Source organism: Limanda limanda, chromosome 6, assembly GCF_963576545.1.
Source record: "Limanda limanda chromosome 6, fLimLim1.1, whole genome shotgun sequence".
Lineage (NCBI taxonomy): Eukaryota > Metazoa > Chordata > Actinopteri > Pleuronectiformes > Pleuronectidae > Limanda > Limanda limanda.
In genome coordinates this window covers 22,377,924-22,439,121 of record NC_083641.1, presented here as the reverse complement: position 1 = coordinate 22,439,121, position 61,198 = coordinate 22,377,924, and the positions used below count along the sequence as shown (strand labels likewise).

The 61,198-nt window shown below is 41.4% G+C and overlaps 2 protein-coding genes across 6 annotated transcripts; both read right to left on the bottom strand.

Moving 5' to 3' along the window:
• Nucleotides 1-738: 738 nt before the first annotated feature.
• On the bottom strand, nt 739-32,933 carry synrg (synergin, gamma). Of its 5 annotated transcripts, none has more exons than XM_061073017.1 (23): nt 32,890-32,933; nt 27,938-27,978; nt 27,035-27,312; nt 26,594-26,721; nt 26,101-26,206; nt 25,884-25,995; nt 24,363-24,758; nt 23,275-23,553; nt 22,018-22,098; nt 21,695-21,891; nt 20,344-20,589; nt 20,101-20,240; nt 18,742-18,866; nt 18,126-18,188; nt 15,948-16,910; nt 10,626-11,120; nt 9,053-9,216; nt 8,854-8,907; nt 8,074-8,170; nt 7,589-7,737; nt 7,316-7,426; nt 7,170-7,208; nt 739-1,789 (listed from the first exon to the last, which is right to left on the bottom strand). In XM_061073017.1, exons 1-23 carry the CDS (start codon nt 32,922-32,924, stop codon nt 1,658-1,660), a joined length of 4,431 nt encoding a protein of 1,476 aa, XP_060929000.1. In that variant the 5' UTR covers nt 32,925-32,933; the 3' UTR covers nt 739-1,657. The 5 variants fall into 5 exon arrangements, with proteins under 5 accessions (XP_060929000.1, XP_060929001.1, XP_060928997.1 ...); XM_061073018.1 differs by having other exon boundaries at nt 22,018-22,095; XM_061073014.1 differs by lacking the exon at nt 7,170-7,208 and having other exon boundaries at nt 32,890-32,929.
• Nucleotides 32,934-43,075: 10,142 nt separating this feature from the next.
• On the bottom strand, nt 43,076-58,173 carry hnf1ba (HNF1 homeobox Ba). The gene is made up of 10 exons (XM_061072686.1): nt 57,509-58,173; nt 55,379-55,578; nt 54,807-55,071; nt 54,495-54,718; nt 48,643-48,797; nt 47,412-47,538; nt 47,137-47,316; nt 46,333-46,451; nt 45,919-45,963; nt 43,076-43,379 (listed from the first exon to the last, which is right to left on the bottom strand). The coding sequence occupies exons 1-10, from the start codon at nt 57,877-57,879 to the stop codon at nt 43,359-43,361; spliced, it is 1,707 nt and encodes a 568-aa protein (XP_060928669.1). The 5' UTR covers nt 57,880-58,173; the 3' UTR covers nt 43,076-43,358.
• Nucleotides 58,174-61,198: the final 3,025 nt, after the last annotated feature.

Here is a 61,198-nt window from a genome sequence, read left to right as displayed (position 1 = left end):
CACTGGAGCCCCCAGACGTCTCATTTCATTGGCTGAGCTCAGCCCGCCGGCGATGGGCCCAGCGGGCTTGTGGAAGGAGAATTTATTCCATTTTGTTGCAAAGTGCTGGAGATGAGGCCTCTCCTGGCTGCAGAGAAAGTCAATTATTGAGTGAAACTATCGAGCTCAAATGTGCAGAAACATTCATTCATTTGGAAGAAGACGTTTCCTGGGAGAGGAGGGAGAATGAAAAGTAAATGAAATGGCTGTGAAAATTCAAAGCGGTTGTTGGTTTCCAGAAAAATGTTTTCACAACCTGAAAAGGTAGATGAGAAGATTGATTCTAGCAGGAAACTAAATAAGCATGGCTTCTAACTACCTCCTTAATTATATATTTTTGAATTAATTTAATCTATAAAAAATCCCGGAAAAAATAAATACAGCCAAAAAAGTTCCTCAAAATGTTTGTCTTTTCTTTATTTACTTGGACAGCTAATTAGTCATTGGACATGACGGCTCCCAAAAGTGAAGCCATAACATATTGATTGCCCCCTGGTGGTAATTCTTATTCCACATATGTTTGTCCACAGGTTCATGTTCCTGATCATTTTTAATTAATAATTTAATATTATAAAAATGGGTTGACACTTAATGATTAAGAGGTGATGATGTATCAGCGGGACCTTGATACTTTGGCTTTTTGTTTTGAAACTTTTGAACCCATTCTCTGAGCAAAATAATAATCCGTCACACTTCAAACCATATGCATACTGATTTATTTACTTCACATTCACATTACAGTTGGTCATTACTGCACTGCTACAGCAAGAAACTGTAACATACAAAAAGTGCTGCTGCAATTTGAGTTCACAATCACAGTCAACTTTCTTCCAGACTTTCAGGTTTGTTTTTGCACACAACACCAAGACAGAAAAAATGCACAACCGCTAACGTAGTTCCCTTCAAGTCCCGGAATCACAAATACCTATAAAATACAATTTAAATACCCGGTATCAGGTCAGACAGTGCAAAAGACATTCAAAGCAGTTAATTCAACACAGATCATAAAAAGGTAGACATCTGCCTTCCAGCACAGCAGAGAGGGTTCGAATGCTGAAGATTTACAAGAAGATAGTAAAACCACAACAGCCACAGAGTTTCATCACAACAGACCCATCGAACGTAATTCAAGCACGATAAGAGGCTCATCATCCAGCAGCTCGGGTTCCAAGGGGGGAATAAAGGAAGTCATGAATAATATTCCTCTCAAACAGAAGCAAAGCAACAAGTGACATTAAAAAGATGTTTACAGACGTCCTCCGCCAGTGTTTCTCATCATATTGCACACCTTATAAATACGATTATTTATTCTGCTGCCGTGGAAATCATCTGACAGAGCATCGTTAAATCAAATCACCTTCAGTTTTACAGTTGACCTACATGTTAGAAGGTATTTGGATGAGAGGGCAGAGGAGGAACAATAACACCACGGATGGTAAATATTTATAGTGTGACAGAAAAGGAGGTTTCAGGATATAAAACAATAAATACAGAGGGATCCAGTGACTTCAAACGTCCTCCTTTCGCTTTCTGCCCAAGGTGAGCCCCCCCGCGGCGACTGCACCTATCTGATGGTGATTAGCCTGTGTCTTGTTGCCATGGCAGCCGCAGCTCCAGCTCAGAGCAGGTCAGGCAGGATGAGGCCCGGGGGTTTGGGCTCCACACAGTTAATCCAGAAATTGGCGCAGCTGGCGTGGTACTGGTGGCGCCCGTAGAGCAGCCTGAAGTTGTCCGTCTCGGAGTTGAACGCCTGTCAAGAGTGAAAGGGTGAAATATGAGAAACCCCCCCGAATCACAAAAGGCGAGAAATCCATCCGTGCACACAGGAGGAAGAGAGAAGTCTACACTCTACTGCAGCACTGGTCTGCTCCACAGAGCCACGACACAGGGACCACAAGTTGGAAAACAGAGTTTAAAATCACAGCCTGACTTTCTGACACTTTATTTCAACATATAAAAAAATATCCCGTACAAATAATGTGAAAAATAAAACAAAGATCATATTAAAACTAAACTGCAGTGACTTCTAAGTGACAACTTACTGCTACTGAAGAGTAACTTTTCACAGTTTGCATAATCTACTTATATGGAGAGATAATGGTCCTTCTAAATGCTTAATGACAGTCTGTGTAGCCTCTGATTAGCAAAATCAAATAGGGTTCAAGCTTCATTTAAAATCACATTCATTGAATTTATTTGATCAAATAAATTAAGCAAGGAAACTGAAGCAGAAACTAAATCACACAATGTGTCTATTCTTCCTTTGAGATAAGCAGAGTTGAAAAGAAGAAAGTTAGTGATGATGATTATTTTAAAAAAAGACTAACAGTCCTAATAGTGCATAGAATAAAGAGCTAGTCCACAGTTTAGTTATCATTCATAGTTTGTCTCTCCAGTGCTCACTCTGCTCTGCTGTTATATTTAATTTCCTCACTGCTTACGTGCAAGAATGACTACAAACACACACTTATGATTGATCAGCCTCCTACATCGTTAAATAAGGTCACAAATGTTGATTCGGGTAATGAATCAGATCTTTCCTCAGCGCAGTACAGCGGTGCCACAGATCAGCTTCTGTGTTCGTGACCCTGCAGCACAGCCCAGCCAAGTTATGCATGAGAAAAGCCACCTCTGGTAAAAGAGGATTTAGATTTGAAGGGCCTTGGAATGTCTACTAGGAAAGACTGAAACATATTACCTTCTTCTTTGTTAAAATGGCCTGTATGAAAATGTTTGTAAGTTATTGAGCAGAAAAAACAAAGGGGGAAAACTGCACTTAAATAACAAAAAACGAATTGGTAGGATTGAAAAGTGTAAATCTCTTTAGAACTGATGCACGAGCCCCATGCTGTGAACATATCACTGATCAGGTCTAAACTTAAATGAAATTTGTCGAATCTGAATAAAGAAATCTACAGACTTTCAGCAAACCGGAATATTAACACTGTTTTCTGACTTTCATGTCTGAATTCAAAGCAGCAGGTTCCTTGGTGCTGTGACACATTTAGCTACTGAACAGACCTGCGGAGACAACACGGCCTCCTTGGTGTTTCTGTGATTGTGGCAGAATCAAAAATGTTCCCCACATGACACTGAAAGAGACACGAGGAGCTAAGACCTAACATTGACTCAGATACATACTTGGCTGCATCTGCTCGTTTAAGTGTTTCATCACAACAAATCTAAATGTTAGTACCGTAATGAACGAGCAAGGTGATGCAGCAGCTGAACACGCCGTAAATGATGTTTTCGCCGATAATAAACGAATGAATTTGGATTTGAGACATGGAGCTCTGACTCTGCGAGTCGGCCTGTTCACCGGGCCCAGCTGTAGCACAGTGTGTGCAATCAGGAGATGCTAATGTGTGCGACGTGCGGTTTGAGAGTTTGCATCCCCGGTGAAGCACTGGAGCTGGAGCCAGAGAGAGAGAGGGAGATGAGTCATGTGCGGTGAATCAGAGCCTCCCACACAGGAGGAGAGGGGACACAAGCAGGATGCAGCAGCTCCAGAGAAAACAACCACAGCACACCATGAAGCCGGAGACGTCCCTTCCACCTGTCCGCTGGATGAAGGACTTTCTCACGCTGAGCTCAACACATTTCCACATTTCTGCTCCTTCTCTCGCCTCCTGTCAGAGCACTTTTGTGCCCTGACCTACTTCTCTCTGCCAACGCTGGAAATGTTAGAGGGTGGTCACACAATGACGCACTGTAAAACCTGTTATCACTGCAGAGCCTTTCCTTCTCAAACTCTCCAACTTCTCTCAGACTTCACCTGCATGACACCTGCATGATTTAAACTGGTGCTGTAATTAAACCTCTGAAACAAGAGCCCGGGTATTCAGGCTCTCCAACCTGGAGCCGGGGAGATAAATGAGCGACTGCTGATTCACCTGACCTTTGTAGCTGCATTTAAATGCTGAGGAGCCAGACTGAGCCCCTGCCTGATTAGTATTAAAATCTACTTTCAATCTACACTCTGCTGTTCTATATTATCGGATATTTGTATAGGAATTAAAAAATACAAAAAAAGACATAATTACCCTCGACTTGCTGTCATTTTTTTTAGTCAATGCCTGTAAGCATAAGGAGTCAACATGTTGAGGCATATTCATGCAGAGCCCGGAGCAAAGAAACGCGTGCACAGAATGACAAACACAAGCAGAGCAAACAGCGAGATGAGCGGTTTCAGCAGGACAGAGCTCCCGCTCACCAGAACGTCTGGGGGTGAAAACATCAAAGAATCTGAGCTGTTACCGTCTGGGTGCGTACACGTGTTCTGAGGCGATTGATCTCTAATACTGATCGAAAACCATTTTCCATTTTCTGACATTTGTCATAAGGATTATTTAAATATATAAAAAAAATCCTTAGTCTATAATGGCAGTAATGGGTAGTTTCAGCCCTATATTTATTTTAATGAAATGTCACATTTCTTGTGATTACAATGCAAGAAATAATTATGTTTAATGATTTAAATTATAAGCTTGAATTTTGCTCCTGCTGGTATTAATGCGCTAATGTGGACCGGACAGACACAATTCTTCAGAATTAGTATCTCACAAATCCTGTGTTATGACCAGTTCCAGACAGTCAGAGACTCAGTAAACTCCACGTTAACACAGACCAGCTTTATCTGCCAAGAGGAGGCATCTAATGACTGTGATTAACCATAAACGTCTCTGCTCTCACTGTCAGCAAAAAAAAATTCTGTTCAGCTCTCCACCGCAATAATGGCAGAAGTGCAGGAAAACAATCCATGGGTCTGTCCGTTGTAAATCTACAATCATTTGTGATGAATTTTTGTTCATCTTTCTGGGGGAAATGGATTTGATCAAATCCCAGACTTTTCAGATTTGGTTATTCTCCCTTTAGCCGTTCAAGAACCCTGCTAACCTGCCCCATCAAAGCATGCTGCGACAGGGATGGGCAAACTCACCACAGATTTATGAAGCTCAATGTTGTCGAGACATGAACATTCAGATTAAACTGTCAAAGTTTGGATCGAAACTCGAATCAGCACCACGATCAACACAGCACACACTAAATAATCAGTCTAAATCCTTGAGGCGCTTCAGGACCTGCATTAATATAAATAGCCAGAAATGCTAAATTATTCAACTTAAAATCCTTTCAAGTGCTTCTCCCTATAATTGCTCAAATTAGCATTTATCATTTAGCGGAGGAGCTGGAGCCTCATTAGCTGAGGAGTATCGCTTATGATAAAACTTTAAAACTGCTGCTGCCTTTGAGTCGCACACTGAGATCAGATTAAGCTGCTGCCGGTCACCCATCCCTGCCTCAAGCCGACCACAAACTACTGCTCCAACAGGACCAGGGTGAGACTGAGAACTTCAGCCCTGACTAAATATTACAATATGATTTTTTGGCTTAATTTGTATCCATAAATCATGACCATTCATTTAAGAAAATTTAAATTCACAGCATGAATTGAGCAGGAGCCATTAATCCGTCAAGCATTTTTCACATTTCTTTAAAGCCACTGGCACATCAACAGCTCCACCCTTCTGTACCTCTGGTAGAAAAACAAATCAGTGCCTCTTCACTAAAGGACAATGCAACAATCAGCGCCGTCGGCTGAAGCCAACGTGTTTTTTCACTTCATTATTCTCTCAGGGGTTGCTATTCTCCACTTGGCTTTTATGCATTCTTACCAGTGAGGCTCTGCCAAAAATGTAATTAAAAGATGGGTTTTTAATCTCATGCTAGTGGCACAGAGAACAAAAATAAAACTGCATTAATTTCAGCCTGCCTGTATGCACGCAGAAGTGAGGGGTGTGAGTGAGATTGTGTTTGTGTGCTCAGGTCTATTATCAGCTGCACTCCCTGCTTATGACTAATACGTAAGCCACATCTGCTCGCAGCCTAGATGCCTCTCAGTCAGCCATATCTTGCCCGCACCAACCATCTGGCTCTTGTGGAGCCGCAGAGGGAACACAAGAAACAATCAGCACCGCCACCCTGCCCTCGAAACCGCAGGGTGTGTGAATACCATTAATGGCCCACCTCGATGAGAATCACAGCCACCGGAGGTGAGGAGTTAGACATAGAGTGATTCTGCACATAGTGCCCCAGTCAGAGTAAATAAGTGAGCAGAAACACTGAGGGGTTGTTAGCTGAAAGCTAGAGAAGGGAGCAGAAACCTTGAGATGGAGGCGACAGAAGCGAAATGAAACCCTTCCAAGACAAAGTGTCGACCTCGGTGGTCTTGAAGAACCAATCCCAAAGTGTAAAATCCCACCCTGAGGTGCCAAAGTGACAACGCCGCTCTCTCACTTATTTCAAGAGCACACACATCATTATCCTTGGACACTTTCTGTATAAAAGCCGGGAGACAATGACCTACATTGACAGTTTGCTAAACCCCACCCTCTGTGATTAGCCAATAATAGCTCGGCAACTGCAACTAGACACGAGGTGCCTGTGTCGTCTATACAAGTCTATTGGCTGTGTCGTATTTCTCAGAAGTTTATTCTCACATGAGCAGCTCTGTCCTTCTCTTTGTGGGATTTGGTGGAAGTTTTACACACCAGCCACTGTTACATGAAATAAGTTATCATAAAACTGCAACATACTTTTTGGAAAGACTTACAAGTCTTCGACCTGGTTCATCAGATAGTGAGGATGATTACTTTTTCACTGCATATCTGGTACAAACAAACTCGAAAAACATTGACACATAAAAGCATATTTTTTTCACAGAAAAGATTTTCAAATCAATTCATGAATGTTTGCTTCTTTTTAGTCAACGAAAGATCAATGGTCACCGGCTGGAAATGAGAAGCCGCTCGTGTCCAATTCTGTTTAAAATCAATGAACCACTGAAAGGTACAGAGAGCTTCGAGTGGCAAATCTGACCTGATTCTAAACTTTACTGTGTTCGAGCTGTGGGAGAATGAAACAGCCTGAGTAACTGTCAATAACTAGTGTTGGTGGGGTTCAGTGAACAGTCAATATAAGTGTGTTTTTGGTTTATGCTTTTCAACTGTGTTTCCAGGCACTGGTACTGAGTCACTTTGGCCCCCCACTGGGCTTATTGGTAACAGAATAGGACCCCCCAGGCCCCCAGTGGGACAGAGTGGGATGAAATTAGGTTGACAGTTTCATACTCGTTTAAACAGACGTCCAAAAGTGCTTTCTTCTTTGTTCTGCAAGATGTTTCAAAGTCAAAGAAATGTCAGTCGTTACTTGCTGATGATGAGAAGAACATTTCATTTAACAGTTATTTTGTGTGCTTGTGTGTGTGTTTACACACCTTGCTGCGTGAATCGACATTGAGCAGACACACTCCACACGCCAGCTCCTTGGCATTCTTGATGCCGTGCCTCAGAATACAGGAGGAGAAATCTAGGGAGCTTTCATGAGGCTACACACAGGCACGAACAGAACACAAACACAACACTGGATTCACCAACACTTCATCATGTTATTTGCAGTCTATTGTGAATTGAACTTCAATACTCTATTATCATGTATGCTTTGCAACTGTCTAGCTCTCTGGCAGATTTATTATTTTCGAGTGTCTTACAGCGAGCTTGGCCAGCGACATGAAGCCCATGAGGTTGTTCCATACACGGCTGATGTCCTTCAGCAGCTGTTGCAGTTTCTCAGAGCTCACCGCCGTCGCCTTGATGCCCAGCTCCACACGCCTGGTGACGCGGTAGACTTCCACCACACCTGTGAGAGAGAGAAAAATATAACACAACCACAAACATTATAAATATAATGTTTAGTTGCTCTTTTGTGTTCCATTTTCTGTGTTCAGTTGCCGTGACACGTTTGTCGCTCATAGCTTGTTAAAAGCAGAGAAACACAATAAGGGAGCAGGACCTTTGCAGACCAGGCAGAGATAAGCCATCACATCATAGCTTGTTCTAAACTAGTCCTTGGCCCTGTGTCCTTCACAGGGTCGAGGCCACTCACAGAGTTCTTTAACAGGCTCTTGCTCACAATATGAAGCTAGCACTGGCTTGTATGGCGGGGTAATGGTGCACTGTGGTGTGTGTTTCTCACCCAGCAGATACTCCATTCCCTGCGCAGACTGGATGACCTCTGTGCAGACGGAGGAGCTGCTGATGCTGTTCAGGGTGTTGTTAGCTTGGGTAATGACCTTAGTGGAGAAAGACAGAGACCAGAGTTAGTGCTTATACACAATTTCAGCTCCTCATGATCATTTTCATAAAGCAGTTGACCAGCAGTTTGTCACACTTACAATCCTCAGCTAAAAAATGTCCTGCTAGAAAAAGTATATAACTGATTCAGACCAGATTTGGGCTAAGAGACAAATGCCAACTTCTTCTGGGATTGATTAGTCTTGTCTCAAAAAAACAACATTTGTTCACTGTCTCACTTACTGTTGGAATATGAGGACAAATTCTGCTCATATTCAGGTTTATGATTACAATTATCATTTGAAAGGGTTTACATGCTCGAATGATCAGAAAGCTTCACGTTCCTCATAATGTCCATTGCTGCAGCTCCTCTTTTCAGCCTCTGTCTTAAACACTTGGTTTAAGATCCTGTCTGTGTCAACCCCCCCCCCCCTCTGATGACGCCCAGTCTGATCTGATTGGTCAATCGCTTCCATGTTCTAAATCCTACAGTTAAGCTTCCGGTGGTAAATAAACAATTGGTCCTGAAACATAATGTGATTGTCCTTCACTGTAAAAACAGGTTGAAAAGCATTTCAGTGGCTTTTTCTTTCCTTAATTATTCTACTGTTTGTTTAGTTCCTCTCACAATACAGTGTCACCACGGGAGGAAGTCAGACACAATACACAAACACAAACAAACCTCCAGAGCACTTTCCAGACACCTCTGCCACTCGTATGCGTAGCGCTCGCTCTCCTGCAACAACACAGCACAAAATTATCTCAAATGAACACAAAGACAAAACAGAACAGAGGACAATTGTCCTGAGTATTGAGCCGAAGTCTGGAGGTTACTAGGCAGCAGATAACATGTGGTGCGGTTATCAACGCGCCCTCCTCACCTCCACTTCCCCAGTCAGGTCCTTGTACTTGTCCCTGATGACGGGCAGGGCGGGCTTCTCGCTCAGGGTGTTAGATCGGTCTCTGAAGTGCTGCTCCGGAGCTGGAGACGGCGGCGAGCGGCCGATCTCCTTCTCACCCAAACTGTGACTGCGTTTGTGGGAGCCTGAGGCAGGAGAGAAGAGAGAGATAATGTTAGAGAGGACCACAAACACATAAACAAACTTTAATAAAGATTATTCCATCAACTAAGTAACCCATGGCGGTGACTCATTTTGAGATATGCACCTGTTTGTTTGCAATTATTACACTGTCACTCTTTTGCAGCTATTTCCTCCCGGACAAGGACGGCGTGAGTAAACACTTAATTTGTGACAAACAATAATTACATTCAAAACAGAGGCACAAATATGCAGCTATGAATTATTCATAGAGACTCACAAATGGACGAATTTGGGCAGGGTACCTCAACAAACACAGATACAAACATATGCTAAACCTACTATTCCATTGGGGCTGCCAGTGAGAGAGAGTGTGTGTGTGTGTGTATGTGCTCTTGTACAGCTGTCTTTGTGAGGACCAGTTTGGGTCTACATACTACAAAGTGAGGACATTTTGGCCGATCCTCACTTTGTGACCCCGCTTAAATGGACTGTTTGGGTTACGGTTAGGCATTTAGTTTGGATGCTTAGGGTAAGGGGCTACGAAATGCATTATGCCAATGAGTGTCCTCACTAAGACAGCTGTACAAACATGTGTGTGTGTGAGACATGAATCATCCGCCCCATATAACCCCAAAGCCCCACATGATCAGATCACTGTTCCAGTTGCTGAAGATGAGTAAGTAAAGTCCTCTACTTCACACAAATTAAATCCAGCAGATGAAGATAAATCAAAGGGATCAATGTGCTTTTATCACCGTGCAGGAAAAGACTCATAAAGTATTTGTGGAACATTAAACCAGTAAACAGTGTTTGATAAAAAGAACAGCCTTTAAGTGGACATGGTTAATTTCTGCCCATGGATTTGTAGTCTCTGCTCATCTATCTCATCAGTCACTGCCATTGGAGCAGGGCATTCATCTCAACACTGCCATCTAATGTCTGACAGCTTTAATACAGATCTGATGGAGCCGTTGAGTCGGAACTGGGAGGGAGGAGAAGCTTGAGAATTCCCAAAATATGAATAACTGACTAAATAATTTGTTGTGTGAAAATACACATTCACATGTTGCAGCTTCTTAAATGTGAGGATTTACTGGTTTTCTCCACTGGTTTATGTCGTCTTGAATTTATTACAGAGACGAAGGAAGAAACCAATTTGCCGCCATCGTCTTGGGATTGGGACATTTTTATGGGCAAGTGATTAATATGATACTTGATTAAGCAATTTATTGACTAGTTTTATTAGTCAATCAAATATTTGTTCCTATTAGCAGCCCCAAAACATTCTCATTACATGGAGTAAACAAGGCAAGACAATCAACTAGCTGTTTCACAATTACACTGATTGATTAAGAGATAAGTCAATTCTAAAGAATGTTGCATTCAAAAGGTGTGAAGGTGACTGGCTCACCTTGAACGCACAGGTCAAAGGTTGCCAGCTCATTCTTGATCATCTCCTCACTGGACTGGACCTTGGCCTGAGTACTTGCTTTGAGGAAGTCAGACCTGCCAAACTTGGGCTTGTCGCCCTGGAAGGCGGCAAACTCATCTGGGGCTTCACTCTGGTTCCCCTCTGAGCCGGTATCAGCTGTGGCAGCGGGCGAGTCGGATTTTTCGGAAACGGTACTTGCAAAGTCTCCAAAGTCGTCCTCATCGTCAACACCACCATGGTCACCAGAGCTGAAGTCAGCGAAGGGCTCAAACTTGTCATCTACAGAGTTGCTTGTGATGATCTCGGCGCTGCCAACGGTGAGCTCCTTCCTCTGTGGTGGGCCTAAGGATGGAAGAGGAGCTCCATCCAAGACTTGTGGCCTTCTGACCTCATCCTCCCTTTCTGACCAGTCATAGCTGGTCAGGGTGCTGATGCCCGACGTGCCAAACGGGTCAAATTTCAGGTCGTATCCTTCTGTAATGACAACACAGATATACCAGTGGTTCCTAGGAGTAGCACAGAAGCCGTCATGATGGGATGTCGATTAATGAGCCTGAAAAACTAAAATTGCTGTTAATTATTACTATGTTACTTATCCACTGTTGAAGTGATATGCGATCCTTTAGCCATAGTGAGGTGTTGAGGAAAAAACCCTTTAAGGGTCAGTTCACCCAATTTACAAAAACATATGTTTTCATGTACATCTAGACATAGCGATAGTTTTAGTTCTATTTTTTTAATATATCTTTCTAAAAGCAATATCCCAGTTACCCTTATTAACAGACCTCACTGTGAACAGTTTTCATCAGCACTACTCAACAGGGGCTGCACAGACTAGTGCGTTAATTGATAAGAAATTTATATATAAATATAATTAATTTCTCAAGTGAAGGCATCACACGTTTGCAGCTTCTCAAAATAAAGGATTTGCTTCCACTCTTTGTCTTACATGTTAGAGCTGAAACAACTAATCAATTATTTGATTGACAGAAAGATAATTTCTAACTATTTTACTAATGGATTAATACTTCAAGTAACAACTGTTAAACATTTCCCAATTTGAGCTTCTTTGATGAGGATTTGCTGCTTTATTTTCTTATAATACAGTAAATTGTTTTGGATTGATGAGAAAAACAAGATGATTAATGACGGCACCTTGTGTTGCTGATGTTTCATTGACTAAATGATGAATAAATTATTCAAGAAAATAATAAGAGCGGGCAATGTGAAGGAAAATAATCCAGACAGTTGCTGTTGTTGTTTTTGGAGAGAAATGTTTCTGTTGAATCTCTGATATGTAATTTTTCACTTAAATGAAACACAATTCACCTCCATTGTTCTGAGCTGGAGGCAAAATGTTTTACAGATCTATGAAAACACTTGGAAATAAAAGCTAAATCTGCTTAGTGTCACTGCAGAAAAGTGAGAAAATACTTGTTTATCTTTGTTATTTAGTAATTTTGGTGAACTGAAGCTGTAGCTTGACATCTATTCCACGTTCTGCCTAGTCAACAGTGTAAAGAATGAGATCAGATATGTTGTGAGGTATTCCCTCCCCATATTTAACACTTACACAAAAGATACGAAAACAAATGCAGCAATAATCTGGCAATGACAGATGTTATTATTCAACACATTTATGATCTGATGCAGCTGCCTTGTAATTAGCCTAGCAGCTCAATAATACACGTTGTTGCACACACCATGTTGGAAGAATACATCCTCCCACCCATACTTTTGTGAATTGTGTTAAATAATTCATCTCAAGCGAAGTAAACGTGTTGTTTTGATGCCTGAGCTGAATCTTGAACAGAAAATTACTGTCAACAATTTACTGCAATATGCTGCTGTGTTTTTTTGTAGTGGACAAATCCTCGGCTCCGTTTTCATTGGGGACAATGCTCAGAGCTCATCTCCTCATTCTAAAGCCTACGTGAAGGATGTTCAAACATTAATAAAATCTCTGTCACTGCTTCTCCTGGGTGTCGTGCGTTGTCTTGTTTGTGATCAGTTTTTTAATGACTAACACTAACTGAACGATCTATACAGCTTCAACACATTTGTCAACACTTCAGTATCCACGTCTCCCTCTCAGTTTCTCTCACACACACTCACGGAAACACAAACCGGCGCGCTGAACCCTTCCTATTTTGCATGACAGAACCCTCAGGTACAAAAAGCAATTTGTGAAATTGACAAGGATCTAGAGCTGTAAGCCTGACATCGCATCACTTTATGGCCTTTCGAGAAAGGAAAAAGGAGAAAATAAGACGGTACGCGTTTCAGCAATACCAACAATAATATTTATTACAACAACATGGGCAGAGAGAAAGAGAGAAAGATCACAAAGTACTGTGAAAGAGGTCTATCATTACAAGAGGTTTGTCAAACTAACACTTTGTAAAATTAGATTTCAGTCATTTAGGATACAAGGGCATGCAGAGTCAAGAGAAAAAGGAGGAAAACAAACAGCCAGAAGGTAAAACAAAGAGAGTCCGAGGATATAGAAACAGAAACCAGAATGAGAAGGCACATTCACAGACTAAAATCAGTTATTCTGGGGAGATAACAAACGTTGTTTTAATATTAGCATGTAAAGCAACAGGTGTTTGTTTTTTGGAAAAAAGATTTGAGTACAGAACATTTGAAAAGCCAGGTTGAAAAGAGAATTCAAAGAACAAGCTCAAGGCAGGAGGCGTTATTAACCCTTTGAGGACCTGAGGGGAACACATGGCTAAATAGGTTTTTGTACAAACTGCACTTAAGGAGCAGCAAGGACTTTAAAGCCACAATTTAGGAGGCTCTTCATGCATTTTGTCAATTGGGAAATAAGATAAGTTCTGGTGTTTATTCTAGGAAATTTAGGAGGAGTAAATCACAACATCTCCATGTAAACACGAGAAGTGACCTCGTTCAAGCACTCAAAGGGTTACAGAAAACAAAGAGGGCCGTCCTTACACCTGACATCCCAGACAGGGCCTTAATTACATCTATTCACAGATGCAGAAACAGATTTAAAGAGACAGTATCCTTTTTCTCTTGCTACAATAATTGTTTGTCGAAATTGGCCTAATTTGCACAAACTCTTCCCCAAAATAAATAGAACATCAATATTTTCTCAAGACAGAGTTCAGATCAGAGCATGAACCTAAAAATACTGCAATGAACATCTGAATCCTACTAAATACTTTAAGCTACATTTAATTTACATAGTTAGCAAATCACAACAAGGTCAGGGAGTCTTCCTAGTGTCAAAATAAGAGCTCATATTCCTGTAATAAAAATACACTATTAAATCTGTAAGTATACATTTTTTTTCCTTCGATAAAAACAACTTGCAATACTGTTATGCATAAAATGGTTATCAGGTATTACTTTCTTGTCAATTTCACAAATTGAAAAGGCAGGCACACTGCAGCAAAAAGCAAGGCAGGAAGGGTAAATACTAACTTCATTATGCTGTCAAAGAAAACCAGACCGTAGAGCCACACATGATTAACTCATGCTGCAATATCACAGATAAGGTTGAAAAAAAAAAGAAGCTTCCTTTTGTGCTCCAGACTCAAAAGGAAGCTTTCAAAAGAAATACTGTCTCTTTAAGATTGCGTACATGTCCAGAATTACAGTGCAAAGCGTGGTGAGGTGCTCGGCCTGCTACGATTCAACTTTGACAGGTTAGTCCCAGAGCTCCCCAAGAACAAGAACAGCAGAAAGAAGTGGAGGAGAAATGTATGGTGGAAACTTTTAGGAATGTATCCATGTTTACCTGTGCAACTATTTCTACCCAATTAACAGAAGCCCTAATGTTTAGCTGCATCTCCACAGAGTGTTTTACTCTCAGTACAGAGGGGCCTGTTTGGGTTAAACCAAATCTGACTCCTGTACAGGAGCTGAAATAAGGCAATGGGGATGTTTACAATTATGATTTCCTCTGGTCAAAGCAGGAAATAATTATGAATTCCTTGGATGAAACTGAGAAATGATCTGATATGTTGAAATACTTAAAGCTGAGAAACATCCAAGCAGACATATGTGTGCTCAACTCGACAGGTGGGGACATTGTCAACTCTCTCAAGCCACAGAAAATTGTCATATTAAGTTGAAAATCACAAAAGTCTTAATTTGCAAGGCTTTCACGTGAATAAACGCAGTCTTAGGTTATATTAAAAGTGGGTCTTGAATGTTTTTCCGTGAAATATGAGCCATGACATGGAAGGTGAGACGCAATGTGAATAAATGATGAGCACTGGAGAGAGGAAGAGAGGGAGCACTGACATGGACTTTACCCAATTATTAAAGGTAATGAGTTGGATTATCTTTTAGTAAATGACGCAACAAAACGTTTTAGGTAAACGTTAACTCCACTTTCATGGATGTGAGGTAGAGGGGAGGAAAAAGCCAACATGATATTACAGAATAATCTCATAATTAGAGTGCCATTTCAAATAATACTGCAGGACAAATCTGATAATACTGCAGGGTAATACAACAGCTGACGCACATCTCTGGTGCTTTCTCGACACAAAATATAGCTGTTTCAAAATAGCTTGGTTGCTGTTGTTGCATGCAAAATGTCCTATTTGTGGTAGAATTTCATATTTAGCTCTTAAAATATTTTTATCTGGTGCAGAAGCAGCACAAACCAAACGGCAACAGTTAAAAAGGTGAATTACGGCTTACAGATAAAGCTTTTAGTAAACTGCAGCCTTTTGTGTGAAACCTGTGATTAAAATAAACGGGAGGACATCGCAACAACAACCCCTTGTACTTGTCTGTATTCTATTCAGCCAACCACACACGCACACACGCACACACGCTCAGACTGGCCTCTAGAGACAAAACGCTCACTGAGGGGAAGAAGCGTGGACATAACAGACAGGAAGCTAATCCGAATCACACAGACAGCCACCAGGGACCTCATCTACGAACTATTCTCACATTAAAACCAGGCACACATCATTAGTAAATGAATTGAGATGCGCCGCGATTCTAATAATTTATGCAATTAAATAGGGAGGGGAATGTTGAGATAAAGGAGGAACCAAGATTCAAATAAATACGTAAATAAATAAATAAATATATTGATGATGAAATGTAGAATGAAAGATAAAACATGATATGTTATTGATGTAGGGTCATGACTGTCTTCTGTTTTTGAGCATATTAAAAACCTTTACTTGCTCTCTGATCCCTTTTTTGTTGGGTCGATGGGCACCGAGGAGGAGAGGCCACTGCTGGCCCTAGTATTAACACTGTGTAACCCGGTGGAGCCTCACCAGAGCAAACGCACTAGTTCCTCACCTGTAGCCGGGGGCTGGTGGGCAGAGAGACCCGGCAAATCCAGAGAGCTGTCCGACATCACGTGCTTCAGATCCCCGCCCATGTCCGACAGCTTCATGTCGAGCTGCACTGAGAGAGCGTCCTCGGAGTCATCTTTTCCCACACTGCTCCCCCCAATGGACGGGAGGTCAAGTGACTTAACAGACGCACAGTCCTCTGTGCCCTGTTTGAAAGCAGTCACCTTGTCCACCAGAGTCTTCTCTGAAGCCCCAAGGGCTGTGCAGAACTTCGAGGACTGAAAATCAGCGAAGTCGTCTGTGTCGCTTTTGAGGGATGAGAAGGAGCCACCGCCACTCTCCTTGGTGTCATCGTAGGCGAGTCCTCCCTCCAGAGACAGCTGTTTGAATACGTCATACTTGTCGGAGTTCTGCTGTAGCGGCTGCTGCGTGGAGGTGTCCCCTTGGACTCCAGCTCTGCTGTCGCCTTTAGGCTCCCCACCAGAACTGCCGAATGCCATAAAGTCTGCAAAGTCGTCCTGAGTCGCTGCTGCAACTACGCCCGCTGCTGAAGTTTGAGCGGCGTCAGAGGAGGAGCCAAAGAGGGCAAAGTCACCAAAATCATCTGAGCCTCCCCCTGGAGGTTTAGCTCCACCTGGTCGGAGCACTAAAGAGGGGGGCGCTGACACAGAGGGGAAGGTGCTAGGTTTTGTGTCAGTAGAAGCAGGAATAGACGGAGCTATAGAAGAGAAAAGGTCCATGTCAGCTATGTTGAGGGGGTTTTTAGACTGAGAAAGAGACACTGCTGGCTGCTGCTGCTGCTGTGGTAGCTGTTGTAGAGACTGAGAGTTTGGGAAAGCAGAGGAGAAAGCTGGCTGGAAGATTTTGGCCTGTTCTGATGGGTCTAATGGAGATACGCTGTCGGCGGTTTTAAAGTCTGTGAAGCCATCATCAGCGCTGACAGACTTGAAATCTGCAAATCCTTCCCCTGTGAAGCAAAGACAACAATTTAAGATAAGTCAAAAAACATTTAAACATGGCAGATAGATATGAGGGGATATCGTACAAAAACCTCAGCTGAAACAGCCATGATTCGGTCAGTTTACAAGAAAATAAGTGAGTGGATAAGTTTGACTCTCTGTGCATGGCTCGATCTTCAGATGAACTGTCGTGGCCGAAGAAAAGCAAACATCACTGCACAAAAAACAACGCCATCCAAAGACATATGCACACACTACCATGCAGTGAACTGTTCAAACTGAAACTGAATATTATCAAGCCACTCTACAAACCATGTCCATCTTAACAAGTTGTAAGGTCTGTTTACATCTGAGAAATGTACAAAAAACCCATTAATTACATCAGTTTCAAGTTTACTTTTTGTAAATATCTCAGTGTATATGAGCAGGTATATTTAAGAAGAATTGGGAGCAAACAATTATTCTTACAAGATGATTCACAGATATATTCAAATATGTTTCTTTACAGGAAAGATAAGGTCCAACTGTTCAAAAGTAACTGAAATTACAAGTTAAGATGGGCATTTTTTTGAGAATCTACACATACGCAATAAAAAACTTCAGCAGTGATAACATTTCTCAGTCTTCCTTCTCAAATGGATGCAACATGACATTGACATAAACCACCCAAAATAGTCACAATGCATCCTTGAGTCTCAGTGGTTGTATAATATATGCACTGCCGGAAATAGAGAATCTGTTCACACTTGTGTGAGGTGGAAAAAGAGATACAGTAACTAATGGGCTCATTAAGGAGATGGAGCCTGAACGTGCCCAGGAAAGGTCACCGCAAAGCATGACTTACTGGAGTTGTAAGAGCCGTCCCCATCGGAAACTGTTCTAATGAAACAGGGCCGGGAAACACAACGGTATCAACACTGTAGTACCCCATAGAGTGTAAACATGGAGCAATATTAACATGGCATTGTAGTGACCGGACAGCTTTACCCAAGGTACAATAAAACCAATCTCTTCAATACAAATTACAACCAAAACACCAATATGTCTATTCATTTTCTCACAGGAACCATCTCAGAGCCCAATGTGTCTGTTTTGGTTTTTGGTGAAGAAGCCAAAGGAATTTGAGTCAGGATTACACAAAATGTATTTAGAATGATAATTAATCTGCCGATGTATATTTAGGTGTAATAGTGTGGACTTGGATGTGAAGTGAAGTCTCTTACCAACTGGTTTCTTGTCAGAAGATGGCTCAAGCTGCCTGAAAACGCTGTATTTGTCTCCATTATCTAGAATAGAACCAAACAAAACAAAAAATGAATGTGAATCACTATGACCAAAAACCAACACATTTATCAGGCAGGCATTTGTGACGTTTTCTATGGTACATTTTTCTCTAGGTATTGTCCAAAAACCAAAAACTCTGAGTTTATAAGAAGATACAAATATCCACATAGAACTGCATGTGCTAATGACAAAAAGTTGCAGTAGGGAAACTTCAGGGATCAAGGCTGTTTTTAGAAGTTATAAAATATTGTATTGGGTGGATAGGAAAGGACACTATTTCACAATCTACAAAACACTGTTTGAACTGTTCTTGGTGAAATGTGTGGAAACCCATCTGGGTGAGGAGACACCTGAGGCGATGGTTTCACTCTATTTGCTCTCTATCTACCTATAACGCAGCAGGAGGGCTGGCATTCTCGGCCCTGCTGTGCTGGTTTAAACATTGAAGATCATATTTTGTGTCCCTACGTAACCTCCTTCATCTTTTCTTCTAAAGGTTTTCCTGGCTGGAAAGCAGACAATAAAGCCTATATATGAGGTTTACGTGGAAAATACCTGGGGCATGGGGTGTAGGCTCTGCAGGCGGATCTACAGACAGCTGCTTGAAGACAGCATACTTATCAGAGGATGTCACAGAAGTGGAGGAGGAACCAGACACTGGAGTCAGCATGGCAGGTGCACTGCAGGGACACAAAAGTCAGATATAGTGAAGCATCAGGAAAGAGTGAAGTTCAACAGTAAAGTTAAATCCCCATAAGCTTGCCTGAGCTGACTGAACCTTTGCCCTGGGATCCCAAAGTTAAGAGAGTCAATTTTTTGTGAAAAGCTTTTCCATCTTTCATAATTTCTACAAACCATGATAGTGACAATCATGCTGTTGCATTCATGTTTAAACAAAAAAATACATCATGAAAATATACTCAATCAGGCTCATATTCACGTAGAGAGATGTAAAGGTTGATTTGATCAATATCTAAGCCTTTGATGACGCCGATCCCTCATCAAAGCTAAGCCAAGATATAGTCTGGCATATAACTCTCAGTAAAAACACAAATTATTGTTTTCACACTTTGATTTTTGTATGGATTAACATTTGTGTGGCATGCTACTACTGTGAGATACAACAAGCTAATTTGAGAATGCATATAAATATGAATGCTTATTGCAAAGGTGGCTGATTTGATAAGCAAGCAACAACATAAATCATTAAGCTCACTTTCCAGTGAATGTTCGTTTCCTCAAATCTCTTCACAGCAGGACAGCTGACAGTAAGTTATGCTTGCCTCTTCAAACTAGCAACCTAACAAGAGCCTTTCAGTCTCACATTTAATTAGACAACGATCTCAGACTGAGGGAAATTCTTGTTACAGTCAGGAGTGTATGTTTTCATAGAGGAGGATTATAAAACGCCTACAGCACATGGACGTGGGATAATTCAGCTCTGCTTTCCCTTTGTCTTTCAGTTGATAATTGCCTTTCAGCTCCCTCTCCGTGAAAGAACAGCGTCTCCATATGGGTGGAAAGTAATATAAAGAAATGAGCTTATCTACTGTCCACTGAAAGGAATTAATTAGGAGATGACCCAAACTCATTGTTATTCTGAGGAGGTTTTAAGGAGATACCCAGACAATGTGTCTGACTGTAAGGCTTCTAAGACAGACTAAGCAAGACACAAGTATTATGCAGAATAACTCAACTATAAATAAACCAACCGAGGCTGAATTTTGGACCCTCATCACTGCAGAATAGTTTCTTCAGAAAAGTAAAGTAGCTAGAGTGCAAAGAGGGTCGGAAATGATGAGCGGCAATGAAGATATTTATTTCTTGTACTGTAAACTCAGCATTTGGTGGATGTCACTAACTACAATACTGGTTTAGGAACACTCCAGTCTCCATGCCGCTCACACACTGTACCTGTTTTGTAGCTGAGGTGCTGTGGTGGTGGGGAAACTTCCTCCTGACTCCCCCTGGAACTCAGTGAAGGCCTGGTCTTTTGCTCCTGCCTTTGGAGCCTCCTGGAAGTCCTGGAAGTCATCGTCATCTGTTTTGCTCACCTGCGTCAACAACAGTTAATAAGATGTGAGTTAATGAGTAACTACAGTATCTCTGCAAAAAAACAGTGGCCAGGGAAAGGATTGGATCACAAGCAAGTGATACCTGTGCAGGAGGAAAGCTGGCGATGAAGTTAGTGTTCGTGGGCGGTTGAGTTGGTGCTGCTGATGTCATGGCCATGATCTGTGGTGTTGGTGACGGCATGGCCATAGAGACCGGGGTCTGTGTTATCATGGGCTGCTGGTGCTGGGGCATAACAGGGGCCATGGCCATAGTCAGGGATGGCAGATTGGGCACTGGTGGAGAGGGGAACTGACTGAGGATTTCCACATTCATTGCGGGGAGGCCACTCTGAAACAAAGGAAACGGGTTTCAAGGATACAACTAGTAAAATGTTATGCTTTTAATTATTAAAATAAATAGAATGAAGTCAACGATGAACTGATCAACTACTAAAAAGTATTGTCTGTGATGCCAAAGCCTAATATATCTTACTACACTGTGCCACAGACCTCACATCAATGAGCCCCATTACAAACTAACTATGGTTTAGTTTGACTGAGTCCTATAGATTGTTCTGTTGCTGTCAATAATCACTAGAGCACCAAATGTGTGTCAGTCCACTACTAAATATAGTACCCGACAAATACACAATTTACTTCTCTCTGGGTAATAGTTTTCAGCTGTTTCGGGAAGATTTATACAAATATAGCCATACATTTTAGGTGGTTTTAAAGCAGAATTTAGAAACACATGAATTTGGGGCTGAAAATCACAGAGAGAGTGGGAAGGAGAGAAAGTATTGAGACAAGCAGATTGCTGTTGGGTCTTTTCATGGGATTTTTTTTAACAATATAAAAAATAATAGAACACCACCTCAAATACTTGCTACTCTTTTCATGTTTACCAGTTCCATTTATAATGAGGCTAAAGTGAAAATGTCACTTGTCAAATTAAAATGGGGTAATCAGTTAATGAGAGAAATCATGGCTTGGTGGCTATTTTTTGTACTATGAAAAAAGACTGATGTTTGCACATAAATTATTCAACACAGTCACGTTCCTTTGAAACCTCCTTGTTGTGCTTGTGTTTTAAGGCTCTTGAAGATTTACATCAACAAGTGTGCCTTATTATTCCTAGCATGGAAGCAGTGGCATGCAGTGTTTTGTGAGCTGCCTGCAGATTTGCATCCTCCCAGGGGTGGTGGTGACAGGCCCAGGCTGAGGATGATAAGAAGCATCCTGCCAAACTCGGCTGATGTGGACCCAGTCATATAGTTGGCTTAAAATGCTTCACAGGCCCTGGGCTGATTTACCGCGCCGCTTCTTTCTCCCTCTTTCGAGCTAAGCCTGTCTAATTTCAGTTTGGAGTTTGTGGAACAGCTCTGTGGAAGCCACGGGAGCTGATAACCAAAGTCATTTTTAAGTGGATAATTTAACTCTGCTACACTGTTTACCTGCGCCACACCAATTAGTGAAAGTACAGTGTAGAGCTCCTCCTTGGTCAGCATGCCAGGTGTTGTGCGGTTGGCTGTGGCCCAGATTTGCCCCAGTGCTTCCCTGGGAAGACCTGATGACATTAGTATTGGGTAGAGCTTGGCTGTGTCTATCCCTGCCGGGGTCATGGTGAACTCAAGGATCTTTTTGAACATTTCTAAGGACAGAAAATCAGATGAAAATATTCATGAATGCTAGTATTAGTTATATAGTTTCATTAGTGACATTTCTTTGCAGAATATTTGGTTAGATACAGTGGACATTTTCATGCGTAAACATTGACCTGGAACGAGGCTGTCATTGTACGCCCAGGCTGGCAGCATGGGCTGAATGTGCTCTTGTTGTGGGTACCCGCCAACACCTGCTGACAGAGGCAGACACACACACAAACACAGTTAGTTTCTCTACCTAAAGCCTTGTCCAGGCTTACAATTTGCCAAGCACCTTGGCAGTTGAGACCCTGCTTTGTATCCTACTCGACAAAATCCTACACCTGATTTCTGGAAGGCAGGGTGCAGATGTAACGCTCCCCTGCACATCCTGCCACGTCAGACATCCATAAATCACTTTGTGAGCTATTTCCAGATTTAAGGAGAGGTGTGAAAGGAGACTGCCTTGTAAGGATAAATAACAAAAAATCTAATTCAACTGATCATTGACCTAAATAAACGTATTTTCACACTACAAATAGCTTAAAAAACATAATGAAAAAAGATATAACTTGTTTTGAGTCCCTTACACTCACTAAAACTTATTCGGTCTACTCAGGCAGCTACTGTGTACATAATACTCCCATCAGTCCTGGGCAGTTAAATTAATCTAATTACAAATCTCTATGGTCTTCACGATGAGCATCTATATTTCCCTTGATGAAAGGGAGGACACAGACGACAAACACATTTCAGCACAAAGGAGTAGCATGCACAATCAGCCTTATGTTTGGGCCCCAGTGGCACCTGCCAATCCATGCGCATCCCTGTTAAACCAAAGCAGTCAGCATGCACCAGAGGTTGTTCTCGGAGAGGGTGGTTCATGGCGAGAGAACAGACGGCAGCTTATTAAGGCAGCAAGTTTTACCCCCGGACCTCGACAGACACGGTCCATTTCCAAAGTGTGCGCAGAGAGCAGCAACATAAGAAGGCCCCTCTAATAAGATTGGACCAGGAAGTAACAGAGGAATAAAGCAGGCAGAAATGAGAGCAGAGACTTATGAGATGATGTGAAGACACCAGGGAGGGTACCTCAAATACACAGCAACTCTGTTATAATCTCAAAAGGTGAAGAAAATGTCAGGGTTATTTCATTTTACAGCACTTAGCCTACGAGGGTAAGATACCGAGTCAAGAATCTGTCAAAAACCAATTATCACCCACAGAGATAGAAACAGATTAAGTTTGTGAAGAATTATTTTGTTAAACAGTGAGATTATTTCCCCGCGAAAGAAAAAAAGGAAAACTGCCCTGATTGTGTGTTAATGCTGAGGCAAATTAATGGAAAGAAGAAGCATCTACAAAGTCTAATAAACAGGCACTTCTCTCACCACTTTCACTACTGGTTTGGGAGAACGGATCGACAGCTGATGGGGACACGCTGGGTGCTGAGACTGGGGCCTCAGGTGCCTTTGCAGTGACGAAGACAGAACTCAAGTCCTTGGAGGCCACAGCCCAGTTCCTTGCTTTATTGCTGGATTGAAACTGGCTGGAAACTTTAGATCTAGGACCCATATCAGCCAAACTCTGCCTGGATTTAAAGCTAACCTGGGCCATCTTATCAGCAGTAAGATCACATGAGGAGAATAGCTTCTCTTCCAGGGACGGGCCTAGAAGGGTAAATGAGGAACAAGCTTCTTTATAACACAGGCTAGCTGAGAATTTCCCAAGCTGTTGAATTGACTTCTTAGCAAAGCTTCTGCTGTCAAATGTAAAAAAAAAGACACCAAAATTACAATTTGAATTACAAGTTTTTACAATTTTTATATTATATTATATCAAATTATATATTAATCATGTCGCTTTTTTTATAGACTCCCTCAGGTCTCTATTTTGCAGGGACAAGCAATCTTGACACCATCTAATCTGCTTATTGCAGATGTTAAACAACTAGATCAGAAATGTCTCAGAGGATTGGGGACGACACTGGACTTGTCTGTGGACAGGAGGCTAACTCACTGTCCTGTCATTCATAGCGTAGAGACTGAGAGCTGTCACACAGAGCAGCTGCTCATCCCAGAGATGAGACAACACACGAGAGTGACAATCTTCTCTTAAAAAAGCACAAATCAAACACTGATTAATCCAACTAGTACTTGTTTAAAAACCTACTGAGAATTATTCTCTTTTAGATTGAATTCCACTGGGTTTCTTATTTATTCTGCTTCCTTGTTTCCCTGCTTTGTAGTTTCTGATATCGTTTAAAGTTTAGGTCATGAGGCCATCTGCTGTGCTGGTGGCATGCTCTCACACGCAATGCAGGCCAAGACCAACCCAAAATCCAGAGGTAAAAATTAAAATATTAAGCATCAGCAATTAAGGATCGCTGCAGATATAAAAAAAAAATCCTCCAAACTATTTCAAAGTGTAAATTATGGGGATGGTAGGGGAGGTGTCAATGAAGCAAAAGAAGAGTTACCTTGAGATGTAGATTGGGAACTGGTGTTGACAGCACAGTGTTGGGAGGCAGTGGGAACGGACACAGAGGCAGGGAGGGATTGTGAGGAGGGGAAGGAAGGGTGGATTTGGTCTTGAGAGGAGATGTGGACGCTGGAGAAGGGGATAGTGTTTACGGGACCCTGAACAAAGTCACTAAACTCATCGTCCTCAGAGAAACCTGTCTTGGGGGCAGGGGACGCAGGCTGGACGTGGGCCTGAGAGGAAAGGCCAAGGGTGGATGAAGAGGAAGAGGAGGGCAGAGAGAAGGAGGCTGGGGTATCTAAAGGCCCCTGAAAGTCACTAAACTCATCATTGTCCTCAGACAAAGCTGGAGGGAGTGAGTGAGTGGAGACAGACGGGTGTGATGGCGATGAGTCTGCAAAAATGAAGAAATAATGATGATGGCACAACACATGACAAACACTACAATGGATATTGAATTAAAGGCTGCACATTGCAAGAGTCAACCACAATTTTATGGAAGAAGAGCCAGTCAGTGTTTGACTGGCTCTTCTTCTATAATCAGCATTTCATCAAAAGAATTGCTGTAGAGCAGAGGTTCCAAAAACTGGGGGTCAGGACTGTGTACTGGATCAAAAATTAAATAAAATGTCTGCTTTATTTCATTTTAAAGGCTCAGCGAAGCAAAAGGTTAGGAACCAGGGTTTCCCCTACGTTACCTAGGGCCGCTGCTTCAGGATCAGGGCAGATGCACAGTGTTGTATTACCCTGTTGTATCTCCTCACTCCCCACTGACCTGCGACTGACTTTACACATTAACAATAAACACCAACGCTAATCAGAAGTTTAGTTTAACAGTACTGAAGTTTAGTTTGTGTTTGTTTGATTCGCTCAAGAGTTTATGAGACATGCATTTAAACATTGAAAAAAAATTCAGGTTTTTGTTTGTGTGAACAGGGGCAGAGACGTGCACACACACTCCTGCAGACAGGAGAGAAGTTCTTCCAAGAGACTACGACGCAACCCAGTGTTTTAACTCATTGTTGCAAAAGATGCGACACCCCGTTTATACAGTCCGCCCCCGCTGCTAAAAATAAGAAAAACCTAGGGGAAACCCTGGGAACCTCTGCTCTTAAGTGTAAATCCTTGCTATGTTACTGAAAAATGTATCCCAACAATTGGGAAATGCAAAGAAAGTTAAGTGAAGGAAATCTAAAACTATAAGACACAAGCAAAAGTTCAAACAGTTAACAACACACAAAATGAAAGAAATCACTCAAAAGTGACAGTAACAATACAGACTAAAATAATGTGATGAAACAAAAATCTGACAAAGACTCTGTGTTGCATATTGTATATTACAGAAATTTCCAAACATCACTCGTCTGGCTGCCGGCTGGGTGACCATCATGCTAACGTGTCTCTAATCCAGTAATTCTCAGACCAAGGTATTAGAGCAACAGACAGCAGATCTGCGGATGGGGAGCCACAACATGAAAAATCCCAAGGATAATGACTAAAAGCGTTTGATTGAAGGTACCTGGCTTCTTTGTCTGTGATGATGGAGTGGGGTGCATTTTCGCATCCCTGCTGAAGCCGTCCAGGTTTCCTTTGATTGCCTCCAATGCATCATCCCGACTCTTCTCCCCTGTCTGAGCACATCACAGCAGAGAATCAACATCCCAGAGGTTTTGAAAGGTTAGAAGTAGATATGTGAGAAAAAGAGTAAGATAATCATGATGTGCAGAGAAACTCACCTTGGGTTTGACACTGCTGAGCAGCCTCAGCTTCTGCTTCTGCTCCTCAAACTGTCTTCTTTTCCTGTCTTCCTCCAGCATCTTCTGCTGATGATCCAGACGCTTTCTAAACATCAAGAAGAGTTCATAAATCATTTGTAGAGACAAACGTGAAATATTCTGAAGGAGGTTAAGAGAAAGTCAAAACACAATGGAATTCAATCTAATCTATACATTGAGTAGAATAAAGTCAATATTCATCTGTCTTTGTCAGAGTTAATGCACAATAAGTCATGCCACTGAGATTTACAAATAAACATTTATAGAATTGTAGACTGACTGAAGGGTCCTAAACCATGGCACCAGAGTGCGACCATTTATAAACCATATCAGGTAGTACTCCTCTAGTCTACATGTTGAATTTGCAAGATACTGAACCCAAGAGCCAGGCTAAGATCAAAAAGTCTCATCTCTGAGCATTCAACCTTATGATATTAGTGTAAAGAAGTCTTACTGGTGCTCCTCAGCCATTTGTTTCTGCATGTCAGCAGTGTACTGGGGTCCAGCAGGTCTCATACTCATAAACTGTTGCTGACCTATAAACTGCATACCGGGGGTCTGCATCCCAATCGCCATCCCGCCCTGTGAGAACAAAAATACAAACGGATAAAAAAGAGCAGTTCAGAAATCCAGCATTCATATTGTCAAACTGCTTTTACTTGAGTTTGAAAACAAGAAGGGAAGGGAAGGCATTAAAGATCGGTGTTAATGGTGATAGTGATGCAGTTTGTGACTTGATTATTTTGGACACAAGCAGGGTCAATTTAATCAATACAGTATTTATGTACTTACTGCTTGAAGCCCACATTAACAAGTTTGTAAAAATGCAGCAAACGCAGCAATGCCAGGAACTAAAAGGAAAATCTACAAAGCTAATACAGACACATAAGCTCACCTGCATAGGCATGGCTCCTTGGGTCATCTGCCCCCCAAAGTTCATTCCCATCATCCCCTGCATGTTAGGCTGCATGACTGGACCGATAGGGAAGCCCTGTTGTTGCTGCTGCTGCTGATGTTGCTGCTGCTGCTGATGCTGCTGCTGCTGATGATGCTGCTGCTGATGATGCTGCTGCTGTTGATGATGCTGCTGCTGCTGCTGCTGCTGATGATGATGATGTTGCTGCTGCAGCTGCTGCTGTTGGTGCTGCTGTTGCTGCTGCATGGGTACCATGCCTGCAGAAACACACACAGACACTGGATTACTATTTGAAGTACGATAGTATGCCTAGTTTAAAATACACTGAAGAAAAGTTAATACTGAAAATGGAAACTAGATTCTGGACAGCTGGAAAAAGTATGCAACAGCTTGGACTAAAACAAGCTTAAAAAATTGTGGAAAAGTGTTTATTTTCACAGATGCTATGTAAGCTGTCAGTTCGAGCTGAACAGCCAGCTCCTACTGGAGCCTCCAGATGATTTACTAAGTTAGGGCACAACCGTGATGAATAAATGAGCCGTTTAAAAATGACATTGCTAACGGGAGCATGTAATGATGCCCGAGAGATGCTCGTCCCAGTGGTGTGTTACTGCAAAGTCAACAGCCTTAATATAACACATATGCACATATTAATGACGAAATCAGTCATTCAGTATCTGCAGCAGTGCTTTTTTTTAATTTATTGTTTTTTACAATAAAACGGTTTTACAACATAGGCATTTGCATTAAAAAAAATCAATTCTTGAATTAGCCTAAAAATTAGATGATCCTATCCCAGACATTAAAGTTAATTTCCCGTTTATTTGGTCAGCTTCTGATGAAACCTTTTTAACTGGTGATGTTAACTTCTGAGTGACTCACCTTGTTGTGGCCCCAAGCCCCCTCCAACAGGATACATAAAACTATAGGAGGAAAAAAAGAAAAGTTAGGAGATTCATAGACATAAACAGAGTAATGCCCTCTGAAGCCATAATGAGGCCATTACTGCATCAGTAAATGTTTTTTCACAGTTGCAAGTGAAACAGTGGTAAACGATTAGTTTAGGAAGGAGTATTCAAAATGACTGAGATGACGACTGATGTTTTCACAACCAATAAATGTTTAATGTTTGTAATTGCGCTATAAAAAGGTAGAAGACTTAAGTGAATGAGATATGAAACCTTGAGACGAAAGCAAATTTGTCAGAGCTCACAACTGTGCAACTGTGTTTCCATGAAATTGGCCTTTAAATGGATTTGGTGCAATGAGAGTGTAAATGCAACCCTGTTCTGGGGCCATTTGGGATCTGGATTAATTCAAACTGACTCAACTGAACAGAAAAAAAAAGCCTTGTTTGCTCTTCTTAATTGTGAAACTACATCATTATGCACGAGGCTGCTTGATAATGACTTGCTGTTCAGTTTGTGACATTTTCTTCATCATTAACTGCTTCATTAACTCAGACCACATCTGAATGAATCTTATTAAGCTGTTGCTGTCATTTAATCTCCAATATTACATTATTAAAAACTAATTTGACCACAATAACTATATCTAACAGGGGGGGGGGGGGAACTAAATGCAGTATAAGTTTTTTGTCCGCAAAACCCGGCAGATACAGAACGAGCCAGTAGAGAGAACAGTAGCTTTGCATTATTTAGCAGACTCAGGCTGAATTTTTTGACACTGATCCATTCATTATTTTACAAGCCAAAAAGCACCAAAACTGGTACAGTTTGGTTTCCCCAGGCGACTTGGACTCTGCCACCGGGTCTGTGCTGAGAAATGGGCCTTTGGTCAGAAGTAGTCTCAACAAGTCGTCCAAGTCTCTCCCTCGCCGGTGCCAACCCACACAGGCCTTCAGCTATTTGTCAAAGAACTTGGTTCTGCAGGCGGGGACTGATGATGCAGAAACAAACACAGCAATAAGCCAGCTGGGCCTTTGGTGCTGTGACTGCAAGCAGAATTGTATCCTCACTAATCCAATAGGTGAGGGACATTGTAATATAAAAATACAGCATAGCTTCGGCTTGTTCATGGAACTTTAACTTTTGGGATTTTTACAAAGAAAGTTTTTATTTAATACTGAAACAACCCATAACAGAAAGTGAGGTTACGCTTCACAAAGTACTACTGTTGTACGACTGGGTCCTTGGAATCAGTGATAATGCTTGACTGAGGATTTCTCATATCTGCTCCGTGTAAGATTTACAGCTTAAAAAAAGCTTTTACAGGAGCACTGTGGCATTTCTGCCGGCCATCCTACTGCAAATATCAGGTCACGGCTGAGCAGATTAACATAGAGGGGATAAGCAGTGATAGCATCTGTGGCCGGCAGACAGGCCGGCTGCAATGTAAAAAGAACTGTAATCAACCAGCCAGTGACTGCGAGACACAAGGCAGGGTGAGGAGTTTCAGGCGCTGTCATCATCACAGAGGACGGCTACACCAAAATTACTGTGTATTCTGAAAAAGCTCTTTTAGTGGATTATACTGTAGACAACACAAGTACTAGCCTTCACTCAACCCATTTTAATCGCTGAGCGGAAACAATACATTTTTAGGACTGAATTATGGTTCTGCTTGATTATTAACATCTATTTACCATTTTACTTTTTGGCTAAAAACTAACTAAAGAAATAATCAGGACAATTAAGAAATTATAAACCTTAACACGATACAATATCTAATTTGTATTTGGGCTGTAAAGAACATTTGCCTGTAATAATTTCAAAGGTGTCATATTCAGATCTCTTGTTTCGTCCAAAACCCACTGAGATTTGGTTTAATATCATATATGAAAACAAAAGTATTGAATTCCCACATTTGAGAAGCTGGAACCAGATATATTTTGCTTTAACATGATTAAATTGTCAAATTAGATCATGATTATTTTTCTGTTGATTGACTACTCGTTTAATCAAATCTTAGCAGCTGTAATTTGGACACCGTTGATCACATGAAGCCAGGGACCCAGGCAAGCTGAGGGAGTAAGTTGGGGGGTTTCCTCAGTCCACTACAGGAACTGGACCATAGAACCCCTGTCTTGTAACTAATCACTAATTGGAGAAAGACTAATATCCAAGTTGGAAATGTCAGCAGTTAAAAAACCCTCCCCACGGTAGGACACTCTTGACTAATGGGATAATACAATTGGACATCATGTGACGTGCAGGAGGTCAGCTGTCTGATGAATGGTGTAATCATGTGGCCTGTCGGAGACACAAAAATCTGCACGGAGCAATCATCGCCTCATCATATTGATATCATGTATCTCTGTCACACTCTCCAGGGAGAAGCTACAGCCACTGCAACTATGACAACTTGTCTTCTTTATATGTTTTCATAACACTGATGTCTCTAATGCAGCGGTTGCTTCAGCTGTCAGGCAAGTTTTTAAAAGCTGCACCACTGCTCCACCTCCTGGATTTACAGCACAACTATCAATACCATTTTGTCATTCCAATACAATTCATTATATCTTGTAGATTATAAAAAATATTAAACTGGATTTGAATGTGCTACAGATAAAATATACATTTGGGATAGATTATGGTCTGTGATGGAGCTATTCTATCAAAGTTCAGGCCTCATCAGCAGCAGTGAAGATGTTTGGCTTGGAGTGGCAAATATGGATAAAATACTTTATCTTATTCCACCTGTTTACCATTATTTGTAAAGGTTTGCATATTCCTGGTGATATTATATATATTGTTGAGTTTTAATCCCAAGAGATATTGATTAGTAATTGGAATCACTGTAGCAAACAGACATTCAATATATAAATCACCATCAGTAATCATTGTAAGTTATTATTACTGTTTATATATTTTCAATTTGAAGAAAGACTGTCGTTTGGGTTTTTGATCAAATCAAACATTTCATTTGAACACATCACCCTGGGCTGCGGTTTAATAATAACAACAGGCATTTGTCATTGTTTGCTGATATTTGCTCATTCAAGGATCGTGTGTTATTTAAAATTTTGAGATGTTTTGGAAAATTGTTTGAATAAAATAAGATCATTGATAATTTCACATTAGATTCAAGGATGTTGTGGTCTTGGATGTGTGTTTTTAAACCTTTTCTGACACTTTAAAGACCAAACAAATGATCGAGAACACAATAAGGTAACATATTGAATTGCCTCATATCTTATTACCACTGATCCTGTTTGTCTGATTAACTAGGTCAACTTTACCCTTCCAACTTATTTCAGCCAAACTTTCAGAGGGAAGACGGCTGATACTTTACAAACAGGCATCACGCAAACTTCACCCGAGTCAGTAACAACCAGATATTAGCAGAAGCATAAACACACGACAGAGTAGAACAGCAGTGTAGCATGTTATTATCAATGTCTATAGCATTCAAATACCATAACATGTTGCATGGGTACAAACTCAAATACATGAAATTATTAAAAATACAACAATATTAGCAAGTAGTTTATGAAGTAAACCTAGTAGATTTTACATTATGATAATAAAATAAAATGATAATTATTAGAGCCAAACGAATACTGTTGTGTATAAGCACTGCTTACAATAATAGATACAAAAAATGTAACACAATTTGACTGACAAATGTCAAATGATGCATCATTTTACAATCTATTAAGTTACAACTGATATAGTGCTTAAATACGAGAGTTATGTCTCCCTGTAAAATGTCACCAACTGTTCTTTGAAATAATGTTTGTGATGTTGCGGTGTTAATGATTCTGATACTTTACAAACAGGCATCACGCAAACTTCACCCGAGTCAGTAACAACCAGACATCCGCAGAATGATAAATACACGACAGAGAATCCCAATCATCTCCAGCTCCTTTCATCACATCTCCTGCTTCTTCCTACAGCACCATTCACCCAGGCCGGGGGGGGGGGAGTTTGGTTACACCTGTCAGACCAGTATCAGCTGGCTGGTCAGGGCGCTTGTAATCCAGAGCCCATGTATTATTCAAGCTGCTCCGGTTCAGCTCATGAAAAACCCATGAGAATAGCCTCGCTCTGGAGAGCCACTTCTTTAATATGACACCTAAACTTTTCACCCACTGGCTGGAGGACCGAACTGGGACAGGACTGGTTAGTGTCATCCAGTAAAGAGTCTGACTCCTGATGAGGGAAGGAAGAGTCACAGGAGAGAAGATGAACTAATACAAGAGTTTATATCTTCATGTCCCTTCTGGGGTAAGGGTTAGGGGAAGACATTTAAACGTCCTGCCTGCACGATACCAAACACATCCGTGGGTATTAACAGTAGCTCCCCGACCACAGGCCCCTTCTGGTGAAGAGTTGTGTGTTGTATTGACAACAAATATCACTGAATACAGCAAAACGCCAGATGTGTGAGTCGCTGCGGACACAGTGTGATGATAATAGGAACTGTGTGGTTGTCCCTGCTCCCCTGTGTGTGTGTGTGTGTGAGTGACCGGGAGAGGCAGCTAGCTAGAGGCAGCTTGCTAACCGCTGCTAGCTAACCGCTGCTAGTTAACCGCTGTTAGCCAACCACTGTTAGCTAGCCGCTGTTAGACAACCGCTGCTAGCCAACCACTGTTAGCCAACCGCTGCTAGCTAACCGCTGCTAGCTAACCGCTGCTAGCCCACCGCTGCTAGCTTACCGCTGTTAGCCCACCGCTGCTAGCTGTGACACCTGACAACCAGCCATCTCATCCCAACACATCCAGCCAGCGGGGGGAAACAGCCTCCGGCGGCCGCCTCTGGCCCTCCTCCGCCCGCTACGTGTGACGCTAGCCGGCCGTGGGACGTGGCTCCCGGGCGGACACATTGTATTTATCGAGAGAAAGTTGATTTTAAAGGGGTTTGAATTACCTGCCGCCTCCTCCGGATCCTGGCCGCAGCGCCATCTTGATACCAGTGGTTGCTGGCAGCAGGCTGACGTCAGCAGTGACGAGGGTGGTGCGTGGGAGATTGAGGCCTGGGTTTGGTTTGTCAGGCGAACAGCCCTCATAAAGGGATAAGGTGCTGGACTACACATGTGGTAGTACAGTAGAAGCTGTGTGGAATACACAGTATTAATAAAGTATAAAGTGAGTTGTAGGGGTATGATTGGAGTGGTAGTAGTATTACCAAAATACAATGTAGAACAGCAGTGTAGCATGTTATTATCAATGTCCATAGTATTCAAATACAATAACATGTTGCATGAGTACAAACTAAAATACATTAAATTATTAAAAATACAACAATATTAGCAAGTAGTTTATGAAGTAAACCTAGTAGATGATACATTCTGATAATAAAATAAAATGATAATTATTAGAGCCAAACGAATACTGTTGTGTATAAGCACTGCTTACAATAATAGATAAAAAAAATGTAACATAATTTGACAATGACAAATGTCAAATGATGCTTCATTTTACAATCTATTATTGTACGACTGATATAGTGCTTAAATACGACAGTTATGTCTCCCTGTCAAATGTCACCAAGTGTTCTTTGAAATAATGTTTGTGATGTTGCGGTGTTAAAAAATAAAATGCAATTAAATGGAGTGTGTGCTTCCAATAACAACAACAACAACAACAGCAATGCCTCCCGAGGAAGCCCGATCGGGTTAAGGTTAACCCTAACCCCTGTCTGCAGCCAAGTAATCATGCTCTTTTCTGACATCTTGTGGTCAAACACTGTAACTGTTACTGTTTTTACTTTACTTTCTTCAATTTATACATCCATCACTCGTCTAATCAGAGAATAGAAGGATATGCAAATCTCAGCACTTATTTAAATACACAACGGCCAAATAACGTTTTCACAATCTAACTGTTTTCAAATACCAAATACTTTGACTTGACTGTATAAATGTCAGGTCAGTAATGCAGAAACAGCTGTGCACACATTACGTTAAATAACGACATTTAAATCAAGGTGTGATAGGAAAACATATGTTTTAGCTCAGGCTTTATTTGAGGGAGTTGGGCAGTTTGGGAGTTTTCCACATTAAGACCAACTCAAATATTGACAGATCAGACCAACCGCGAAGGAAATACATATTCTTCTGAGTTTAAGAAGTCATTGAGCACTACAAATAAACAACGGGTGCATAGAAAATAGATTATAGTATTTAAGATAAGTTATATTAGTTCAGTTTTTTAGTCATGACTTTGCCCCAAGTGAATATTTTAAGCATTGAATGTTTTTTTTTTGCTGTGGCACTATACAAATAAAAGTAATATTATTTCATTGTTGTTTTTTGATATTTATTTGCATTTCTGTGGAGCTGCAGGACAAGACAACAGGCTTAGTTTGCAGGCCTCCCCTAAATAAAGAAATTCAAAGTTTTAACCAAATCTCAAAAGACTCCTGACCTGAACCATTCTTCATTTTGTACAGGAGCCAGCTGCATTTTCTAACTTGAGAGAAGTAAAAGTAATTTTTAAACTTGGTTTTATAATTATAGCTGCTGAACATCGGAGTGAGATTAAACTAGAACTATAACATAGCTGACTTGCCACAGCAGGGCAATAAACTCTCAAGGCATTGACGTCCTTTACCAGCAGATGTCAATGTTTAGCTTGTTTCCGGCTTCGCTCAACGCTAAGACATTGCACATGTTTCTAGTTTTGACCAAAACAAACTGTCTGCAGAGTATGCAGTCGCTGTGAGCATGTTATTTATGTCTTGTTGGAGTATTTGAGACACGTCTAGCTGTAATCATGATGATTGAAAGTAAACAGTAATACTTTTTCACACAAAACCATCTTAAAAGTCGCTCTAAAGTGACAAAAAGCTTCTCCATTCTATGTTTATTATTATTTTCATGTATCTAAATTGTTTAAATACATTTTAAAGATATATGCCCTTTATTTTGACATTTTTATTATTTGACTGCACTGTTATACCAATTTTATATTTTATAGCCCCTTCCTGTGTTTTTTTATTATTTAGAATCCATCATTTCATTCTTATCTCTGATCTGCATCATTTGATCTATGCTGTGTAAGATGGTATTTCAATTGTTCACTGTATCCGACAGTATCTGCATTTATAACCCGATGTCTTGTCCAACATTTTTACTGGTTGCTGAGGCCTTTGTGTGTTCGGACAAAGTAATTCACTTGGCAGTTTCATTGTTACACCGATGACAAGGTGGAGCAACAAGAAACAGCCTCTCTGGCTTTGTCTTAGCGGGTGTTGTTGTCAAAGATTTACAGCTTAATGAGAGTGGTGCGAGGCATCGGATGACAAGCCCCACTGCTATCCATCACCTGGTCTGCCCTCACCCTCTCCCATACCTCCGCTCTATTCAGCAGCAATTATTCAGAGTCCATATACATGACAGAGAGACTAATGAAACCATTTAGGCTCCAGAGTGACCAAGAGCTGAGAGAAACATTTCAATTTTAACAGATGAGGATAAAAAGCATTGTGCACTGTAATGAAGGACATTGAAGTCATTACATTTGTGTGATTTCTATCATTGTTTTCCCAATATTCCTTAATTTGTACTATTTTATTTTCAGGCCCAAAGTATATAATTTAGAGAATAAAGAACATTGTTGTGTATATACAGTACCACATCTACCACTTCTGACACCAGGTTCTTGTGTATCAGTAATTTGAGGATAAAAGACCCAAGGAAACCGTTTTCCTCTTCATTTGCAGGTGAACTATACAAAGGATTATTCTTTAATTTAGTAAATTCTAGACTCTCATTTATAAATTTGTATCTCTTACAGGTTTGGGCAAAAAATTAGACGAATTCAATCCACAGACTTTGTGTTTCTCGACTCTAATCTCCCAAGTAGTGTCCTTGAAAGTTATTTGCAGAAAACCTATCTAAACAGTTGATTAAGTGAGAATATTTAGACAGGTTGTTTTGTTTATTTGATGAATCGGAAAAGGTTGATAGTCACTTCTAACTTATAAAAGACTCCTGATTGCACCATGAAATACACATGTACAAGCACATGTAAAAGTCAGCTAACAACAATAAGAATATACAGCAACTTCGTATCGAGATGTGTGTTAGAACTGAGGTGACGTTCGATGTCTCTCGAGCAGAATTTCAATCGTGAAAGTAAAAGGAAGTCTTTGAAAGAAAAATGACATCCTCGCCTTCTGTGATTGTCAGGAAAAAAGTCTCACCACTTAACTGTTGAACCAATAAATGCACTAAAGGAGTTCACAAAACTTCAGGCATCGTAAAATCCCGGCTGCAGCTCTGTAACACATTAAGGCTAAATTATTGACCCAAGACCCCCCACGGGCATAAATATGTGTGAAATGTGCACCACTACAATACCAACTGTGACTAGTCTTCCATCTTCCTCAATTTGGTCGTGTGAGGAAGCTTTATTCTTTTTTTGTTTATTTTAAGTTCATCACTTTTTTCAAGTTCTGTGAGGCTACAGTCAACATGCAATTTCATTATTAACCTGTTTATTAATTTCTCAAATTTTCAATAGATTATCCAATTTGTAAAATGTGAGAAAACATTCCAATTGATTGATTTTCTGAATCTAAATATTCTTATCTAAACTGTTTAAGGACGGATACAAAGTGAACTGATATTCGTGCCTTCTGCCTCTATATCACCAAACTATCGAGACCTAATTCAGTTAAAAATCGGGGTGAGAAACTTTCCCTCCTCATCACGTTGATGCAAAAACGGTCCATAAGTGACATAAATCAAGTGATATAAATGATCACCTGTGAGGTTCGACTGTTTGACTCATTAGAAGTGTTTGGATTATTTTCTGCTGCTCTTTATTGTTTCTATTGAGACTCATTAAAATGACAATTTCGGCCTCGTCAGTCTCCAGCCCCCTCCCCTTCTCTGAGTCTGTTCTCAGTCCTCTGAGGGCAGAGCGTGGGCTCCCTCCCTGCTGTGAGAGGTGGGTTTAGCTGGAGGCCGGCACAGTCAGTCAGTCAGTCAGGTCCCCCTCGACGGCTGGATCTGGTCTGGATGTGGGCAGCCCCCCAGAGGAGGTCCGCCGAAAAAGGTGAACATTAACCCAGGTCCCATTCTGGGCATCCCACCAGTCCTCGTAAATCACTAACCCGTCCGGCATCGAGCCTGTGACAGCATCAGCATGACAACATCAATCTGTCAGGATCCCTTTAAACCCGGCGCTCTTACAGTTTTTCAGGCTCAGATGCAAATACAGTGAATTTGGACTCATTCTGATGAAAGCAGACTTTCACTTTTGTTCTGCAGAGACTCATCTTAAACTCCTCACGTGGCCCGAATATCTAGTGTATTGCTTCTTTGTACTTGAAATCAACAAATAAGCCAAATTTCTCTGGTGCTTTCTATCTTTATATAAAATAATTACTTTTAAACATTTGACAATATAAATCTTTCGTCGTCTTTACCTTAAGACAAATTTACACACAAAGTATAGATCTTAAACACCAGTGAAAACCAAAGATCTTAAGTTGCTTATTATTATGATTGATTTATGATTATAAAATTTGTCATTTGGATCTGGAAGATGTGCATTTTGCTATTTTGTAAACCCACGCACCCTGGCATAGTTGAATAATACAATTACCATTAATCCATTCATTCATTTTCTTAATGACAGGAATAACTGTTTCATATTTGTATTTTCATTCCTTCAATAATTCTAAACATATTCAAACATTATTTAATTTGACTTTGGTGAACCCTCGTAAACTTGTAAACTTTAAATGTCTGTGATTTACTTTGAAACCACCTTGAGTTTTAATGGCCATTAATTGTAAATAAATTAGATTTTTCTTGCCTTATAGTAGAAATCACGAGGAAGAACTCAGTTTGTAATATATGGATGGAATTCAATCTGATACAGAAAACAGATTTATGTAGCCTTCAGGATCCATTTCTTTAGATGCTAATAAATGCTAATGAGTCAAACCAAACTTTAAAAAACAATAACTCAGGATCAAAAGCTTCCTTTTTTTTTCATGCGTTCGGCCGAGCTGTCACTGTAGGTGGTAGCGGAGTCGATGTACGGTGAAGGGTCCCGATTGTTACTGCAGAGGCCTGACTGATCTCCATCACTGTGCAGGAGCACAACAGAGGCCTCCTTGATCAGGGCTTTTGATGGAAGACTCCTGTCAGAGCAGCTCCATGCATGTGTATGTATTTCTCCATCGAGAGGTCGGCGTAAACTCTGGTCGCAGTGACCATTTAGCCCCGGTAGAGAGTGGCCTCCTGACCTTTGACCCCTGCTGGGTAGTCTTATCCATTAACCCCTTGGGCCTCAGCTGGAGTTGATGTAGTGTCCTTTCTTCTGGATCTGCTAAACACACGGCCACATTCACCCTGCAGCTTCCATTTTTTCATCTCTTTGTCCCGCTCCGCTATTTTCCCCGCGTGTCGGCTCGCTTCTCGCGTTGACCTCTCAAGTCCTCGGCCAAACCAAATCTATCGGTCGACTTTCATCACAGCAGCAGACGAGGCTACGCTCTCTACCGGAGCATCTTCTGCTCTCTAGTTCTCTCGTGTAGTTTAGACTCTTCATCAGTCGTGCAGTCTTCACACTACATTTCATCACTGCTACATTTTTATGGCCCTCATATAAAGGTGCCATATCATCATGGCTGTGGGCAGGATTTTAGAAATATTGAGTCTCAAGCCGTGTACTGAGGACATCATCTGAATTATTTAGGAACTGTGTTCGAAGACAAAGCTAAGTGGTTTTCTCTGCTGGTTCTTTGAAAGTGGACTGCATTGTTTGTGTGATGTAACAGCTCTGTTATACAACCAATGGATCGGAGATGTGATGCAGAACTTCAAGCTGCAAAAATACACCAATGTTATTTTACAAAACCAGGGACTATTAATAAACGATGTGAGTGGGTGACTTGGCTTTGAGCTCCTGACTTGATCAACATTCTGCCTTATTCATGCTTAAATACACTGTGATGTAATGTATTTTGTATGTGTTTTTTTACACATAAATTAGCAGAGTGTCCTTTCTTCATACTGTAATCTGAATTTCTATAGATGTTATGGCACCCCTGCTGAAACATATCAAGCTAATGACTTTTAGACTTTTTTCTAAATGGTCATTAATCACAATGAAAACATTTCCCAATTTCCAGGCCATGTCATGAAAAGCTCATAGCAGCTTTATATAGCTTTAACTTAATGTTGTGGTTGCATTACGTGACATGTGTAATATATGTAAACACGGGAGTAAAATGTTCATGCAACTAATTAAAGTTGAATGTGTTTGTGTGTAATCAAAATATTAGACAGTTAAAGTTGATCAAATTAAACGTTGGTTGTTATGTACATTTAGTTGAAATCATGTTTCATCTAACAAGACCTACAATGAAGGACTTAAAAGGATAAAGCCACATTAGGAAAAGAGGTCTTATAGTATTTTCACTAATTTGTCAGCAAATATAAAGTGTTTGCAGTGATCAAATTATTTTTAACTTTCTATTATTTAAGAATCTGCCATTTAATTTAGCTTTTGGTCAAACCCAGATTCACATCTTAACTAAATGAGATGTTTGGAGAGTTGAGTGTTGTAATTCCAATCTCTAACAGATGCAAATGGCTCCTCTGGTATTTCAGTTTCTTTGAGAGAAAGGATAAAAAGAGACTTCTCAGATCTTTAGAGGCTTCCTGCGTCTGAAAATCAAAGGCCTCATTGAAAACCAAATAGAGCAACATCAGTGGATTACAAGGGTTTCCCCAGCAGGGCGCCGTAATGGAGGCTGCAGGTCAACGCTGGGATAGAAACGTGGAGTCAAGTCGCCACACTGGGAGCTCACAGTGCGTTTAAATCAAGACTGAGGCCTTAATATAATTAGCCTTTAAAACAATTAAAATAGATATATAACTTAAAAAGAAGAAAAGCAGAGTCAGGACGTTGCTATGTAACACAATTCCAAATCTTGTTTTGTTAAAAGGTGGCTCACCGGCTCATCTGTGGGCATTGTTCCTCAAAATAAAAACTATGATTTTATGTTTTAAAAGTTTTAAATGTGTTTTAAACCACAGTTTACAGGCCACAACAAATCCCTTAACCAGTAAGATAACTAGCGATGGGTAGGCTCATTATATTTCATATTTCTTGAGTAGAACATATACAGGTTGTGTAACTGTAATCATTAGATGGATGGATACACTTTATTGTCTGTTCCAAGTGACAGAATTCTCCTTTTGTCAGGGTTCAACACATAATTCACATCTGACAACACACACATTTGAACTTATTTCCAACCTGGCAGTGTTTTTTAGTCGTCATCAATATTAACAAGGGAACATGTGGTTGCTGTGACCAGGTCTTTGGAGCTTTACTGTCTTTAAGCGTGTTGTTTTGCTTTTTTTCCACCGTGTTGATTCATATTCACCACTTTCAATCGGCATCATTTTCAGCGACAAAGCTCTGGAGCTTCGTGCACTTACAACAAACAGCAGCAGACACAGTGGATGTAGTGAATTATTGCCACTGTCTCAAAATGAATATTGTTGCTCCACAACTGCTGGATGTGGAAATAAGCAGCAAGTTAGACTTGAATCGTAATAACATGCCAGTAATTGATTGACATTTTGTAGTTTTGCAGAAAGCTCTTTAATCCGTAATGCAACACCATGAATAATCACAGATGTTATAAAGTATTATTCTAATATAAAAATGTATATTAAGCAAAATGAAACTCTACGTTGTACTTTAATCATGTTTTGACGTCACTTGTTTCTTCTCATTAGAGACATCAATTTTTTTAACCAGATAAAGGCTGATAGATTTATTATGCTGTAAATTACATGTTATTAACTTGTCAGGTTCACTGAACTGGCTGCCTGAGACGTCATGTGCACTTTAGATCTGTTTTCTTATCACTCTGCGACACAACATCTTTGTAGCAGCAATATACAAACTGTACACAATGAACAGCTTTTTACAAACAGGAGCCTCAACACATAAAGTCTATAAATTTCAAATACTTCTATTCTAGTGTCCTTTTACTGTACTTAAATATTGTATTTTTACTTCTACTACTGTATATTTTTTTGCAGAGCTCCTGGTGACAGCTCAGAATCAGAAGACAATACATTTAAAATATGATAAGAAAAAATTTCTTAAGAAAATATGATATATTAGATAAGATAGATTTGTATGAATAGTATACACGTACTTTAGTACATGTACTGAAGGACCTGTGTGTTCTTTCATCGCTGTTTCTTTTTAACATAATGTTGCCACATAAAATAACCAGAAACGTGTGTTCATTTTGGAAAAAAACTTTTACTTGAAATATCAACATTTTCTCAGAAAGTATAAATAATGATTTATGATTGATTTCAATTTTATACAAAAATAATACATTAGGAGGAATAAAATCATGTCCTGCCACACAAGTATGAGTGCCCTCTGATCAGATGGCAATAGATGTGCCTATAACAGTCACAACCAAGATAATAATAATAACAATGTAATGACCTAATATTGAATAGGAGACTGGATCTGCCACACTTATTATGATATGCAGGGTTTGAAAGTCAGAATTACCGTTTTTTCTCATAACATGGAAAGCTTTAGTATAATCTAATATTTTTCCTTATTTCAAACATTCCCACCAGAGTATGACTGTGTGTTCTGACAGAACTCAAAGCAAACTGTTTGTGGCAAAGTCAACGGACTAACACAACTGAACATGGTTAGTCAAACAGAAAGAATATGAGTCATGGTACAAAGAGTTTGCCAAACTATTAAAATCCAATTTCGCCAATCTGGCAAACGCTGTTCGAGGAGGAGATATTTGAATGTTAAGGCACACGGCGAGAGTTTGCTTGGCTTTCTGACTGAACACACCTTAATACTGTCAGCGTGGGCGTCTGAGCCCACAGCAGCTGCTCCTCTCCCCAACATTTCTCAGTCTTTGTGGATTCCTGTTAGATTAGAGCAGCTGCTGTCACAACATCATCCTCTTTCATGTCTCCTTCACAAATTACCAGACTGAGATGACTGTTTAGCCTCTGAATGCTTGTCAATATTTTCGCTCGGCGCTCTCCGGGGGGTCCTGCTCCGTGATTTGAGATTATTAACAATATTTGTCCTATTTCTTCACATTCTGGCAGGAAGTGGGAGGAGGAAGAGGAGGACGAGGGTGAGTCCCATTCCTGAAATTCACCTGAACCTGTGTGCAAACACAAAGCCAGAGGTTTCCATGGAGGGGAAGGGCCACATTTAAAGTGGGTGAGTCAGTCCTCCCCCGCAAGGCAAGACCAGCTTTTTACAGATATGGCAGGCGAGCGTTTGAGACGCGGTGACAAATAGAAGTTGCGCCTACACTGTGCATATTTGCCACGCATTCTTACATCTGCTTTTTATGTTATACAACAGGCAGCTTTATCAACGGCCACTCCAATATAATTGTATGGTGACTTCACTGATAGTGCATATTCATTTCAAGTGTGTGGAGCCGTGTGCAGAATCCAGCTATACAAAGCATTGCAGACGCCTATAGACACATTGCATAGTCCTGTCAAGATTGTCAGAAAGTCTTTTTCAATCACAGTATACACATCGACAACAACTTGACGTGATGAGTCCTTGGCATTCATGGCTCGCACTCAATGCTAGCACAGTAAACTGAATGTGAGAGAATAACATGGAAGACTCCTTTAAAGCCCAGGATGAATGTCAAAATGCATGCACAACATCGGTACAGGTTATTGTGATTGTCACACAGCTTCTGCTCACGTGCACACACATCCAGGCACTTGTGTGTGTGTGCGTGTGTGTGTCAGTAAGTCACTGGCTCCTTAAACCTTCACAGAGGCCGATCACTGTCTCAGTGTATCTTCATGGTTCCACCTTAAATCAAAGTCTTAATATACGTTGTCCCAGAGCCTTCAGTCAGGTGCACACAGTTCATGAGCAGTTCTTTTTTGGTGCTTGGTATTTTTTGTTCCTTTGTAGTGACTGTACAGTTAAAAATAAAAAAATAGAGAAGAGGGGCATGAAAAATTGAATACTGTTTTCAAAGATTGTGTTAAAATCATACATCCTTGTTGATCATGTGTGTGCGACAGTGAAAGGGGGGGGGGGGGGGTCCTGTCTCTTTACTCTCAGGTCCAGTGAGGTTGGTCAGTGTGAGGGGTTGGGGTTTGTGTTTTTTTTTGGGGGGGGTTGTTGTTTGTTTTTCTTCTCTGTCCCCATTTCTCATTTTCGCCGCCTGGCCCGCCGTCGCCGTCACTCCTCTTGTTTGTCGACTGACTCATCACGAAGCGCGCCGTTGCCGGTTATTAAGAGTCGTCATGGTTACCGCGGTGAGAGGGTGGAAAAATGCGCTCCGGTTGCCGGGCACCGTGGAAGTCGAGGATGCTCTCACCAAGCTTGAAGAGGACACTGGATGGGAGGAGGAGGAGGAGAGAAGGAGAGAAATGTCAGACAAAGTAGGTCCATGTTACATAAAACAATAAATACAATCTGTCCAGTTACACAGGTTTACTGTACATCATGTAGCCTGCATCATGTGTGAGCTAACACACTTTCCGATTGTCAATGAATCACATCAAAAAACAGCAATGAATCAATATAACTCAAAGTAATGATCTGTGTCTGATGTGTGTAGTTTATACTCTGTTGACACGTGCCTTCATTAGAATAAACATGGGAGCTGTAGTTCATTTTGACTGAAAGCAGAGATGTGTATTAATCCGCATCAGAAAATAGCTCCCGTCAAATTCCTAATTGACTTCTGTTTGATTATTGTTTGCTGCAAACTCTATGTTGCCCAAATGTTGTACAAACATATTCAGTATATTTGTATTTGTGTATCTGGGACCTGTTATTAAAGAGTTACGTCATCAGAAGGAAAAATGTGGTTGTGACAGAGGAGCATAGATAAGGTGAGGAAGTCACAAAATATCGAGGGAAAAACAAACAATAGGAAAAATATCAATAACGATTAAGTAAAATCTTGAATGCAGGATTTTACATTTTACTTGTAATGGTGTATTTTTACTGTGTAGTATGACTTTTAGCCCTTTTTGTCTTTTTCTTAAGAAGATTACTTGAATCCTTTCTAACACTGGTAAATACATCCCCCCCGACACCTTCGTGTGCCACACCTGACCAAATACATTCCTCATCCCTCTTGTCCTGACTCTGAAAAGCCTTGTTTCCATTGAAATGCTCCCTCTCTCTTTTTTTTAGATTGTTTGTGGAATTTGCCTTTTTTCCTTACGTCTCCATGGGTGGAGGCCGGTGACCCTGTTGTGACCCTGCGGCCAGCAAACAGTTTCACCTGATAAAGCTGACCTGCAGGTAAGACCTGAGTCATTAGATGCCGGGCTCTAAGAAGAGGTGGGATCCAAATAGACTCAGGTATAACAGAGGGTTCTCGGTAAACAATGAGTGTTATAAAGCCAGTGGATGCTGGTTGTGTCATGAGTAGAAGGCTGAGCCGTCCAAATAAAGTCCTGATAAGAAAATACCTGCAAGAGCCTGTGAACTAACGACTCTCTAAATAAACGGGTTTGTGAAAGACCACAGGGTGATGATGAGACCAGTGCCGTAAAAAAAACAGGTACTATTACTTAAGTACTGGGCAATTTTGAGGCTTGAGTAATTCCACTTTAAGCTATTTTATACCTGCAACATTTAGGGACCTAGATTTTGGTAAATGGTCACATATGAGACATGCGTGGATAAAGTTGGATGATCAATCAACAAATAATTATTCTACAACAATTTTGATCTTGATTAAGTGTTTTTTTTTCAATGTTGTCAGCTTGAATGATCAGAAAGAACTTAAATAGGCTACGGTTTGATTTACAGATTTACAGTGCATCTATACAGTTTTAGTTTTGCAGAAGTATTGTGTATGTTACCGTAAATGAGCCTTTTCTTTTTTTGGTTAGTGCTATCATTATTTTGCTCGGTAATATATTCTACACTTGAATTGATCGAAACTTATTTTCTCAATAAAAGTAAAAAAGAAAACTGGAAGAGGTTGTTCAAAATCAGGAAGAAAGTGAATTTAAATGCTTTAATTAAATAACAACGATACAAATAATTGTTGTAATAGAGGCAGCTCATCAAAAAATTAAATCTCGCTGTTTGGCAATAATATTATTACTTGGTGGTTTTGGTAAAGGAGCTGATTGCCTCTTCTTTTTACAGCTTTTACAAACATACATATTTATTGTTTTGCAAAAGCTAACAGCTGATTGTCTCAGGAGACTTGGTTTCACCCTGTTTTCTCTTTCACTGGAGAAGTGTGTTACAGGCTTAGCTACACAGAGGATGCACCGGGCCCTGAATCATCCCATCAACCCATCAGTCTGTCAGTAAAAGCTCGGCGGGTACGAGCGCTCGGCCTCAGCGTGGGAAATTGAGCGTGTGAAAGCACCGTGGTCAACATTTCAGGCTACAGTGATCACCGAGCGCAGGGGAGAAGTATAGGAAAGAGGAAGAGGTGTAATTACCCAAAAAAAAAGGGAAAGAAAGAAGAGAAAAACCATCCACCCCCACCCAGCCCATCCCCATCTGCAGCCTCACTGTAGCATGGAGGGAAGAAGCGGCACAAGAGGCTCGAGAACTTTGATTAACAGCGAGGCTCATTTCCTGATCACGGAGATAACTCTGAGTGGAGCGAAGTGAAAGGAGGGAGCGAAGTGAAAGGAGGGAGCGTTAATCAGGAGGCGTTCGGGCTGAGGGAACAGGTGATTGATTGGACGTCTGTGTGAGAGGAAATGCACTTTCCACGTGTCCGTCTCGTGTGTTAGATTGAGGTCAAATAAAAGCCTGTGAACATCAGCCCGCGAACACGATTTTTAAAAGAAACACTTGTTGCACTGCGGCTACTTGACATATTTGATTTGTGTGCCATATTTGTGTGTTTTTATTCATCTGTGTGAGTGAACTTATAAAATATAATTACCCAGGAGAGACCCCCGAGCTGCACCATCTTGTTTACAGAAGCGTCCTAATGTGAGAGGGATGAAACAAGTCAGCACACAGTCATAAAACACACACTCCTCCTCCCCGGGCATGGTCTAGTTTTCTGATAAAGTGTGTGTGTAGGTGTGTGTATGTATATATGTGTGGTTTGATTGTATCTTTCCTCAATGTGAGGGTGATTTTTGTGTATCAGTAGGAAACGAGAGAGCAGATTTAAGTGTCACCTTTTTAACGAGGCAGTACAACCAGAGGCGAAATGTAAAAAAAACTGCAATGACATCACACATTTACTATCAATTTGCACACAGGCACCCCCCCACGATTATATGAAATCTGCAGTGACAATCAGACAGAGGTGAGACGGTGCATCCAGATGTGTGGTTAAAGGACTCACCGTCTTTCCGGAGGACATGGAGCTGAGGGTGCTGAGGCTGTTGGCGTCCGTGACCACCATGGCCGAGGGGAAACGTGACGGGTGGGAATATTGTGGCGGCTCCTGCTTGTGAGAGTACACTGCGGAAGATAAAGAAAAATTACAGTTACACAACTTCTCTAGAGATGCCAAAGAAATAAATGAAAAACATTGAATATTGGAGGGAAAATCAAACCTAATAGATCATAACAGCAGAGTTCATTTGAATTGCATTTCTATCTCCACAAGGAAGTTATGTTTTTCCCCCTGTCTGTTGGTTTCTTAAAAACTATTGAATGGAGAGAAACTATAAGATTTCAGAGCAGATCTGGATGAAGGATCAATGATTTAATTTTTGTTTAAGATTTGTTTTACAGTTTCAGGGAATAATTCATGGGTCTTGACGAAAAAAGACAATTTGATTAACTTTTTAAGCCTTTTCTCGAATAACAAAATTTTCTTAAAGAATTATAGTTTTTCATGCCTCTATATCTACTGTTACTAACCCTGACTTCACAGACAGTAGCACTGGGGCAAAGGTTTTCAATTAGACATTTAGAGGTGCAACTATCGCACGCAACTTTCACTTTATTGTCATTATATAGTCAAAAGGGTTCATCGAAAAAAGAATCAGCAGATTGACCAATAAGGGAAATAATTATTAAATGCAGCCCTGACGATGTTTCTTTGTTTTACACAAGTCAAAAAGGTTGTGAACCACATTAGAACTAATTTACAAAGCTTAGCAGAGAGTTGTGCATGAAGCAATAGAGGAGTGTTACGCACTGTGTGAGTGGGTGACGGCCATGAACGGCTGCTGGCCCATGTGGCTGGGTGAGTGCTGCATCAGGCTCTGCTGGTGGGGGCTGTGGAGCTGCTGGAAGGACTGGACCGGCTGCAGCGCTGCCAGGCTGCCCGCCACGCTGTTGATCACCGGCACCGACTGAGACTGCGACGAGTTTAAACCTGGTGGGACGCAGCAAGACGTCGGTTAGACCCTGTCACTGTAGTTATAAGCACAGTGAGTTTCGCTTCTTGTACTGGAGGGAAGGTCGACTCACTCTGAGCGATGGCCATGACTCCAGAGAGAGGCATGATGAGGTTCTGTGTCTGCTGATGGCTGTGATGGGAACTGTGGATGTTTGTGAGTGTGCTGACTGGAGGAAGTCCTCCGCCTGAGACCGAAATCTGTGGAAAGATGCAGGAAATAGTTCAAGCCACAGCACTACACAACACTCGCTCCCTAACAACAGGTGAAATCAAATTTCAAAGTAAAAACAGAGGTCTGCTTGGGAGAGAAACAAGCGATGGCATGGTTCAGCTTCTTTTGTGCGACACTACACTTGAGTAACTGCACTCTCACACGGCACACAGGCAAACACTGATAAGGAACAAAAGGTAAAGAAAAGAGAATCATACTAAAAATGTCAGCAGAGAAGACTGACAGTGTTTGTACGTATCGGTTTATGCAAACACGTGCATGCTTGTTTGCAAAACACACGGATATATATCCCAAGCAGCATTTCCAGTGTAGTCCATCTGGATGCAGATCCTCCCGCTCGTTGGGGCTGCGACGATTTGACTATTTGCAGCAGATAAGAAACTGTCAGCTCTGACCTGCTGCACACTACACTGTTGTGGTCATTTCACATGAAGCTGTTCCAAAAGGCAGAAGTGTAGCGCTGTGACGAGGAAGTCAGCACAAAGCCTTCAACAGCCGATTTGCATGATGTGAACTTTTTGCGACCCTGAGCAAGACAAAAGATTGAAGGTTTTTGTGCTGTAGGGCAATTGAAGGATTCTTGTATTTTGATCATATTTCCAAAGTTCTGTTGCACCACCACTCAAACGGTGTGGGCCCTTGCACAGGTTTCCTTGTCACTGATCAAATATTGGACTAGGGCAGAGGGGTGAAACTCTGGAGTAGAAAAAAAAAAAGAAACATGGGGCATAATCAAATGTTGGCGTCATTTCTCTGGCAGAACAAGCGGCGCTCCACCTCCTCTTCGCGAGGCATTTAATCAATAAGAACAGAACGTTTCTTTGTCAGGTTTATTGCCTGAGCCACGCACGCGCCCGGGGCACTCGGGTGAAGGCTGTGTGGCAGTCCAGCCGTGGCCTGCCACCCCCGGCTCCACCTTCCAAACACAGCAGCACAATGTGCTATTTGTTGGCTCTTGCCAGTTGGTCCCTGGGAGAGGAGGTTCAGGAACCTGCTTTGTGCGTTTACACTCCACGCGGTCCTGCTCTTATCTAATCTGAGGCCATGGAGGCCCAGGTGTGTTCACTCACCATCTTGGCGTCAGGTGACAGCAGACTGTGGCTGTGGTCCATTCCTCCCGGAGACACCTGCTGGAGCACCGACTGGCTGGAGGTCATGCCGTTGCTGCTGTGGTGACTGATGGTCGTGGAGGAGGTGACCTCACCGGGGCCTTGGCTGTAGCGCACTGAAAGAGAGACAGAGGGAAAGAGCAGGTTGGTTTCACTTGTCCTGGCTGCCATGTGCCTCCATTACAAACAGTTATATAGGGCAGAGAGATAGCGGCCTGGTTGTGAGCTGAGCTGAGCCGTGCCTCCGTCGCTCCAACCAACTCCACTCACCTGCTCTTTGACTCAGACAGGAGAGGACAGAGCAAACAAACACACTGACCCGTCCACCGCCGCTATCTGCGTAGCTCGGCCAAGGCCGTCCACTACGCACACGCACTCACAGCAGCAGGGCTCCCATCACACTCTGTGATCAGCACACAAACGCTCCCGACGGGGATCAAAACAACGTCTATGTGAAGTTTCACCAGTGATGGAAGAAGCCCCAAAAATACAGTCACAAGTAAAAGTCCTGCATCCACATCTCTGTATTATCAGAAAATAACAACAGACTGATATATCTAAATTACATTATACAATTTTAGCATCAGTGTCTATAGCTACTTGAGGTGGAGGTAGTTTTAGATACTCTATTTACAGTTTAGACTAGTGGTTCACGGTCTAACGATTAATGAGACGGGAGAAGTTGTGCTTCACAAATTTATATTATTTGTTGGATTTTTGTCTAATCTTACATGTTTTCTTGTGAAATATTAGAAAACTGCAAACTTCTTAACCTCAATAAAAATATCAAACCATATTTTATCAAATTTGTGTAGGTTGTTTTAAAGTAAAATTGTTTACAAATTTAAGTAAGTAGAAAATACAATATTTGGACCTCACACAGTAGGAAATGGACCTAAAACGTCTACATATAGTATTTAGTAGTACAGTATTTGAGTAAATTCCAATGAGGAAGTTTCACTGTATTTTCTTTATATTGGTGACAGCGCAGTGAAATTGAGCGAAATGGTCTTTTAGTGCCATCACTTAATCTCCTGTCTAGACTACTTGTTGTTCTCCAGAGGCCCATGAAGAAGAAGCAGCTCCAACCTCCCAAACAGCCCACAATCAAATGGCTGTTTGCCGATGCAGGCCCCCTCTGATACCAACAGAGTCAACATTACACAATTACAAGCAATGTCAAACACATTCTTATCCTGTGGTCTCAGCCCCACACAGTCAGCCAGCGCGCCCCTCCCTCAGTGACAGTGCAGAGACAGACTGTGTTTGCACTCAGATCTCACATCTTCCCCGAGCCCAGCGGCCCTGACCCGGGAGTGACAGCCCGAGCGACACGCTGGGGTCGCTCAGACAACGACAAGAACCACTGCTATACATCCATTCTGAGAAAAAGATAAAAAAAAAGATGGGACCAGGGCGGGCATTGATTTCTTGTCACTGCTGTAAACTGGAACAGGATGTGTTTGCAGATATTTGCTTCAGGTGTCAGGGAAAGCAAATAATTTTGATAGCGAAAATCATTTCCGTGACTGGATGTGTGTATAGATTCTCGAGCTATGTGTGGGACACATTTTGAGAAATGTATTTATTTGCTTTCTAGAGTCAGATAAGGAGACTGGTGGGAAATAGCCTGGTTGTGTCCAAAGATTAAAATATTCACCACACAGTATTTCAATGGGTATGGATTAATCAATATATAAAGGTAAGAAAATGATGAATACATTTCTTACTCAGTTTATCTTAGCCTCCAGATTTCAACTTTAACTGTTTTGTTTTGCCCCAAAACCCAAAAGCGTCAAGTTTCCTCTCAGAGAAGAGAAAAAGAAACCAGAGATGTTTCACAAGTGAGAAGCAAAAACCACAAATCTTTAAACTCTTTTGCTGAAATATTCCTAAAAACAATTATCCAATGATCAAATAGTTTCCAATTAGTTTTCTGTCAATATCCTTATCGACTAAACAGCTACTCATTGAAGCTCTAAACAAGAAAACATATTACACTAAGACCATTAAAGATGCTGGTAAAAATTAGTTGTATTTTCTATTTTGGGCAGAATCCCAAACAGTTTGCAGTGTTTCTTCAAAGCTAAGGTAACTGCTCGACCTGAGAGTGATATAAAACTTTACATCTAACTCTCAGTGAGACGACAAAAAAGCCTAGACAAGCACATTCCCTGATGTCAGACGATGATTTGACTTCAGACACCTCGAACGCAGACACCACGGTGCCAGGAGCAGAGCCACGACGCCATATTTCATCCTCCAAACTGCCCGTCCACCATTTTGTACAGCCCACAGACTTCATATTGTCTCGTGCAACATACTCGCAACCCCACAACACTCCACCGTGCCTTGTAAACACAGCCGCGGAACAATAAAGCACTCCACTGGACTCATGACCCCCATTGCCACACAATGGCAGAGGACTCATAAAAAGGCAGTTATCTCGGGGCTGGGCCGCCTCTTAAAGTGTCAGGGGGAGAAAAGGATGCTATTCAGGCGGGTTTTGTTTCTTCGGGTTCAGCCGTAATTTTAGCTACAGGGAACCTCGGAGTCAGAAAGGATGACTTCCACATTTTAAATTCGGGGTTTCTAGAGATTTACTCGGAAGAGCAGGTTTTCTAGACATGTTAATCCTCATAAACCGTTCAATCCTGGCTCCTGATTGCAGATTCTGTAAAAAACGGAAACTTTGCCCTGTCGGGATTTCTCTTCGGAAGCAGGAGGAGGGTGAGAACTTCCGAGGGGGGAGTGGCAGCAGGGACCTTCAGCAGGTTTAAAAGCCTCTATCTCTCTGTGTGACCCATGTAGTATCAAAGCCTGGCTCCCCAACCCCAGGCAGTGGTCATTGTAGTGGGCCTGCATATGACAGACCTCCTGGGTCTCTGCAGGACGTATCCAGTCGCCTCTTTGTGGCTCTGCGGGACACACAGAGCAGTGGAAAGTGCAGAGCTCGGCCGTCCTTTCCCTGCATGTGTGCGTCGCAGTTTCAAAACCAGCCTGAGGTGACGTAGAGCAACGCACCCCACGGCCATTTCCCCCCCCCCCCACACTACTGTATCCGATCGGGAACTTCTGAGTCTGCGAGTTGTGTAACGTGCAGAACGACGCAGCTCACAAAGCAACGATTGTAGTTTTTACGGCAACGTCAGCTGCCACATTACCAGCTGTGGAACGAATAGTCTGATTGCTTACTTGAGTAAAAGTAACTCAACAATAACCTGAAAATACTCTGCATCCAAAATCCTATTAAAAGAAAGTTACAAGAGTTTTGAGTTTCAAAAGTAATTGTCACACAGAAAATGGCCGCTGTGACTGATATGAACTGTATCACTATGTGAGAGTTCTGCTGTTTAAGCTGCTAATGTGAACTAACTCTTATAGCTGTTTGAGGTGGAGCCAGTTTTAACTACTTTATTATAAACAGGTTAGCAGTAGCTTGAACTACGTAACTACCTAGAGATGATTCTTCTGACCTATTTGTTTTTATTATTTGAGGGCACCTTGTTTTAATTTGCTAATTATTTAATAGCTTTACCTTTTGGGGCATCAAAAGGTTTTTGAAATGAAACCATGTGAGATTTTTCTATGCAGCTACAAGACTAAGAGTTTGAAAATCCCTTGTTTAATCATTCATCATGTATTTTATTTTGTAAGATGTAAAATCTTAAAAACTCTTTGCTGTTTAGTTGAGATCAAACTTTACTAATCTTTGCTTTGCTGATGAAATAACTGTAAATACTCAGCTCAATATAGTTTTTATGTAAAATATTTTACAATTAAAGAGAATCTACTACTATCAATAATGATAATAAAGCTGTATGTATATCAGTATAAAATAGAAATACCTACAGCACTTGAGCTTCGATACTTTCCACCACTACTTCTAGCAACTTCAAACTATTTATGCATAGAAAATCTAAAATTTGTAAACGCAGTATAATATGTTATAGTTGTATTCCGACACTATGTCAGTGGAGATTAAAGCTTCAAAGTAAAACGCCGTAGGTAGATTGGGTTAATTGAGCTCAGTAAACACTGTACTACAGAAGGTAAACATTGTGTTGGGAAACACAGGTGCAAGCTCACATGAGCCTGCTGAGGAACTATGTAATCTCCCTCAGATCAGTTTCATTTCTGAAAGTAAAGAAAAGGGTCACCGCCAAAACTGCACGTCACACTGTTTGACTGTCCATCCACTTGTGACTAACGGACCAATGAACTGAAACAAAATCAATAAAAACTCCCCGAGTCAGAGGAGTTTCTTTGATGTGACCCAGTAGTGACCTCTCTTGTAGGGCTGAAGGTGCAGCGCTGGTTTGAGGAGGGGGGGGGGGGGGGTCACCAGGCTTTCTCTATAGGCGCAGAAGGGGTCATCAGTCCTGTCTGGCCAGAAAAGAACCAATACCCCAGTGGACAGCTCCTGCTGCTCCAAGTCTGAGCCCAGCCTCAGCAACTCTACTCATTCCCATAAAGGTGAGGAGGGGGAGGCTTTAAAATCAGTCCTCCTCCGGGCCCAGCGGAGATAAATGAACCTTGGTTACAGTCAGTGCAGTCTTCTAATACACCACGGACAATGGGACCCCCTGCCGAGGCAGAGTATAGAGAGTAGAAGTCAGAGGAGCCCCTTATCAAAGGCCTGGGAGATGTAGTAGCAAAGGGTTTTAATTGTCCATTAAGCATGCATAATACAGGCCGTGCCCTAGCAACGCAATGAGACGCCCCGCTGGGATATTATTGTCAGGCCAGGGGCTGACACTGAAAAACAGCTGATGCTGTCGGCAGGATGCCAGCAGGACACCTTGTAAGCAGCCAGCTGAGGGGATTTCGGGGGGGAGCGAAGTGATTTTCCGCCGCGCACCGACCCCGCTCCTCTGCAGCCGTATCGCTGACCTCTCCGGCCAAGCAACCTGAGGTCAGTGTCTGGTCAGGTGTTCTGAGCAGCAGCATTAAACGAAAACCCTAACCCTCGAGCAAACAGACGATCCACAAGTGGGACCGGTTTATCCGAAGGTAAAAGAGCAAGCCAAGGCAAACAGTTTGTTTTCCCTTCAAAGCTCGCCCTCGTGTTCGAACACGAGACGACAACAAAGGACCCCGAGTGACTCTCTCAAATCACCGTTTTATGGAGGGTGAGTGATGGCGCGGGGGGGGGCGATGCTCTGTGAAGCCTAACTGCTTTGTTTTTTACGTCGTATATACGCCAGGTAGACTCAGTCAATACTAATTACTGCAAATGCAAACATCAGGTTGGGGTGAAATGGTCAGAGCGACCACGGAGAGGCATTTCCTTGTTTTGGCGACTGCGTGAGCGGAGTCATTAGCAACCTGTGAGGGAGGAGGAAGTGTGGAAATGACGGCGTTATGTGGAGGTGAGGTGGATGTGTCTGTTGCCCCCCCACCCCTGACCCTGGCCCGACCCTGGCCTGTCACAGGGTTGCTGCCCTTTGTGTCATGCTCCTCCATGCTGACTTTGGAGTGGAGATTACAGGTACAATGTGGATTGTTCTCCGAGTGTTTTCAAAGATCGGAATAACAATGGCATTTGCTCAGCTCACTCACTCACGCTCATTGATCACTTGTCCCCTCTCTCTCTGCCTCTCTGATCACATCAGCCTGGTCTGACAGTGTAGGCTCACACATGGGGAAAACAAAATCAGGTCGCCTTTTGGCACGATTGTCCAAAATTTAGGAATAAACACCTTTAAATTTCTCTTTTAAAAATAAGGGTTAGCGTGTATTTTCTCTCTTTAGCTGTGCTGAGTGTTTCATTTTAAACAATGCATGCAGAGAAACGCCGCCCGACGTCTTACTGGGAGGTGAAGCGCTGTTCTGGGCGTGATGTGGCGAGCTGAGCGACAGCAGAGGGTTGTGGCCGTGGCTCGGTACGGAGATGGAGTCCATCGCCAGCTTCTGCCTGAAGGCTTCCTCCTTACGCCGGTTGGCAAACCAGTTGTACACTCGCACCTCCGTGACCAGATTCGACCCGAGTCCCTGCGCTTTGGACGGGGAGACCCCTCGCTGAAGACACTCCGCTCTGCAGGGAACAGACGCACAAGGTGAAAAGGTGACTTTGATATGGCAGGTGTTTTTCTGGGGAAAGGTGCATGAAGTCATGTTTATACCTGTTGCACTCTTCTACCAAAGCCTCCCTCTCCTCCTTGCTGGGGTTCTTCTGTCGCTCGTAGGCCTGGTACAGGATTTGCTGGGACGCGGGCCCCCATTTGAAACGGTTACGTCTCATTTTCTTGCAGGAGGGTTCGCTGCCGACCTCCTCTCCGGCCTGACCCATGGTCTGACCAGGGTTGAACTCTGGGAAGAAAAACACCGGATCCTGATTGTCTTTTTCTGTCATATTGCTGCCAGGACCTTGCACTGCCTGGTTGAACTCTGAAAGACAAGAAGAGGCGCATTCAATAAAACTAATTTCACAACGCCGGCTTTTAGCCAAAGACAGAGATCCTTAGACACATTAACCCATTAAGAATATTTGTTTTCCTTTTGACATGTGACAATGACAAGCTTTATAAGAACTAGCACAGGGACAAATGCTGCAGGTCCATATGTCCGCCAGCAAGAAGAGGAAATGTCCAATCTAACTTCATATCCCTGCAGGTTTGAAACCCGAATAGAAGTCTGCACTGCTGCCAACCACAAATTACAGGCCAAGCTGTGAGAAACTCAAATATTAACTTACGTCGCAGTATTTCCCGCTGTTTCCGGACATACCAGGTGTAGAGGGCCGCTCGCTTCTGTGTTTTCATGGGCGTGCCTTTGTTGAGGTGCTGGGAGAGGTGAGACTGGTTCAGCCCTGTGATGTCCACCACCTCCCGTTGGGGGATGTTGTGCTGCTGCATGTAACCTTTGATCATGCGGGCAGCACGCCATGGGTCCTCTCTGGGTTCAGGAGCAGAAAACACACAACTCATTTCACCACTGAAGTTAGCCAAGCCCTCACAGGGAAACAGCAAAGACTAAAACCCCTAATATTCACCTTTTGGGTTCTTGTCACACTTTTAAATGGATATTAAAACATACATAATGCTTCATGTTAGAGGGGGATGAGTTTAAGAAGATTCACAACACAAGTTGTAATAAAATGTATGAATCTAAACTTATTCTTAACAAACACACAGGTGCTCATGAACTTGTTCCTTTCTCTGTGCTCCCCTGTTTTTTCTAGGCCTCCAACTTTAAAAGGGGCTTGTAGCTATAGTAAGTCCCCTCACAGTCAAACCCTGTTTATCATTGCAGTCCATTCTACAGGCTGTAAATATTTTCAAAGGTTAGTTCAAGTGGATTCAAGCCGGTTGAGAAACTTGGACTTAGTATTCAGTTCAGATTTCAGCCCTGGGAAACAGTTCGATTATGTCTCGGCAAATTCAAAGCCACGTACGTACGAGGGTGAACATGTGAATGCAAAGAAAGTGAACAAATCATCAAACAAAAAAATGATGATGTGTAATAAGGTTTTTGTCTGATTTTGGAAAAACAATAAAACTTTGTAACCGTCCACAAAGGATACAAAATATATGTTTTGACTTAAACCAGGTAAAAATGCATTTAAATCACATGTTGTTTAATTGGTAATAAAAATACTATTTGAGTTTTCGAATCATATATGAGTCTCTATATGCTAATAAAAATGGAGTTCGGATTATACATAAAAATATAAGGTTCTAGTTATTCAACTAAAAACCATGCTTTTAAATCACGTGTTCTTTCTTTAAAATTGAGTTTCACAATTAAACATTTGTCTCTAAAATCTCAAAAGTGGAATTTAGTGAGAAAGAATAGTTTTTTTTCGTTTGTCAAAAATTAAAACAACTTTCCTCGTTATGGACTGCTGTTACTCCAAGTGTACATTTAGCATTAAAACTCCTTCTTACCTTGTAAATTCAGCCCTTAACGTGAATCGTTACGAAAGGAAAACGGAGCGAAAAACGGTGTCGCAGGTGAAACATGGAGCTGGTCGTAGAATCCCAGATTAGCGGGGCTCACACACACTGACATCGGTAATTATAGCAAATCTCCGCGAGTCTGTTTGTTTTGGAGAATGTGCGAGAGCCCTACATCCATGTCTGCGGGTTAAGTGGGAGATGTTAGTTTATAACTTTTGACAATGAATAACCAGATCTCCATTGACTCTAATCACACGCCACTGTGTATCTTTCAGTTGATGATTTATAGAATAAAATTAATAATAACTTTACTACACGTGGGTTCGTTTTGATATTCCTCCGCTGTTGTTGGTCGAAGATAGAGCCTCAAATATTAGTTTTTACAGGTTCGAGTGGAGATCATTAAAAATAAATGGCTGAGGTGTGAAATTAGGATTTTTTTGATCATGAGTTAATTGACGGATGAGTAAATGCTCAAACTAAACGTATTGTTATTATTGTTACTATTATTATTATTGTGAATTATTATTATTATTATTTTTCCCATGGCTTCCACCAACTCGAAGCCCTGGCTGGGTTTTTTTTATCATGGAGGCGGAGAGTTGATAATAAACGAATCTAGGTTCAGCTGATATTTTGCAAAGGTAAAGAAATAATAATCCGTGTGGATAATTAGTAACTAGAATGTAAAACCGAGCCGTGGCGGGTTATTTTAAAACTGTCAACAAAGACAGAAAGCACTGTTTCGGGATTATAACGGCCTGGGCTATTTATCGTGTTGATTTTAAATATTGAAAAGTTAATACAGAAAACGAGAGGTAGACGCCGTAAACGGAATTAAAAAAAAAAAATCGGAGCGCTTGTTTACACTTTTTTGTTTCATCTTTACCAAACTTTTAACACTTTTTTAAGAAAGTTAAACTTACGACAACATGCGGTCCACCTCCGCCCGCTGCTCTGCGGCCTCCTCCGTGTTGAGCGACTGCAGCTCCTTCAGGATCGGTGGCGTGTCGAAGTCGTCCCCGTCCTCGGAGCCCTCGTCCCCGGACAGCTTGCCCTTGCTGTGGCCGTTGGTGAGCGTGTGGAAGACGGGCTTGGAGTCGGAGTCCGACCCGCTCATCTTGCCGGGACCGGGGGACATGGACAGGCTCTCCATTTTAACTCCGAAGCCCGGCGGGCTGGGGTCCAGGTCGTCCAGGGCCTGGATCAGCACGTCCTTGGTGAGTCCTGAGTCCAGCAGGGCGCTGAGGAGCTCCTGCTGCAGGGATGTCAGCTTCGATACCATTTTAGAGAACATTAAAAAGTCAACATATAGGCCTGCTGCTGTGCGCGCCTGAGCAGGGGGAAACGAGGGATGGAGGAACAAGGGGGGGATTAATCAAAGTAAAAAGTTTTTAAAAAAGTTCCTTCCTGAGTGGTCCGGTGCTGTGGGGAGTTGCACCGCTGCTGACACCTGCTTCACTTCCCTGTTGAAGGGGAGGATGGAGCTACTTTGCCATGATGCTTTCTGAGAGCTGGGGAATATAAAACATGGTAATGAGTGGGCCGGCTGATGGCTGCCTTATGTAAATCCACAGAATAGGACCTGAGCTGGGCCGAGGCCGACATGTGTTTACACTGCTGCACTGCTGCTTTTATTGGCTCCTCTTATCAGCGCAGCTCTGAGGGACTTTGGACCCAGTTGTATATAAGCCTTAAAGACACTGAAGAAAGCAGAGCTGCACATGTTCACCAGGGATTTTTTTTACTCTATATCCGAGTTTCCTTTTTAGAAACAATATTAGGATTTATAGAGGTAGATCCCACACAGAGCAATGGTGATTCGTTTCTGTATTTGAGCTCTTGAATCATTGTTTTGTTTGGTATTTCCGTGTTGATGATTACTTACTAATGAGATAATCATAGGTGTTGATGTTGATGAGGTGTAGCTGTTAATTCATCTTTGTTTCCTTTAATGAGGCCTAATAATCTCATTAGTTTGACACCAATCTCTCACATTATACAGGAGCACAGAGGAAAACCTTTAATAAGCTTTTGAGTTTGACACCGTTTACAGCCCTGATATGGATTTTAGGGGCAGATGCCAATACCGATAATAGTAGTAGAAAATATTTTATGCAATACATTATCTATTACATATATAGACAAAACATGTGGGCAATAATAACACTGTTGTGACAAAGAAATATAATTGAGGCTTAATATTTTTAGTTTGTCCACAAACTTTGTTATGAACGAATGTAAATATAAAGAATAAATAAAAAGACAACAAATCAAATTGTATATATACAGGCTATATATATATATAACGTGCGGTATTATCAGCAAACCGATATATTTGTCAGGTTCTAATATAGTAAACTTTAAAACCTTTCTCCTTTTCAAAAGCAGCCTCTTCATTTGCAGTAAATCACCATAATAATAGTCTATAATGTTATATGATAATAAAACAATTATTATCTTAACTTGAAGTGAAAGCTTTCATGCAACAGTATTTACAGGCTGAGCTTGAAAATGTGGGACAAAAGCCTGAAAGTCTTAAATTGCCTCGACTGTCTCTTATCTGACACAATAAAACCTTTCAGGCCCGTCCTTTAATTACTGAATGAAACAATACCAGTTTATCTTATTTTGCAAATTTGAAAGAAATAAACCCATAAACTGTCAGTTCACTCAGGAGTTAAACAAACTGAACTTAATGATTAATGTGGGAGCAGAATGAGGTTTTTAGGGATGATGTCAGGGTGAGTTACCTTTTCACCTCTGCCTGGTTGAAACCATCTGTAAATAAAACAACAATAAAGCTGAATCCATCAGTGTTTATCCCACACACAGACGGATGCTGTCCCAGGGTCTGATGCAGCGAGATGGTAAAAGTCTCCAGTTTGACCTAAAAGTTCAAGCAAACCCAGTAAAATGTTGTTTTTATTGAATTAATTAAATTAATATTGTTTTAAACATTATATAATGCAAATAGAATGAGTTATATAAATGTTATGTGGGATGCATTTAAATATAGATGAGCCTGGATTTATTTTCTTTGCAGGTTATTTTTACCTGCAGCTGAAAAAGATCCTTTAAAATTAAATCTGCACAACTTGTCAATGTTCAACCCTCTGGCTTCATGGATTCATTTATTAAGTGTGTTGGTGTAATTTCTAGTTTTAGACAATATTCAGGTTAAAGCCTAATGTGGATAGATAGATAGATAGATAGATAGATAGATAGATAGATAGATAGATAGATAGATAGATAGATAGATAGATAGATAGATAGATAGAGAGAGAGAGAGAGAGAGAGAGAGAGAGAGAGAGAGAGAGAGAGAGAGAGAGAGAGATAGAGAGATAGGGAGATGCTAAAAAAGTTACTTATTACACCTCGAGTATCAAAATAAAAGCGATCAATATACGAACAAAACTCATGTGAAATTGCCAATGCGCCAATGTATTAGTAATATTTCACAGTTGTATTGCGGTTGAGGTGTAGAATTATCTCACAGGTCCAAACGTGTCTTCATTTCCTAAAAAGCAACTTTTAATTCACCTGAAGTTTCCTGGAAATGGAATGATCTGCAAATTGTGTTTATTTGAACTGCTCTGTTTGCTGTTGGTTTTATCTTTAAACCACCGATTTCAGATATTGGTGCAGGAGTCTGAATTGGAATAAATGAAAAGTAGTGAATTTATCCTCATTTGAAATCTGGACTTTTCTCTGTAAACAAAACCGAGGCCACTGACCTTCTCTGTGACTATGTATGATGCTTTACAACGAGATACTAAGACAATTATTGGTCAGATGCGTAATCTGTCAGTGTAGTATCAATGTGGTTGATCATTAGTAATACTCTGGATCGCCTTAAACCTATTAGGGCCAGAGCCCAAATGCAGCAAAGGAGTAAGTAAACACGATATGTGTTGTTAGTACAAGTTGTTCTTCGCTGAAAAATTATCATAATAATCTTTATGTAACTTATAAAAGGATATGATATCAATATAACAAATAAAATGCCCTGTGTTAAGGAGCAGGGAGAGATTAAAGTTCAACAAGGTGATGAGTGAAATCACTGGAGACATTTTATAGGTCCCTATTGGAATGTTTATCATTATCATCTTTTATTAATGGAAATAATTGTTCCTACATCATCAAACACCTGTTGGTTGTTCGTCTAATCTGAAAGTCTGCTGCTGCTGATCTGGGCGTCATCACGCAGATTACACTGCTCTCTAACCCGCGGCCTCCTCTGTGGTGATGCACACCTCGGCTGCCCTTCGCTCCGCCGTACAAAGCGCCAGCCGCTGTGTCCTGTGGGTAGAGTTAATAACCCTGTGGAAACAGATAAATTACAGTCTGTCTGCAGCTTCATCATCGCCACTGACAAGTTAATGACTCAAGTGTTGGTTTTAAGGCCCCAAAGAAACTGATTTTGGTATTAGCAGAATAAACGAGGCAATTTGTTGTCGGACACTAAACATTTTTGACACAATCTCACAGGAACAGAGGCTTAGATTAGTAACTTTAAACCGAAGACATTGTCTTAAAGATAAATAAAGGATCTTAGAGAAGATGATACCTGTTTCTGATGTTACTCTTTTGTCTGAATTTAATACAAAATATCA

What these genes read in the sequence shown, in the direction of transcription:
- synrg (XM_061073017.1), bottom strand. Translation starts at nt 32,924, where the DNA reads ATGGCGCTGCGGCCAGGATCCGGAGGAGGCGGCAG. An exon ending in CCAAACCAGTAGTGAAAGTG is followed by an intron (nt 22,099 to 23,274) that starts GTGAGAGAAGTG and finishes TGCCTCTGTCAG; the next exon opens with CAGGTGTTGGCGGGTACCCA. An exon ending in CCACCAGCCCCCGGCTACAG is followed by an intron (nt 11,121 to 15,947) that starts GTGAGGAACTAG and finishes TTGTCATTACAG; the next exon opens with AAGGATACGACCTGAAATTT.
- hnf1ba (XM_061072686.1), bottom strand. Translation starts at nt 57,879, where the DNA reads ATGTTCTCTAAAATGGTATCGAAGCTGACATCCCTGCAGCAGGAGCTC. An exon ending in AGTCATGGCCATCGCTCAGA is followed by an intron (nt 47,317 to 47,411) that starts GTGAGTCGACCT and finishes GCGTCCCACCAG; the next exon opens with GTTTAAACTCGTCGCAGTCT. An exon ending in GGCCGTCACCCACTCACACA is followed by an intron (nt 46,452 to 47,136) that starts GTGCGTAACACT and finishes TATCTTCCGCAG; the next exon opens with TGTACTCTCACAAGCAGGAG.